The following is a 72,089-nucleotide window of genomic DNA, read 5'->3' as shown; positions in this document are numbered from 1 at the left end:
TACGAGTATTTATAATGACATCAGTGGAGCTACTCCAGCAGATCGTGACAAACACAGCTCCACCAAAAACAACGATGATCCCGATAAGCTCGACTAATCCCGAATTTAGTGTTAATTTTCCAACTGCGATTCGCGCGAATGAAATAGCGTTAGCACAATTACGAGTATATTACAGCTGGCCAAACATCAGATCAAAATCATTTAATGGAACACCAGCAAATAATTCGCTTGTATTTGCTAATAAAAACAAACCAGATGGAACACCTGATTGGGTCATTGTTGGAATACCAACTGGCAGTTATGAGGTCGAGGAAATCAATGAAGAATTTCAACGTAGCATAAAATCAATAACCGGAAAAGAATCAAAAATGTCAATTAATGTTCATGAGCCAACTTTATCAGCAACGATTGAAATACATTCACCTGATTATGCCGTTGATATATATCAATCATCTATAAGATCCATACTAGGTTGGCCTGAAATCCCACCACCGATACCACCGATACCACCGATACCACCAGAACCGAAAAAGTCTGATTATGTCACGGATAGGCAATCATATCATGAAATTACCCCGTTAGTAATTTTATATTCCTTGATGATAAGAAAACGAATTGGGGATTTATGCCTGAACTCCCTAAAGAGGTGTTGTTCAGATTTGTTACTGTTTATGATATTGACATGGATGAACTTATTGAGTATTTTAAAGAAATAAATCAACATCATAAACAACAACTAGAGCGACTACGGCAATATTTCCAAGAATGTATCTTTGATGCAACGAGTTCATGTAGAGAAATAATTGGTCGCGTGGAGGTATTAAATCAGCTTGTATCTGACATGGAATATCTTAACCAACAATTAATTCAGGCGGTAATTGATGATAAGAGAGGCAAGAAGCAACATTTTTTAAACGCGTATTCGATAAAAGATGTAGATCTACCAAATTTTAAATTTCCCGGGTACAACGCAGATGAACTAAAAAAATCTCTCAATGATCTTATCAACGAAAATTTCATGAAATTGTTGAGGCATGGAGAAAGATGATACCACCAGCAACTGTTCTCAGATATAATAACGACCCACAAGGAGGTGGTAGCCATATTTCACCAGGAATCTTTAATATATCATCTACGATCGCAGTCAATCTTGTTTGTGACGTAATCGATGGCAGCTATCAAATAGATCTTGGAAAGTCAAATCAGGCTCAACAAGGATATATTTTATACACGTTTACATCACAAGTATCTCCTGGGAGTTTGATCGTGCAAGAGCCAACCAATCCTGTTTATCTACGTACATATAATCAGTATTTGTCACGAATCAATTTCAAACTCACCGACCACATAGGACGATTAATTGACCTGCGTGGAGAGGAATTGATTGTGAATCTACATGTAAGATCGTAGATCTTCGTCTTAAAGACTTTTATCGTAGATCTTCATCTTTAGGACTTTTATCGTGACGATTTTTGATTATAGATCTTTGATCAGAAATATTTTTATTTTTTTCTGAAATATTTTATTTTTTCTTTATTTTTTCTGAAATATTTTATTTTTTCTGAAATATTCCAACATTTTTAGTCAAATTTGTTATTTTTTTCCAGCTATTTTAGTCGATTTTGTCAAAGAAAATTCATCAAATTACAGTTTTTCATCAGGTCAAACCCTAAGCGGTTCTCTAATTTATTTATCGATAAATCGTTAAAAATTAACAAAATTAGCTCAAAAAATGAGATTTTTCATGCGATTTTTGTTAATTTTTCTGGTAATTTTCGAAAAAAAAATGAGGATTTTTAACGATTTATCGATAAATCAATTAGCAAACCGCTTGAGGTTTGACCCGAATGATATTGGAAAATTCATCAATTTTCTTTGACAGAATCGACGAAAATAGCTGGAAAAAAATAACAAATTTGACTAAAAATGTTGGAATATTTCTGAAAAAATAAAAAAATTATTTCTGATAAAATAAATAAAATATTTCAGAAAAAATAAAATATTTCAGAAAAATAAAATATTTCAGAAAAATAAAAATATTTCTGATAAAATAAAATAAAATATTTCTGATAAAATAAATATTTCTGATAAAATAAAATATTTCTTTTAAAATAGAATAAAATATTTCTGATAAAATAAAATATTACACGTGCTCGGTGGTTTCATCAGTAACGAAGTTACTCGCTGACATAATTTTTCTTAATTGTCTTATACGAGTACTGATTGTTTTCTTTGCCTCGTATTCGTGGGATAACTCCGATCAAATTTTTTCTACTGCAGCAGAGAGAGGAACGAATTCCTTCACTTGATCATCTTCTATAGTAGCTAGCGACTGGAACATTGCAGCTTGAATCTGTTTTATGAACCTGTACTCGGATGAAAATACATAACCACCATCATTTTTACGTTCTTGTAAAATTTCAAAATCAGAAATTATTTTTTCAGGATTTAGTTCATCAGATATATTAATACCATCTTTTTCCAAGTTTTTAATAGCAACAATTAACATCATTGATATTTTCGTGATTCATTATTATACGGTATATATTTATTTAAATAAAAAAATATATCCCCATGTGAACCCCTAATCGAGTGTTTTAGCAAGTTCAGGAGGATGTTTCAAGGACAGCACAACATATAATCCCCACATGAACCTCTATTCGAGTGTTTTAGCAAGTTCAGGGGTATATGAAACATATACAATGAATGACAATCCCCACTTGAACCCGTAATCGAGTGTTCTGGCGAGTTCAGGGGGTACATGAAATATATACAATGAATGAATGATATGGAATATATACCATGAATGAATGATATGGAATATATACAATGAATGAATGATATGGAATATACACAATGAATGAATGATATGGAATATATACAATGAATGAATGATATGAAATATATACAATGAATGAATGAATGACAGTACAAACATAAATCTTAATTAAGGACAGCACAAACATATATGGGGTCATTCTCTACGCTCAACAGATTTTGACACCCCCACATAATCAGCCCGTGGGTGATACAAAACATGCATCCACCACCAGTGACGTGGTGGGGGGTTCTGTTGAGTTTTGAGGGCTGGCGGGGCCCCAATCAATTATAAAAATCGCCGTAACCACCGACAGTTGTCAGCCATGGGGGCTCGATCGCCGGGCCTCGAGTTCATTAATTCATGCAATAAGCAACGGAATCATGTGACAAATATATATTTCAGAAGTTATTATATCGGTTTCTGAATGGATTGTATATATTTCTGCATTAAAACCGCGGTTTCTGAATGGGTTGTATATATTCCTACATTAAAACAGCGGCCTCTGAATGGATTGCCTTGAAAAAATAGAGCCTTTATCGTAATAGCGAAAGCATCCTAAAATTGAATATTTTTCACCCACTGCACCATCAAATATTTTATAGTTACCTACAAATCAGTTTCTGGACACACTGTAAATATCTGCACTAACAGCGTGTTTTGCCTCGATTTCTCATAACAGATTTTAAAATAGCTCGTTACATTGTACGATGTAAAATACGTTTATTTTTTTTATTTTGTAAGATAGAAAACCATAAATATCTTTCTACGAGTACAATTATTGATATTAATTACGACGTAGATGGTTAATTGACTAATTATGACCGTAAAAATCAGAAATCTACGGAGAAATATATTTACAGAATTATCTCCCTTTCGCTCAGGTTGAAAAAAAAAGTAGTATACGATTGGAGAATGTTGGGTCACCAAAATAAAAATTAAATAAATAATTAATAAATATAATTCGAGGTAATTACTTGATAGTGATTATAGTTTATCTCCATTATTGATATCGGAAGGTGATTTTATGTTTATATTTCTTGGAAAGAGCGGATTTGTTATATTTTCCGCGACAAATTATACTGAAGGCGGATTAATATCAAAATATTTGCCAGCTGCATACATCGATTGAAATACTCTCTTTTCGCCAGTTTCTATGTTTGTAGATTTTATCGCCCTCTTTCCAATTGCTTTGTATTTACCAGTCCCTCCCAGTGTTAAGTTCTCGCTCTGTGTAACAGATTGAAGGTTGGATAAATTATTATTCTGAGGATTCCCGTCAATATGATCGATCACAAGACCGTCTTTGATTATCCCAAAGAAACACTCGTACACAAAACGATGACAGTAACAGTGTTTCCTTTTATCAACACCAAACATGAGATAACCAGTATTACTAACAGAACCAACTGGTTTTTTCAATCGACAGTGTCTTATCATACCATCACGATTTGATTCGTAGTTTGTTATTATAGGACGTGAGATAAATTCATTTTGCTCCATTATACAATAATATTATTTGTTTAAATCATAATTTGTCTGAAAACGTATTTAGATAATCCTCCACGGATTTTATAGCTCCGTCACTGACATTATTTTTTTTAACATAATATCTTTTAAGTTCTCGATATTTTTTCCATAGAAATTTGTACATAACTCTGTTTTATCTCGTACTCCAACACCACATCGCAGATACGGTATCGGTCCTAAACAACCTCTACGAATGCTCTGCAAGTGAATCCCACAGAATTCCTTCCTGCAGGATTTATTGCAGGGAGTTAATGATCCGATCATCAACCATTTGCACTTGTTCTGTTGAGACATTGTATATGTGATATTTTTATTTAAATACTTGTCTGAAATATAATATGGGAGATTTCGAGAGATTATCTAGAATCAAGCCTTGGAAAACAAGTAAATTAAACCTCGACAGGATGTCTTCTGATTTACCAATAAAACATCTAGTTGATAAGAAAAATAAAAGTTTGATCAATAAAATTCACGACTCCAAGAAAGGATTTCATGCAGATGGTGCATCTCATGTATGGTCAACGTTCAAGATTATACACGACAAAGATATCATCGACGCTACGATGAATGACAAACGAGCGGCAACTATTATTGAGCAGCTCGATGATAGAAGTTATCTTTTCAGAATAAAATTTGTTGTGTTAACAGAAACAGATAATTGGATTATCCGTGACAAATATGATCCTGTCCACAATAATAAAAAAACTGTCATACTGAGTAGAAATTCCAAACCAGGAGTGCTGACTGGTATTGACAAACCGTATTATGAGCGAGCGTATCCTGTGACAGCAGTTATTGATGGAATTTATCCGATAAATGAAAAACCTAGCATTAATAAACTAGCCCCAATGAGATTTTCAAAAATAAACTGTGTGGCTGAACAAGTAACAGAACATTTACAAACGCGGCCCGTGGAAACGGTTTAATAGATAAAAGACGTAAAATAATAAACGAGTGGGGCGAGATGGTTAAAAAATTAAAATTCCCAATAACCGTAAGAACAATAACAGGAGAAATATTATATGAATCAAAATATAAATCAAAAGGAGCTTCGATCGAAATTATTGATCATAACGCGCACGCGTGGACTAGCGCAGTAACAGTGTTTCCACGAAATCGAACTGTTAAATATTATCGCGGAGATATGTTTGATTTTATTAACTAGATAAGTAAAAACGATCCTGTGTCAGTATGGCTGTTTCAGAGTTCTAACGACGAATCAGATATGGAAGAAAAAAATAAATTTGATCAGTTTGTAAGACCGAATGGCGTTATTTATCGAACAGATCTTCACGAAAAAATGAAAAATCTTGCGCTGCAATATACTGATGATACTGACGAACTATTGAGCAACTGTTTTACTGTTCCGTCAGTTGCGGCTCATTTTGCTAGAGAGAAAAATTGTTGGAAGCCAACTCGGTCTGATTTTCTTGATGATATAATATTGAGTTGTGTCGAATACGGACACGGTGGATTGTGGAATACTAAATACGATCATAAAGATGTTATTTCGGTTGATATGGTTGCATGTTATCCTGGAAGTTTTCTTGGATACGGAGATTGTTCTGTGTACTTTGAGCGATTCGGTCATCCGACGCACGAGATGACACGAGTATCGATAAATGGAACATTACCAGATTTTGACTTAACTAGATTTGCTTGTATCGAGTCATTTGAAATGTCTAAAGATCTCCATGCGATTTGTTATACCTGGTTTGGAAAACATTTTTCAGAACAAATGTGGGTACCAATTGTACTCTTATGGTATGTGCTTGATTGTGCGATGTTAACACTATTGATTGTAAGTGAAGCAATTATATCATATTGGAAACAAACCAAAGTTTGGTTACCACAACAAAAGAAATATTCCGATGATGAAAACCCCGATATAACCGTTTACGAGAATAAAATTACAAAAGATCTCGGTAGAAAAATAATCGGCAAGTTCACCCAAGGAGGAGTATATGATCACAGACTACATTGTACAAGATTGATCATGGACGATGCTGAGTTAGATTTTATAATTGCTGATACAACGAACAGAAATACGTTTATAAGTCGAGAAATTGTTTTCTTGTCAAATGGAACTAAATTAGATACAATTGTAAATTATGTGGACGGTGAGTCACCGCAGTATACTCATTTAAGATCATCGATGCTCGCGTACGTCTCAATAAATCTATTATCGATGATAAATAAAGTTTCTACACTCGCTGTCAGAGTCGCTACAGATTCGTTTTATATCAATAAAAATATTCAGGATTACTAGAACAACTACATATCGGTACTTGTGCATCATGGGGTTCGTGGAGAATAAAAAAAGAAAATATACTTGATTATTCCGAATCAGCTGATGTTGCGGTTAAAGATATTTATTGCAAAAAAACATCAAACACTACAATTATCATCTGCACCATCGGTATACCATCCAATAACTAGAAATGAAACGGTTTATCTAAACGGACCGGGAAGTTCTGGTAAAACCACTCGAGCGATCGAACTGTTTCAGAAATCAGATATGATCGTGCTGACACCCACACACAGACTCGCGCGAGAGATGAAACAACGAGGAGTACAATCATGTACTTATCATAGCTTCTTCCGATGGAAAGGTGATGTATGGACTTCTTCGAGGATGGGAGAAAAATATATTTCAATAAAATTCAATGTGAAGTAATGCGTGGAATAATTTCAGAAACACCCATGAACAACTTTCTGCAGACGTGGAAACCGAATGATCTGATAGTTGCAATTAGAAAAATAGTTCGTGATACACTTCAACGGGAATTGTTTCAGTTACATAAAGAAAAATTTCCAACATTGCCGGTTCCGTTATGTTATCGACCAGCTGATACACGGCGGCAGAATATTGATGTTGATATACCAGGACAGACCGAGAAACAGAATTTAGTATTAAATGATATTATCACAGTTGATATCAACGCTGTTGAAGATGCATTATCGTTGAACAAATCTCCGTAAACACAGAGATATGCAATGACGATTCGTTCATCTCAGGGATTAACTATTTCTGATACAGTTTGGATTATAGATGATCGTATCGAATGGTCAAACCTAGTTTATCTCGCAGTGTCTCGAGTCAGAAGAATATCTCAGTTGCGGAGAATTATCTTGGACGAGTCAGTGACTAGCGATGATATTGACAATGATATAATAAGAAAAAAATTAGCTGGTTATAAACAATCTGATAAAAAAATAAACGCGATTTTTATCTCGACGTTGAATTTATCAGCACGTTGAAACAACAGCAGAATAATCATTGTACAAGTTGTAATTGTGTGATGTCATGGAGATATTCAAATAATAATCCAAGACAATTTATCGTGGATAGAAAAGATAACAGTCGCGGTCATACACGAGAAAATACCATGTTGACCTGTCTTGAGTGTAATCGACGTAGGGGTGCTAGTTAAGTGATCGCGGTGGTAATTGCTTATCCTCAGGAATCACCTGTAATTGTTCGCGTGTAAATCCACGTTAAGGAGCAGGTGAATCTAATATGTAGATTGCGGGTCTACCAGAGGATCTTGTCACGGTGGATATCTTATGTGTGGTAACACTCCAAATAGGATCAGTCGCTCTTTTTTTTACCACCTTCGAGTTCACCGGGTTCATATAAATACCTTACAGTAACATTACCCAGTACTGGTTACGTTGAAAAATCACGTCGTTGTACGGGTATACTTTTTTTTGTAATTGCATTAATAGATTTCATGTTGGTCGTTCGAGTAATCTCATTATTTAACGCAGTTATCACACTTGGTAATCTTGCAACCCATTCACGAGATCTCTTGTCTTGAATAAATTCCTTCGCGTGTATATATCCAAATAACCGCTCAGCAAGTGTTCGATTAAATCGTTCAACAATTGCCTGATCACGATGAATTGCAGTGTGTCCTCGTCTGCTGGTAACATTATGTTGCTTCATCAACGATGATACTGGACCAAGAAATTCCTTGCCAGGATCAACCTGTAGCAGATGTGACCATTGTAGACCACCGTGTGGTCCGGGTCCTCGTTGATAAATTCGTTTAAACGCAGAAGCTACTTCAGCAGCTGTCTTTGTCACTAATGGTTCTGCTTCTTTATATCTACTTGCAACATCAACGACAGTTAGCGCGTATTTGTAAGTTTTTCTACCTACAGTATCATGTGGTAAAAATAGAATATCAGCTTGATGAACTTCATTAGGAACACTAACATCGAAATACGCCTACTGAATTTCTTTAGGTGGTGGTAGGTAAATTTGCCATATTGCCTGTTTGGATAACCACGCTTTAGCAGTAACACGTGTAACCTTTGCTGCCTCGGCGAGTTTACTAATCGCTGCGTTATCTTTCCAGTATCCCCTTGGGGAATAATAAATCGATTCCATTTATACATTACTAGCACCTAGCGCTAATTTACCTTTCATCGCGGATCTTACTAACCAATTAGCTAATGATTCTCTTATGTTTTTATTTTTTTATAGAATTTAACGCATGAATTAATTTCACATCTGCAATATGTCTGTCTTGTAGATCTTTACTTTTATAAGCTACATCATGAACATGACACGCTTTATCAATAGCGTTTATTGGTTCCTCGCCTGGTTTTGGTTGATCATGATTGTCAAGTCTGATATCAAGTCGAGTACCAGGACCGCAATAATTATATCCTGGTAGATGTTTTTCTCCTTGGTATTTAGCCCACAGAGTTCCTGGGAACTTTGACATTAATTTAGCAATATCACCACCATCTTTTTTAGGTAAAAAAGAAAACTGTTTCCTGTTACATACTGCACATCTTCCACCATATGCTATTCTCGCATTTTTTGTTGTAACCGTGGATAGATCATTAGTTCGGGTTTTGTTCTACAGCGTAAACAATATAGATTCATATGTTATATAATATGGATATAATTGATTTCTCAGCGACTCGGCGACGAGAGCCAGTTAAACACCATCCTGCGTTGCCAAATTCGATCAGAATGATAATAATAGGACCATCTGGATTGAGTAAGACGCAATTGTTACTTAATCTTATAATGAGATGGCTAAAATGGGATAAGTTGTATTTGGTAGCACCATCAGTTGATGATCAGAGATGCTACGATGTGCTTAAAGATTTTAATGAATACGCGCGATTACTGGATGACGATATCATTAAATTTATAACCGATATTGATGAAGCACCATCTGTAGATGATCTAGATGGATTTATTAATAATTTAGTTGTATACGATGATGTGATGCTGGACAAACAATCAAATCCAGCTAGAATATTTTCTCGAGGACGACATAAAAACACTCATGTGATATATGTTACTCAGCGATACGTACAGATTCCGAAAGTAATCAGGGATAACTGTAATGTTTTAGTTGTGTTTAATGGCGTAGACACACATACGTTGCGCAATATTCATCAAATTTGGTGTAGCGGAGATATGGATATAATTAAATTTAGAAATTTCTTTTCACGAGCGCAAGCTACTCCGCCAGGATTTATAACTATAAATTTATATGATCCTAGATCCCGATATCGTGTAGGTCTTGATAAGATATTTTAATAAATTAATAGCAGCAGAGGAGGCACGACCTCAAGTTGAGTCGATTTTTTGTAATGTACTCGCCATCGACAAGTTTTTAGTTGGAGAAATAACGTGGACTAACCCCAAGAGGGTCTCTTTGAGGATCTCTCAGACAGAGTCCTCTGTAGTTAGTTATTTTGATCTTTAAGGTTATTAATCCCTTTTTTTAGGAAGGTTTATTTCGGTTTTTGGACGCTTCCACAAAAGTGGTCTGTTCGCCTCCTCTGCTGCTTGTGATCATAGGCAGAACTGTTGTAAATATGCTGCACTGGAAGGTAGATGTAAAGGAAAGTGAAAAAAAATTAAAGCTTTGAATAATAATTTTGCATGCATGAGATACTCCAGCGGGTGGCGTGAGGAATGGGAGATACCCCATATTTTGAATGGAAATCCCTCTCAGCAGGAGGATTCATGTATGTGACAAAGTGAACATAGCTTGAAATATTGTGGTCTCTTCTGCTGACTCTATATTTTATTAGCTGATTAAAATGGTTACAATTTGGTTATATTTTTTTAAGACACAAATTTGAGTAACAGACATTCAGCATTTACATATAATATTGTTCTTGATCATAATGATGTACTTGTTGTGTAAATGTTGCTGCCTGCTACTGGTCACCATACATCTGTGAAACTTGATATATTTACCTGTACATACAAACATAAGTAGTGAATAGGGACACTCTAGGGACTAGGGGACTTCCACGTTAAAAAGGGTATATCCACTCTGGGGACTATGTAAAATTTAACATAGGAGAAAAAATATCCACTCTGGGGACTATGTTATTTAACATGGGAGAAAAAAAATATCCATTCTAGGGACAAGGGGAATTGAACATGGGAATAGAGTTTGGGCCTGTCTAGGGACAAGGGGAATGGAACATGGGAATACTGTGTGGGCCTATCTAGGGACAAGGGGAAATGGAACAGGGTCGGGGCCCTATTTTAATACGGTCCCGACCTGATGGGTCTATGGAAAGGAAACAGGCAAAAAATTGAAACAGGGAGGGGGTCTCTATTTTTTTTTCAAATAAAAAAAATAAAAAAATGGGCTAGGCAATTGAAAGTCAAGATCTAATCGAGACCTATGAGTGGCCCTGAAAAGGGCCTTTGGTTTCATCATCATCTTCTTCTTTTATTTCCTCCACTGCTTCCACAAAGTTCTCACTTTTGTCAGTATTCCTTTCTTCTTCTTTTTCTCCTTCTCTGGCATCCAGTCTGGATGACCTATTGCACGGAATTTCTCCTGTATTATGATCCAATTGTTGTTGAGTTTGTCAAAGGCCTCTTTTTTCTTTAAGTTTTCCTTATCCTTTCGTTCTTTATTCCACTTGTCTTTGATCTTCTTTACTTCTTCCTCCATTACTTTTCTCATAAGTTCTTCCGATTTCTTAAGCTGGTCCAGGCCGTTTTTGACAAAGGACCACTCTGTCCATTCCATTACGTCTTCCAAAAAGCACCTTACTTCTATCACATTATCCATGGCTTCCTTAAGTGACCAATCTTTACATATTCTGGATCTATAAAGCCTCTTAGTCTTTTTACTTCTTCTTCTTCTATCATCTCTTTCACCAGATCCATAGCTAATTTCAGGTTGGTCACTTGCCTTCTGACAAAATCCCGGGTAACTTCATGCTTCCAATCTCGTTCAATCCTTTCCACTTCATAAGCTCCATCCACCATCCAATACCAAATGTCCTTCAACTGGTTAAACAATTCTGTTACAGCTACCATCTTCCTTGTCTTTATTCCGTAGAATGGTTCGAACATCAAACCTTGTGGGTTCTTATAGTTAAAGCGCGGACGTGAAGGAAAACATCCCCCTAAGACATAAAATTGATATTACCTGGATCATGACCAAACAACGCGCGGACGTGAAGGAAAACACCCTCTACTTTTCTCATTTCATATTATCTACTATCCACATACATGAAGCAGCAATAAACAAACCCGAAATCTACTAGCCACACACGCAAAGCATTAAAATGAAACCCTAATCTACTATCCACACAAACCAACTTAAGCTCTTACATAACCCAATAATCTACTATCCACACAAACGTACGTGAGCGCTTACAAACACACACACACACATACACAATTTTAAAAAAAGAGTCAGTGTTTATATTCACACTACTCTACATACACACATTGGCAAATCGATTACTATTTCTTTTCTAGAGTATTGGGTAGCCCTGAAAAGGGCTGTTTGTTTTTGAACTCCAGTGACACCTAGTTAATAATGGCACCTTCCAGGCCTGGCACCACACCCACATCTTCTTCCCCAGTCTCCTTTTACTTTTTTTTCATGGGAGTGCAGAGGCGGGATGATTGGCTTCAGCACCCCAATCCTTTGTCTCTGGAATTTTATACAACATCCGCTCTCCTATTTTCTTTTCCTCTATTCCCTCTGTCTTCTCTCCTCCTCTTCTTTCTTTATCCTTGCCTCTTCTACGATGGCCTCTGCAGCCAGCTCATTCACTATACACCTGGCATATTCCAGGTGTACATGAAGTTCAAGCAGTTTTGCTAGTCTGGTGTTCATTCTCTTGATCAATCGATAAGGGTAGCTAGACTGCCGAGCGATTTTCAATTTATACTAAAAGCGCGGACCTGAAGGAAAACATCCCATAAAACAAAATTTATATTACCTAGATCATGACCAAACAACGCGCGCACCTGAAAGAAACACTCAGTTTTTTACTACCCATTACTATTTTAAAAATTTTTATTAAAAATAATATACTATCCACGTACGCGGAGCAGCAATAAACAAACCCCAAATCTACTATTCCCACACGTCAAACATCAAAAAACATTATCTACTATCCACACAAACGGACGTGAATGCTTACAAACACAAACACATACAATCACACCACAAAAGAGTCAGTGTTTATATTCACACTACTCTACATATACACATTGGCAAATCGATTGTTATTTCTTTTCCAGAGATTTGGGTAGCCCTGAAAAGGGATTTATTTTTTTTTTTTTTTTGCTTGCGTCAAGTTGAAGCTAGGGCGATCTTTTAGTTTCTAAGAATGCGACGTTCTCTAACTATAGACTTTCTCACGATAGGTCTGCTTCTTCGGAAAGAGAAGAAGAACTCTTTGGTGTCGATACGACAATCGACAAAGCCTCTGTCAGGTTCAGGTTGCTGCTGCTGTTGTTGTTGCTGTTGCTGCTCTCTCTGCTGTTTCTGAAGTCTGTACTTTTCTGTCGATTCTTCTTTCTCCCTGTTCATTTCTTCATTGAAGAGCTCTTCTATCAGGTCTTCAGTGACTTTTAACATTCTCACATTCTCTATCTCTTCTGGCTTCGGTATCAGACTGTGTCTGACCCTATGCAAATTCACGTAGGCTTCGTTTAGCTTAGCTAGTTTGGAGCACATCTTCGTAGGAGGATGAGTCGACAATGGATGGTTAGACTGGAAACTAACCCCTGTTTAAAAGTCAAAGCGCGGACGTGAAGGAAAACATCCCTACACGGTTTTCGAGCCGGACCATTCAATGAGTGTCATGAGAGAGATAGAGAGAAGTCAAAGCGCATGAATAAAAATTCTTATAGCCAAACAAACCACAAAGGCATTTTTTTTCAAAACACAACATTTTTATTCAAAATCACTTAACACTAACAAGCAACTCTAACATTTTTAACAATAACCCAACAATATAACATCAAACATTTTTTTCAAATACCAAACATATTTTTTTCAACTCACAGATTATTTTGGACAGGGCTGACAACATTGTGAACGAAATTGTGATTTCCAATGTTGGAAGTCATTAGGCCATTGATGGACACTACGTTTCCTAGCTTGAGACAAAAGATAAGCATACTGGTCACAAAACCATCGATCTACCTTCACATCGTTTCTAGAAGAAGAACGAGGATCAAAATGAGTCACTAAATGTTATAAGGAATAGCCAAGGCTGCGATGATGCAGAAAATACACGCAATATTGTCCACACACCAAGGAATCTGTGCCTTGTAATTTCACATTATTGAATCGGGTGGTCTGAGCATTTCTTCTCATAAAGTCAATGATATCGTCTTCCAAAGGAGGCAATCCATACGAATCGAAATATTCCACACATCCTTCTTGAGGAAAGTAGACGGCTACCCAGTGGGTTCCTGGGAGATGACTGTCGTCCGTGTTGGTCACATAAGCTAGATGGTCTTGAGGTTTGCGATGAGGGAGTTCATCTTTAGCACAGACGACAGGATTCCAAGAAGCCGTGTACGAACTGTGGTTCAAAAGGTAATAAAGTTCCCAGGTATCCATGTTTTGTGTTGTTTTTTTTTCTTCACAGGTAATAATAAGTCATCAATTCGATCCTGACTTTTTGCTTGAAAATGTCTGACAAATAACCGTTTCTTCGCTTCGTCTCCCCACTCTGATTCAGGAGAGCTTCGATACGATGGATCTCTTGAGTGGTTAATGGTGGACAAAAATGTTCACGCAAGTCTTTTATACCACTGGTGCAACACGACTTCGTCCGAGATGAGACTCCAAGCTTCCTCCAGATACTCGTCCAATTTTTCTTCTTGACTCAGCATCAGGCATTTATCGTGTTGAATTTGACTGGGATGATCGTTTTGACATCCATAACAATCTTTCTTGATCAATTCCGTAATTTTTTCGACCAAGTGTTTGGCAAAACAGGAGACTAAATGGGCTTCTTGTTCTGGCCATCTTGACTTCATCATGATAACTTCTTCGTCTTTGTCTTGGGATTCTTCTTCCACGGTCTCCTCACATGTCATGTCCAAAGTTTCTCCACTAGGTAAAGAGGGATAACAGTCTTCCATGGCTTCTAATAATCTAGAATGACTTCTCTTAAACTGTTGATTTCTATGGCATTGTCAAATTCTGCATACAGGAGGACGTTCACTGTGTCAGGTAGAGGATTAGTAAACTGAAGTTCCACACGAATCTGGCCGGATTTTATAGGGTGGAAATGTCCCTCGTCGCTGCCTTGGTCTGGAGTGAAATCAAACGCCCACAAACCGTAGCCTCCTGTATAATCTTCGTACGATATGCCGTGACTGGTGTTGGTTCCTAACTGTCCGGTGGCTTCGTACAGGGACAAGTACGACCTCAAGTAATTCCTGTCACCAAACTTAGGCTGAAACGGTCGGGTACACAGTGTCTTGCCATCGCGACTGACTTCGATCTTGGCTACGTTGTAATGATGAAACAGGAAAGGATTTTCGTTGTGGACTCCGTTGAAGGCTGAATTCTTGACGATACCAAGGATCAAACGCTTGGGTAAATGACCTTGGAACAGATGATCTTCGATCATGGATCGCTGTCCAGCAGGAATGGTGAACGTTTTTACTTCCACGCGTATCAGATACTTGGCGGTCGTTCTGCTCAATGTTTGACTGATGTCGTTTCCCACTTTGGGTAACACTTCCACGCATCGCACGTAGAGCCTGGCTTCTTGAATAATGGTTTTGTACTCGCTAGCATGGGCCAACAAATGGAAAGCGGTACTGCTACGATTCAGTCTCAGGCGAATATCCACTCCGTTCAGTAAATACTTTTCTTGTAACCACATGTCCAAATGCAAACGATCCATCAGTTCTAAACTACGTCCTTGCAGAATTTTATTTCTACGTGTGTTAAACGCCACATTGTGAGGATCGTCATCTGCTGTGAGGGCTGTATCGTTAAACGTGTTATCACCCGCTGTGTCAGGTTTCCATACCACGCAAGCATCCAGATGAGTATTCTTGGCTTCTTTTCCGTACGTCAAGAGATTTTCCAGGTAGGCACGATACGGGTAAGTATCCATGCTGCTGCTGACCAGTTTGTTATTCAAGTACAAGTCCACATCGCTGAACAAGGAATGCATGAAATTGTTGACGGGCGCTACCCTATCATTGGCTCCAGGATTGGTGTTGTCCGTTTTGATTACTTTCACTTTCAAATACAGGTAACTGCTATTCAGATCGATGTAATCTTCGGGCTGACCTTTGATGTCAAACTCGATGGGAGCAGAATCCGTCAAAGAGGAGACGGGATGAAATTCCACCCACTGGGATTCTTCCATCGTCATCATGGTGCGTGGCATGGCAAAGAGATCCAGTTCCGACTTGGAACAAGCGCAAGACTCTCGGTGCATCATTTTTTCTCTGTGTCTCAATAATCGAAAACGTCTAAGTCTCGAACGGTTCTTGTTTTCTTTGTCTTTCTAGCTTTAGAAGTGTCAAGTCTGGTGAAAGGGTGTTTTCTTCGTCGTCTGTTTCTGCCTTGTCCTTGCTGAATACCTGACTCGGTAGCGTGCAGGGCATTTATAGGTGTTTCTCGTCGACCCAAAAGGTCTTTACCCGTTTGCAGCAAGACATTTTTGCCTGCCCTCAAGAAAGCTTCTTTGGGGTTTTGTTTGTCGATGATGACAATTTGGAGAAATTATTTGCCTTGTGTCAGTGCCGCATCTTTCAAGGCGTGCAATCCGCGTGTCACCATCGGTTTCAACACCGGAGCTACCGAACGAAAAGCCGATTTTAACATATCTCTTAAACCGTGTCCTCGCTGTCGAGCAACCCCTCGGTACACTGGATACATGACTTACGAGTCGTGAGAGAACCGTTTTCGAAAATGGAGTTTCACCGTGACTTTTCCTTTGGTGAATGGAATATTTTGTCCCAGATCTCCTTTTATAGCAATGTTGACCGTGTCCAAATAAGACTTGCTGACGGGCAAATAGTGAGGATGTACAAATTCGCGGCGGACGTGATAAGTGTTTTCACCTTCCTCGTCAGCGGTCGTGGCAGAATCCACTTTGAAAGGAATGACACGCAGTAAAGGTACGGAGGTGTGTCCCACCACGTTGTACTCCACCACATCGGAGTACACAAACATCAAATTCAGTCCTTGGTTCAGTTCTACTGGGGAACGAAACAACTTGCTAAAAGACTCGTTGTCGTAAATGATTGGGTAATTCGTTTTTCTTGATCATGGCCATTCTCATGTCCATGTCTCCGCCCAACATGTCAAACAATTCAGGACAAAATAAAATTTACACGATTTTACACCCGTCAAATTTCAGCAGGAAGCGACGAGATGCTTTGTGGTACTCCATGGTGACACTTTTTTTTGACACTTTCCAAAGCTTTCAGAAACACGACATTAAATCTGGAGGTAATGGTGCTGACCAAATGTTGACCACTAAAATAATAGCCTGGGGGAATGAACAAGTGATAGGACCACTTTTGAGTTTTGTCATCATAGGTTTTGTGATCATATTTGACATGGGTATTCAAGTACTTTTACATTGGCTCGTCATGAACTTCCACCGTAAAAAATTTTGATTAGGAAGGGCATTGAGGACTTGGGTCGGGTGAATGATTTCCATTAAAGCCACTTCCCAATGGGCTTCGTGATCTAATGGGATGGCCTGAGGTAATTTGGCCGTGTAACAGCACAACGTGTTCTTGGGAAACACCTCCATGGAACTGTCACTGGGTAAGGTTAAGTAAAATTGGTTGTTATTGCTCATACTTCCAGAGTTCTGTGGCTGTCCGAGGGGTTACTGGACGTCAGACGTGTGTCTCCGCCCAAAATGGGGTTATTGTTGTTATTGGAGTGGTGACTGGCACTGGCACTGGACACAAGGTTCCCGTTGTTCCCGTTCGAGGTGAATTTCAGGGAGGGATTAGGAAGCAGGTAACCGATGCAACTGCTCAATAAAATGGTCCACAATTGTTTGTCTCCTTGTTGCAAACTCAGATTGGCAATGGCTTCCCCGATGACACAATACTCCACGAAGATTTGGCAGAAAAAGACGATTTGCGTTTTAGGCACACGTTCTCCACACCACACCCACAAGGGTTGTTTCTATAAATCTTGCAGAGAAGAACTGGGTGAAGGAGTGGTCGACGTAACTGCGTCTGTGTGAAAGGGCATGATGGTGACTTCTTTTTATAGTGGATGACTTGCGAAGCGTCGATCCAAGAATCAAAACTGGGTGGATATCCTTTCCAACGTACTTTCACTTCTTTGACACGTCGTTTGCCCACTTTACGGGTTCTGCGTTCGAGAATGCTTTCGATGTCGTACACGTCGTCTTCTTTTTTGGTGACACGTTGTAACTCGGGCAAATAAAACGTTCCTTTGAGCACTTCTCCGTTCATGTCTTCCAATTTATAGACGGCAGGATGACGACCATGCACTCGTCCAGTGACACGAAACAATTCGGTGGTCCAGTTAGGTAAGTAACCTTTGTCGAAAGTGCGTTTGGTTTTGCCAATGCATACCCAATCTCCTACGTCCAACACTCCACTTTTCTTGGGGACAGCCCTCGTCGGGGACGAACCAAACAAGCGCTCAAACACCAACACTACGTTTTCGGGAGTCACTTCTTGCGGGGCACGTCCAATGCTTCGAGGGTGAGATTGGTTGTACGCTTGCACCAGGTATGGTAAGATGTCGATGTACTTCAGAGTGTGGTGATGCGTAAAATATTTCCACATGCGTTCTTTCAAAGTGCGTTGAAAACGTTCCACGATGCTGGCTTTGGTTTCAGGATTCTCGGTGGTAAAAAAAATGAATGTTACGTTTCTTTAATTCTTTTTGGAAAGCTTGGTTCAGAAATTCGGTGCCTTTGTCAGTTTGCCACCGAAGAGGGTGACGACCGCTTTGTTTCAACACTCGTTGCAGGGCTCGCACTAACACGCTGCTCGATTTGGAAGTCAAGGGCACGACCCAGGCAAATTTGGAAAAGACGTCGATGACACAAAACAAATATTTGTAGCCGCGATTGTAGCTGGCCAAATGAGAGACAGCGGCTAAATCGGCTTGCCATTGATGATCGATGCCTTCCACTCGGGTGCGACTTCTGGCAAACTTGCGTCGAATGGGTTTGTGTAAAGTGTAGGTAGCTTGTTCTTATAACCATCGTTGCACTTGAGGTAAACGGAGACTTTTCAGTCGAGTTTTGGCAGCACGATACAAGTTTTGAACTCCTGCGTAACCTGCAGGATGGGAGGGATCGTAGTAAATGCTGGCTAAGACTTTTTCCATTTGTTGGTTTGTGTGTTAATAAGGCACCCACTCTTGGAAGACGCTACTCTTTTTCTCTTGGGGTACTTTCTTCGATTGTAATGCTTTGCGTGTGCGGCCGGCAATAGGTGTCGAGGAGGAGGAGGAAGATGTCTGAACAGGGGATATTTTTTCTTGTTTCACTTCTGTCTTCACCTTCTTTTTCTCTTCTGATGAAGAAGGGGTGGTCATCATCTTTTTAATCCATCCAATTCTGGAGGTAGGTGGTGTTGTTAACTTGCGTACTTTTTCTGGTGGAGTTTGAAACCCTTCTTCTTCTTCTTCTTCTGTCTTGGTCACTGGTAGTGGTGGTAGTGGTACTGGTGATGGTGCTGGACTTTTCATCAAGGTCTTAAAATCTTTCAGAGTGAGTACAGCTGTTTCGTCTAAAGCTTTCTGGTGAAAGAGGTGTAGTCGTTGCAAGAGTTGACCGTACTTTTGCGATTTTTCTGTTTCGGACAAATCTTGGCGATCCATCAAGGTCTGCAATTCATGTTGTAACTGGGACATTTCGCTCAAATTGGGATTGGGAGGTAAATGTGGGGTGCGTTGTTCTTGCCAATGATGGTATTCCATCCATCGTTTTTAAGGCACTAAAGCTAGTTTTCGTCCTTCCATGGGATGTCAGGGGTCGATTCTGAGATCTTGGGAATTCAGAGGGCCTTTTTATCTTGCTCCCACCAGTCCTCCCAACATGGTTCCCAAGACTCCTTTCAGCAATGTTCCTAGCAAGAGGGTTAAAATTCCTCCACGTTGGACCAACATCTTCTTTTTGTGACGAAGGGGGATTTTCTTTTGAACCATTTGGCGAAGAACGTGACGATGTTTGCCTAAGCATTGTTTCTGGTGTTTGGACAAAGGGATCGTGCCTTTCAACACGTTCAAACAACATTCACACACGGTATCGATGACCTCTTTGGAGGCTAATTGAATGAGTTTTTTTCGTAGAGGTGGAGAAGCTTTGGACAGGACAGATAACATGGCTCCCTGTTTGACTAAACGAGGAGGCAGTCCTTTCCTTTTCTTTCCTTGGGTTTTAGAAGAGGGAGGGTGACATCTTTGAGTCTTCAGCACCAAAAACACTGATACCCCTACTTAGTCACAGACCTTTTTTATACTGGAACGCATCGCCACTGATTGTCTTTACGTCGTATCAACTTGAGGATAGGCATGACACGTCGTGCAGGTTTACGCAACGGACTAAATCGAGCCAGTTCTTGCTTGGACAAATCCAGTAAACTTTGTAACATGCCCGATCTTTCTCGGACTTTGATTTTGAGAGAAGGTACTTTGTGAGCAGCGGTCACTGCCGCTAAATTGGAGGGTCCTGACACTGGGGAAGTTCTTGGGGTCATCAACGGAGACGTTCTTGGTGTGATCAACGTCTCCAAGTACTTTTCAGTTCTTGGTGTCATCAACGGAGAAGTGACTGAACCTGAGGCTACCGGAGACGCGGTCACCGTCGTGACAGGTCGTGGTATGCGAGTGTAAGGTTGCGTCCTGGTTGAAGTGCCTCTCTTGCGAGTAGTTTTCTTCTGTGGGCTTTTCTTTTTCTGGGGACTATTTCTCTGTTTCTTTTTCTGGGGGCTTTTCTTTTTGCGGGGTGGTGTCTGGTAAGAGGAGGGTCCCGCCACTGGAGAAGTTCTTGGAGACACGTTTCTCCTTGGAGACCTGGTCTTGCCACCGTGGCTCTTTTTCTTCTTCTTCGAGCTTCGTTTGACTTCTTTTTTCTTGGGAAGAACTTTGGGAGCATTAGGATCCCATCTTAAGAGAGAGAGCGAATGATGACCCCTCCTAGAGTACCGCTCCCTCCAGGTTTCAAAATGATTTGTTTTTTGGTTTGAGTGTCGATGCGGGGATCGGCCAGTTGGGTCAAAGCGACTTTGTTTCGATCAAAAAAGCGTTTGGTTTGATGAGGAATCTGAATGATCCCTTGGAGTAATTGATGTGCCGTCACCGTGAACCATCGTAAGACTTCTTTGAGACTAGCTTCTAAGACACGAGCTCGTGTTTGTGGATTTTTTTCTCGACTGATGCCATACAAGACACGAATCAATTTGACGGGAAGATGTGACTGAAGGGACGTCATGTTCAAACTGTGTGAGACAGACGAAAAGTGTCTGAGGATTTTATAGATTTTTTTGGAGTGAAATTAAGTCGAGGACGGAGACGTGTACAGGACAGGCCCTCCGTCCTGGCACCAGTGGTAAAACAAGTGGGTACGAAATCGCAAATCATCGGGGGTCGTAGGTTTCAAATCGACGACTAAATAGGCGTGTGGTGTTTGTGTGGCATCGTCGTACGCCTGAGTCAGCCAAGGCGTTCCTAACTGTTTGGCTAAGACTTGCACTTGCGATTTATCTCGAGGGCTTTTAAACAAGACCACGTAATGCGCATTGAGACTGATGGTACGATGGGCTTTACTTTGTTGAAACAAATTTTGGGTGATGTAAACGACACTGGTATTACGGTGATGCCCTTTGCACGTGAAGCACAGTTTAATTTCTTCTTCGTCTTCTCCTAACATGTCGTCGAAAATGACCAAATGGGTTTGATGGGAGTCAGAGGCGATGCCATCGTCTTCTTTAGGAATGCCTTCCACAAACACGATGGATTCGCCTTGACTTTCTCGCAAGAGTCTGTACGCCTACTGCCACTCTTTGTAACACCACACGACACGCTGAGGTGGACGATCGATCAAATGATGTTTATGTTCGATCAATCGTTTGACGAATTCGGTTTTGCCTGAACCGCTAGGTCCAGCAATGAGCATGCTAAAGGGATGGCGAAGATACAAAGCCTCCCAACTGGCACGATCTAAGTGTTCGTCGATGACTTTGACATTAGAGGAAGAGGGAGCAGAAGTAGCCATAGTGTGAGGAATGTCACTTGTGACACGAAAACAAAGAAGACAAGAGTTTATATACTTTTCCAGGACACGTTTATTGAATGTTTTAAACATGAATACGAAAGACAAAAATACATAAAAGCCAAAGCCTTAAGTACAACGATAAAAGGCACATCGAAATTATCAACGTGGAATAGAAACTAGTGTCTGTACAACATGTTTTGGGTAAAGTTCTGACCAGTTCTGTAGGGGGTAAGATCACACAAGTGTCCTCCCGAAAGGGTCTTTCAGGCTTGTCCACGACAGTCCTGTCCTGGGTGACGGTTTTGTTTTGGCACCGTCACTAACACAGGTTGAAAAGTGACTTTTTCCTTGAACAACTCTCGTGCATACTGGGCCACTTTTTGGGTCCAAGCCTCAAAATCCCATTCTTTCCAGGCACGGACATCTGTCCAATGGGGGTGTAAGTCACAAGCATCACACACATCGTCATACACGTCTTGGGTAGTTAAAAGTTGACGAATCTTTTTTTCCCGTTGAGGTCGAGAAGTATCTAGATGGAAACGCAAGGCTTTGAGCAAAAGGAGTCTTTCGTAACCATTAAAGGCCATTGGGATGGTAAGTACTGATCGTAAAGAGTCCACAAGGAATCGACTGGTAAACGAAATCCTAGAAAACAAGTCACTAAGATACACACCACTTGTCGACCCAAATTGAATGGATGCAGTTCTTGTAATAATCGATGGTAATGATCCACGGTTTGAATATGGTCATTGAGTTCCTTCCACGGAATCTGTTCAATTACATGTGATAAAAGTCGTGGCATGGCAGCCTGTTTTTATACTCTCTTTGTTTCGGAAACAATACACGTTCTTTCTAGCCAGAGATCTTCGTTCTCCAGTGGGAAATTTAAATCTTGCATACTGTAACCGAAACGTCAGAGTTCGATTAGAAGTTTCCTCTTCCGCTAAGTAGATTCCACGTAAAATATGTTGGTAATCCTTTAACTTGTCTTCCTCAATGCGTTGCTCTAGGTGAATCTCAAAGTAACCAAAATTATGAACACGTGGATCATCGGGGGCCTGGAAGTATTGAACAAGGTCTGACCACTGAAACAATTTCTGACGAATCAGTTCTTTTATACCATTCAGGTACCAGTGGTAAAAGATCTGGTGACGTAACGGATGCAACTGTTCTTTACGTTTCACTTGTGTTTTGACCAGCTCTCGGTAAATGCGTTCTCTCAACTCCACAGGCAAAGCACGAATGTTCTCTTGTAAAGTATCCATGAATAGGTCATACTAAATTCTCTTTCTGACACAATAAATGTACTGTTTGCACAGACATAGTTTTAATTCATTGTCGAATCTAAATCGTTTAGTTACTAATTTACACATTACAATTCGTTCAGAAGTTTCCTCTTTCACTAAGTCGACATTACGTGAAAAATGTTGGTAATTCGTTAACTCTTCCTCTGGAATTCGACCCAGTAAGTTTACAATGTAGTAGATAGAATCATCAATACCAAACCAATTCTTTTTAAAACCAGGGGGTCGTTGATCAATGTCTCTCCAATGAAACACTTTCAACTCAATCAGTCCTTGTATAGCATTCAGGTACCAATGATTAAACATCTGGTCACGTAACGGATGCAATTGTTCTTTACGTTTCACTTGTATTTTGACCAGCTCTCGGTAAATCCTTTCTCTCAACTCCACAGGCAAAGCGCGAATGTTCTCTTGTAAAGTATCCATACACAGGTTATGGTAAGTTACTTCAATGTCTCGGTCCCACTAAGGGTAAGTAATGACAATTCGGTGACCATCGAGCATGTTCTACGTAGGCCGAATCTTGTGGTTCCCAGTGGTGAAATGACACACCGCAACTGAAGCACCTGACTTTATCTCCTTCGCCCAAGTAGAACAATCCGGCTCTGGCTAATTCTTCGGAGGTCGGTCCTCCCAGATACTTAGGCCATTTTCCTTTGAACGATTGAAGACGATTTTCAAAGTCGCAGTATTCCGACAAACGCACAGGGAACGAATATTCGTCTTTCACAGGTTCGTTTCGATGAGGGTTGGGTGACATGGACAGGAGTTTGCTCAGGGCTGGATGACATCCGTAGGGGGGTAAACGTGAGGGTGAACATCCACCTTTAAAACGAAACTCAGTGAAGTGTCCAAGAGGACGAGCGGCATCGCTTTCGCATCCCTCAGGTTTGGCACGCACAGCATCACTTTTCATGATGGGGTAGTGAAAACAAAGTTCCCATGATGCTTTACGACATCGCTAAGTCACAGCGTACAGCATCGTTCCCATCGCAAGGCTCACAATCGCATTCTACTTCAGAAGCCCCACACTTGCAGTGTGCCTGTCTGAACTTGTTTTGTGTTTCTCTGAAAGTATTCATCTTGTTCGCTTAGTCTTGGTAGTCACAATGAACTATCGATCTTGCCTAGGGTTCCTTTTTATATACAGACCAATACCGACGTGTCCATACGGTAAGGTGAAATGATTGGGAAGTCGGACTCGCTTCTGGTACACGATTTGATAGACTTTTTCCAAGGGTCGACTGACAATGTGGTGAGTGGGTAAACGTACAATCTTGTTGGCTTGATAGGTGGTCACTTTAAAGTGTTTATCTTTTCCAGACTGCAAGGCTTCTTTCAATACCCCAAAGTTCACCACTCGACTGGTACGATAATTCAGTGTCAGTCCTTTCACTTTACACTTCGTGTGCACTTCTCCTTGTTTGTCCCGGTATTCGTAGCCGTAATTTTTAGGACCGCCACTGGCGCAACTTAGAATCTTGTCGTCGGGGTACTCGTCTGTCCAAGCTCCTAAACGGTCTCCTTCGATGTCAGGGTGCTGTTGACTCGGGTGATCGATGTAAATGCCACTGTCCGTGTCAAAGTACAGGACACGTTCCCCTAACAGCTCTAAAGCTTCGTACAATTTTAAGCGAGCATGAGCTGTCACGTAAGCCGTAATGATGACATTTCCAAATGCGTCGTTTTGTACAGAGTCCAGATCTTCTTCGTAATTGACCAAGATCAAATCTTCGCGAACGACGTCCACGTGTTTCATGAATTTGGTTTTGTCGTGAATCATCTGGAATTAGCGGGAAGGTTCTATCAAATACTCCGTCTTGGGTAAACACGGGAGTTGTGCCATTTTACCCCACAAGCAATTTGACATCACTTTGGCAAACGATCGCCTATCTTCGTTTTTCTCGATGGGATCTAAAGTGATGCCTTCTTGTGCCCAGTATTTCTCTTTGAATGTCTTTTGGTCTTCGGCAGTGTGACACCAGGAAGGATAGCCACTGGCTTCTTGCTTTAGTTTCAAAAAGGCATCCACGTAGTCTGCGAAAATGCCTTTCTGCGTGGGGTCACCCTCGTGGTATTGTTCTGTCTTGGGAAAGTGACAAATTTCGTACACTTCTGACAGTTGATATCCCATGTCCAGAGCTTTGAACAATTCTACGCTGACCCAGGTTCCCGTCAAGGCCCGTTCTTCCTGGGTGTGCTGACAAGGTTGATCTTGGTTGCACGTTTCTGCACAAGTACGGCACAAAGGAAACATCAGTTTGCCTTGGCAATGGTGAGGTAAGACGGGATGGTACAAGTCTGTGGGAGGCAAAACTTTGCACTTGATCAAGCCTTCGTATTGTCGAAAATTTTTTAGGTCGATGTGTTCCGTCAACAATTGTGGGTGCCCTGCAGGAAAACGACAATATTTGCACACGTAGGGATACAGCGAACACACGTCCGAGTATTTGATTTCTTCTCCTTTCTCTTCGTCGGCTTGGTACAGCAAACAGGTGGCATTGGTCCTTCCTCCGTACAAACTATCCCTCGGGTTCAGCGGGTCCATGAACTGGTAACTTTCCACGGCACGTTTAAATTCGGGATCGGTTTTCAGACCGTGATCGTATTCGTGTTAAGAAAATTTCCACCACTTGGTATCCTTCCTGTTCTAACTTTAGGCGTCGCTGACAATTGGTCTGGTACAAGTCTTCCATGGTTCGTTGTAAAAACTGATTTTTAGTGCCACGGTCAGGGTAACAGACGGGGCATCCGTGAAATAAGCAACCGTTAAACTCGTACACGATCTTGGGGTTTTCTAAGTCTCAGCCATCGACCGAATGCGTTCCGATGGTCTTTTCACCTCCTCCGTTGCGGGCATGCTGAATCCATTTGTCTTCCTTGTCGCACAAGTAATGTAACCAGCGTAGGGCTTTGACCGAGTATTGACGTTTGACATAGTTGGTCGTTTGAGGACTGATGACAGCCACGGTGTTTTCAGGCATGAATCGTTGCCTGTACACTAAGGAACACGCTTTGGCAATAGTGCAAGCTTCCTTTAAAGGATCGACCCCTCCGTGTTCCATGAACAGTTCTCGAAATTTTCCACAGCAACGCCGTAAAATGTCCACGTCGGAACGACAATACTTTAGCATTTCTTCCTGAAAGTCGAAGGGGTCCGAGGCGTGAGCCTGGTACCAAGCGTAGAAAGCTTCTCGTTGTTCGGTAAGCATGCTGTCGGGGTCGTAATAGTGAGCCTCAGGTAAATGGGGTAGAACGGCATGTTGATTGGCTTCCGTATTGAAAAAGTGTGAAAAGTACCCTTTAGCCATTTCTGTCATTCCAAACGTTTTGGGCATTCGGCTCAAAGGCATGGCCAAGTAGCTCATCGAATCTTTAAACTGTACTTGTCCCACTTGCATGAAAATGATTTTGGCTCCGTTCAAAGTCACTTTAGGACGCTCGGTGCCATGTTCCGTATAGTATCTCAAAAGAAACTGTCCATCGTATCCGGAAACATTGTGAACCATCACCGTGGCATGACGATGACAATCTCCGTAACGTTCGATGTCCTCTTGGCTCCACGTCTTGTCGATGGGGTCTAAGACCCATCGGGCGAAATCGGCTAGCGTGTTCGGTCCCCGAAAGATTTTTTTCACGTCCTCCGGGAATCTTGCTGCAGTGAGGGCAATGACTGAAGATAGGTTCTTGAATGCACTTGTCGCACGCTCGATGAGCCACGCAGAAATTAGGAATGTGAATGCCAGTCTCTTGCATGCATTCGAAATCGAAAAAGATGAAATTGTCTTTCTTCTTGTGACCGTCCTCATTCTCTGGTTGGGGTTGGTATTTTTGCACGTAACATTGGTGTTCCAAGTCCACGATGTGATGACAAATGTGACATTTTTTCTTTCCTCGACATACGTGTGCCTTGACAGTATTGGTACATATGCCTTGTCCACAGGTAGGGCACAATCTCAGGAGTTGACAAGCACATTTCTACATTTCTGCTGTGAACCTTGCGTCTTCAGATGTTGTTGGTAACAGGTAGGGCTGACAAACGTACGCAGACAAGCAGGACAATGCATTGGTTCTTGCCCTTCGCTCAGACAGGGTTGAGAGGCCAAACATCCTGAGCATTTCGATCCGCAATGTTTGTGTTGCTCTCGATTATTATAACCATGGTCACATTTCTCACAGTAATATTTGTATCCCAGGAATCCGGTGATGCTGGTAATGGTATCGAAATGGTCATCGTGATGATAAAGGTGAATGTATTTTCCGTCCTTAAAGTCTTGGCCTCGAAACAACAGAGGTCCGCGCACTTCTTGAGGGTGCACTTTCAAGGTGTATCGTGGAGCTAGGGTATCTTGCAATTTTTGCTTCTCAGGAATGCCACAGGGTGAGTCTTTGGACAGGCCTGTTTGTTGTAACAGAAGTTCTGCTTTGGCTCGGTTCGATTTTCGAATGTTCTCCCAGTCTCTTGTCCATTCTACCGTGTCATTCTTGTTGGCATAAGTTCGTCCCACCAGATAGCCCTGGCTAAGCACATCTGGTCTTGAGGGTTGTTAATTCGGACGAGGCTTGTTTTGGAGTTACGAAGTCCGTCCACCAATAAGACCTTTTTGCGGCCAGTCCATTGAGGAGGAGAGACGTGGGTCATGTCCAGTGTGGTTTTTCTATCGGTGATGTCAAACTGGTCATTGGATTGTTGTACGTGTTGAATCTTGCCCATGACTTTGGAAGCGGTCAATTCTGCAGGGCTGCTAAACTCGATCCAAACAGGGGATTTCAAACCGTCGTGTTGTATGGAAAGTCTCAAGCGATCGTCTTCTTTGGGTTGACATTGTCGCTTGAGAGTGGTAAGCAAAGAATCCCACAATCCGGTGATGAACCCTTCTGCTTTCTCTAAGGGTACGTCGGACTTGAAATCTTTAAACTTCACCGTGTATTTGTAAGCAGTGGTTCTAAATTTTCTAGAGGAGCGCTTTTCTGTCTCTCGAATGGAATAGTATTTTTCAGGGTTAACTAAGGTTGGTGAACTTTGTTTAGAGAGTTCGGATTCTGGTTCACTCATGTCCTCTTCAAAATCACTGGCATGAATTTGTGCCAAGACTTCAACTCTGGTACGAGGCGATAGATCACGTTTCTGCCTCTTACTTTCTGCTTCTTTCTTCTCAAATGAATTGGATCGTTTCATCTTGATAGCAGAAAGTCAAATGACTAAAATTTAAACACCATGGACTAATTTATAGTCATGGCAGACCAGCGTATATAAAAGGGTGTGTGTCTTGTCCTTTCACTATTCATTTCACTCTCAAACCGAGCACAACGATGGAAGAGACTACCCAGATCGAACGTTTCATCAGAGCGTTGCGAGGGGTCATTAGAAAATTTTCTTCAGACCAGCCGACGGACTACTCTCCTTCCTTTCGAGATAAAAGTGAAGATACTTTCTATATCTGTCAGAAGAAAGGGCATTGGTCTTCAGAGTGTCCAGACCGTCAAAAAGGAAAAAAAGGGGTTAGAAAATACAAAAGTCAAGATACCTGTTATTATTGTCAAGAAAAAGGACATTGGTCTCCAGATTGCCCTAAGAAACAAGAGGAGCAAGAAGAGAGGGATTCTGGAGAGGAAGAAGAAGAGGAAGAAAGTAGACAGGTGAAGAAAAAGAAACAGGAGAAGAAAAGAAGAAGGGAAGAAAGTGAGGATGAAGAGGAGGAAAAGACTGTGACGGTGAAGAAATTGTAAAAACAGAGAGAGTAAACAAAGAAACAGAAGAAGTCTATGAACTTTTTAAAGTGCTGTGTTGTGAATTGTGAATTGGATTGTAAATATTGATAAAAGAATAAATTAATTATATAAGGTAAGTGTCTTTGGGTTTTGACTTTAAAATAAGAACGTACACTCACACACTGATAAACACGTACCATAGGGGTAAAATGGGTTGTTTTTGTTTTGGATTTTTTTTGAGTTTGAATGGATGTTGGCAATTGAAAGTCTATCTCTTTTCGAGAGACGTGGGTGGCCCTGAAAAGGGCCTTTTTTGGTGTAGGGGTGAGTTTAAACAATCAACTTTAATTGTCTTAATCCTTTGCCACGGCCAAGGCCTACTTCTGGACTGCGTACTGTTGATGATGATGATGATTTGGTTGAAATCACTAAGGGTGGCACAGTAGGCTTAGTCACAGGGTTGGCGTGTTTAGCTCGGGAAGGTCGTATTCTCTTCGGTCGTAATAAAGAAGTCTGATACATTTGTTTCAGACTTCTTAACTCCGCTAAAATGTCTAACAGTACCGTGACCGTTTGATTTTCACACCCTTGTTTCTTTGCTGCTGCTTCTTCTTCTTGTTTTTTTCTTACCTCTTCTTCTTGCTGTTGTTGCTGTAGGAGAAAAGCTTGTTCCGCTTCCTTTTGCTGTTGTATAAATTTCTCCAATTCTTCTTTCTGTCTCTGTCTAAAATTCTCCACGTGCGGTAATGAAGGAGACGAAGGTTTCGGAACAAATTCTTGCGAGGTAAGAAAATCCACAAAATCCCAATTCACCTCTTCTGAAAGTAAGTCCGGGTTCCCTTGGGCGGTCTCCACTGCTGGTGCACCCCAACTGATCGTTTTCTGTGTTTCCGTCATGTTGAAAAACTGTCGCATGGATTGACTACACACAGGCGCTAGCGAATCTATATAGACCACGTGACGTCACAGACTGCTCCCTTCCGATTGGACGGCCCATGACTGAATTTTGTAACGCGTGTTTGGATTGGTCAATGAACTCAATCCGTTTCAATCCTTTCTCTCCCTATAAATAAGCGCATTTCACTGAATTGATTCACCTGTTCTCGGCGCCTCAACATGTGGACCGACGTTCAATCTTCTACGCTTGTGTCTTCGATGATGTTCAGGACGGACATACCGACGTATGTCCGATCCAAGTGGACAGTTGTCCATAGGACCGACACCAGCCTATGGATACGTAGGATTTACGTGGAGAGGCAAGGATGCCTCAAAAGAGTTTTAGTCTATGGACCTACCATTAGACGAGGCCTAAGACGAAGAAGATGTCGCAGATGCCCTTTATGTTAAGGGCATATTAACATAAACCCAAAGGTCCTTTTCAGGGCCACTCATAGGTCTCGAAAAGATCTTGACTTTCAATTGCCTAGCCCATTTTTTTATTTTTTTTTATTTTAAAAAAAATAGAGACCCCCTCCCTGTTTCAATTTTTTGCCTGTTCCCTTTCCATAGACCCATCAGGTCGGGACCGTATTAAAATAGGGTCCCGACCCTGTTCCATTTCCCCTTGTCCCTAGATAGGCCTACACAGTATTCCCATGTTCCATTCCCCTTGTCCCTAGACAGGCCCAAACTCTATTCCCATGTTCAATTCCCCTTGTCCCTAGAATGGATATTTTATTTCTCCCATGTTAAATTACATAGTCCCCAGAGTGGATATTTTTTTCTCCTATATACCCTTTTTAACATGGAAGTCCCCTAGTCCCTAGAGTGTCCCTATTCACTACTTACATACATCTCTCTCTCTCTCTCTCTCTCTCTCTCTCTCCATCACAAATATATTTTCTTTCTGATTTTATTCATTTTGCTAACTAGAAAAAAGTTATTTCATAAGTTGTTGTTGTTAAGTTTAATTATAGTGGCGTGCGCACGATTGTGCATGTGCCACTTTTTTCTGACTGCACCGCAGCCTGCTAGTTGTTCCTGGGGAAGGGAATGGTGCCACCTCTCCCAGGCTTTTATGGGTTCAAGGAACCCTGATAGCTTGGCCTCAATCTGTGGGTCCATAAAGATCCCTTACAGTTGAATGGCTGGCTGTCATTAGTGGGAAGGAGAGCTCGGGAACGGTCCTGGTTGCTTTACATCGCTTTTTTCTTGTTGCATTTGCCTGGTGTTTCTTGCGAATTTTTCTTTTCTTTTTCAAAATGTTCTAAAAAGGGGGGGGGGTTTCTATGCTGTTTATAGAGGTTGCAAGTAGAAATCATGTATGAAGAGAGATTTTCAAGGTTTTTATGGTATTACTAGTCGAGGTGTTTAGGGTGAGCTTCCTACGTTATGTTATTTATAATATTTTAGATGTTGCCTCTTTTAGTTATTTATTTATTAATGTTTTTAGAGATTGAATGTTATTTATACTTTATTTAGCAAGAGACCGGAATCCTAGCCGATTACACGGTTCGTTAAGGACATCTAGGACCGGAGTCCTAGCTGATTACTCGGTTCGCTAAGGACATCTAGGACGTTCCGATTTTGCGATTTCCTTAGCTTTTGATAGGTGCTTCGTAAGTGAATTATTTATTAATATTTTTATAAAATTGGATGATATGTTATAGGTTTTTATGTGGTGGCTTCTAAATTTATTTAGCTTTTGGTTTTGTGGGGATAGTAATTATATTTTGTTCCTTAGTCCTGCTGAGTCTATAAATTTATTTATATTTTTATATGCTGATTGTTTATTTTTATTAGAGTCCATAAGTAACTCTGGGTATGTGTGTGGTGATCCAATCTCTTTTTGGTTTTTGAAAAATATTTTCCGAACGGGTTGATATTTTGGGCATTTATTGAATACGTGGTGTAGATCTTCGGTGGTGTGGCAGTTAAAGCAGTTAATGGTTGCTGGTTTGGGTCCTATAAACCTTCCAAAACTGCTTGCCAGTTTTGTTTTTCCAGTTATTATCCTGTTTATGGTTTTCTGTTCTAAATAGGTACCCTTAGGTAGCTGTATGTTCCTATCTACGTTTTTGTTTGGTTTCATGGTGCTTTTTACGTTTTGTGGAGGAGTTCCAAAAATCTTGCCATGTTTGGTCTATATATGTTTGTGCGAAGCTTAGTGCTTCTGTAGAGCTATAGTTAAGCTTGATAGAGGATACAAATTATGCCCAGGTGTAGAATCTGCGGAAGCAACATTAATCAAGATCAATAAAACATCAATATATTTGAAAGAAGAAAAAAATTGTTATATTGGGCAAACGACTTATAGACAATTCGGCCCAAGACAATCCGGCCCAACTTGGACCGAAAAAAGACAATTCGGCCCAACTTTACGATAGTTGTATAAAGATAATTTTCTTCAAACAGCAAGTAGATACTATGTAAGATAGCTGAGAGAGAGAGAGAGAGAGAGAGAGAGAGAGAGAGAGAGAGGGAGAGAGAACACAAACTAACATATAGTGCGCTTTCTAATTAAAATACTTAAATACATTTATTTTTATGCTAAAAAATATATGTATCTGCACGACATTCTGAATAAAAGTTGTCTGGTCAAATATTCTATATTGATTTATCAAATAATAATAATACTTAACAGATAATATTCTACAGAATACCTTTACATTTTTCTAAGAGTAGCGACACCGTACATGAGATATTATACTAATATTTTTGATTTTAGGCTTCAGATTGTAACACTGTTTCATATATGTGTTTAATATGGTTAATCAAACATATTTGTAATAATTTCATGCCATATTTTCATGACCAAAAGGGAACCAAGAAAGCCGAGTGAAAACGATTACAGATTTAATGAACAGTCTTTTGTCGTATGTATCTGATACATACGTTATATTTTTGGAGTTACTAAATAAAGGCATACACATTGTAAACTTTCGTGCTTATGTTTTGAATGGGAAACTGTTAAGATTAGATAGACATTAATTTGACAACTTAAAATGTCTTTTTGGTGTTTTGAATATTCATTATTATCAATTTAAATGAAATTTAAAATACGAGAAATTTTGGTAAATATGCATCTTACGTTGTGCACATTTATCTGTCTTTTTCGTAACTCATAATAGCAAAACGCAATAATGTTCTGAATTAAATTTATGTGAAATTATCGCAAAATACCTAATTATGCAATTTTCAACCATTTTCCCGGTATCATTTTATTTGTAAATCATAACAAATACGTTCAAATACGATAAGATCTCTTGTAACGTATGTATTTTGCTTGAGAATTAAGGTTTTGAGACCAAGTGGGGCAAGTGCCTAACAAAATCGACCTTCTTCCACAGGAGATATGATGCATCTCATAATTGTCTACGTAACTCCCAAAGCATCACGTCCATCTCTGCTATACTTTTTATCAGACGTCCTTTCTCCACAGTAATATTTGTCTTTGGGACGTTTTTCCTAAAGATATCAGAAAGCTCCTAACCATTATAACTTCGGAAAACATTTATCTAGTTCACCAAATGTTTTAAACTTTATTCTCAACCTATTCTATTTTACAAACTAATTAAAATGAGAATGAATAATTAAGTTACCTAATGCAAGGATTTTGAACTATACGGTAAAAACATATATAAGAATTGTCAAAATATACGTTAAAAATAAATACTTATTAAAACTATTGTCAGCTGTATTATAAAATTGGGCCGAATTGTCTTTCGAGTTGGGCCGAATTGTCTTTTAAGTTGGACAGAATTGTCTTATTTTCGGTCCAAGTTGGGCCGAATTGTCTTGGGCCGAATTGTCCAATAGCCTGGGCAAACAACTTCTACCATCACAAGTGCGCAGAAGTTCTAACTTTGTTCCGATTAAGAATATCGACAGGTTACCATACACGATATTTAAGCTAGCACTGATCTTATCCTTTGTTTCATTGGTTTATAGTTGAGAGACTTGACAAATGATATAAATTCTTGGTAGTAGACTCGGCTAAGTTGATCACGAAATGCCCGGATGATTGTTGGAGGGTGACACACACAAAAATGTCAAAACGGCCCGGCTATTTAGCTCAGTTTTGGCAAAATCTGAAAACTTCTTTATATTACGCACGCAAGCAAAAAGAACATTTTATGGGACAAGATCAGTATGGAAATAAATACTTCGAGAAGAAAGCTGGTAACCCTGTCCACTAACTCAAATAAAACGGGGAACTACTTAACACCAGGAATGGAACCCAAAATACAAGAAGCATGTCGTTAATGTGCGATGTGTGAATTTCATATCTGGGGGTAATAGCCATCCCACATAGTGTCGAGAAGGGTAGACACATTTGTACATTTACTTCTGTGAAGATTTGTGGCTTTAACATTATTCAGTTATAATAGCACTTATGGTAGCACAAACCAAAGAGCCATCCTATGATGTTCACGATATCAGTATTTAACGAAACTTCCATGCATTTTCATAATTGATCTGTAACCAGAGCAAAGATAACTAATGTATTCACCTACAGTACACGTCACATGTGTCATGCAGGCAATCAACACCGACTATTTCAGTAATGGGTGTCATTTTTTATAACTTGATTTTACATAACTTTAAGTGGCAAGTTTTCACTTCATTTGGATTCGTATACATCCATATTCTTTTGGAAGGTCATTATATAGATGTCCCGAGAGGTGCATACAGCAAATCAATGTTAAAGCATTTAGACATTTTTGGACGAAATGATCCTAATAGTGTGGACCAGTACAATCCGAATTGAATGTTGCATGCTGTGATGTCACATTGAAAGCTATGCATATTATTAAACAAATTCGTACTACCCTCAGTTGTGACGATTCCACTCAACATGCTCTTAATTTGACCCAATTTAATACATTGCCCACATTATAAAAGTCCATAACGATAGATAATTTTCATCTGGAATTTTATTGATGACAGTTAAGGTGCAGAGCATTAAATAATCAGGATTGAATAGACATTGATTAAAGAAAATTAGTGTTAAACTTTAAAAGAACAATTTACTTTTAATTTCAAATGAGTAAATGCACATACATGACCCATGTGATTTGTACTATAGTCTCCAAGCAGTTTGTACCCCAATTTTAGAAACAAAAAAATAAAAATAAACAATTAGATATAAAAAAGGATTCAATTTCATTTTATTGGTACATTTAAATTTCTTCCCTGGTTGTTTCCAGGAAGTGTCTAACAATGTCGTATTTCACACATTTCAAACCAAACAAAATCTGTCACTGTATAGGCTAAAACCAGACTGCTTGCTGTTTTGTCTGGTTTCTAGAATGGTCCATTTGCAGTTATAGCTGTATCATCTGCATCCATTATTTCCAATGTCTAGTTTTAATACATTATTGCTGTTAAAAAATATTGAACAAAATAACTAGTAACTCCTATGCATATTTTTGAAGGGTGTAACTCACAAAGTTAAGTAAATCTACAAATTATTCGGAGCTTATTGAAAACAGGAAACTACACCACTTCTGTTGCCTCAAGGAAAAATGGGCTTGCCCACACAAATATGGCTACCAAACTGCTTCAATGGCTTGCACTTTGGGTAAGGAAGAAACCTAATAATTATGGGGTCATAGGTTAAGGTCACAATAACTTAAAAGAAAAAAAATAGTTTCTGCACAAGAACGTTCATTCTGCATCCTCTGCTGAAACCTAACATTGTGGATGACCTGCACTTGGGATAAGGAAGAAGTCTGTTGATTTTGGAGTGAAAAGGTCATTGGTCAAGGTGACTAGCTGGAACAAGAAAATTGTTTTTGCATTATATTTGATAGCAGTAGGCGCATGCTTTGACCAAATTTTATGAATTGTGTGCCCCTAAGGTTTGAGGATAGGCTTTTGATTATGGGTTCAAATAGTCAAAGGTTACGGTTATTGTGGGTCAGAAAAAAATTGTTTTCACAATAACTTTTGTTCTTGAGCAAGTTCCTTGACCAAACTTTTTGGATGGCTTGGATGTTAGGTAATAAAGCAACCTGTAGATTCTGGGTTCCAATCTGGTCATGATCATGATAAGTCTAATAAGAAAATATTGATTAAGTTTAGTTCAGCACCACATACTGTGACCAATTGACAAGTCAATGAGACAAACTGGTCAGTAAGTGTCTGAATCAACCATGCAGTCTAGTATCTAGTACTACAGAACTATTAAACAGTAATGAATAGCTCACATTATTGTTTTGTTTTTTTTATTGTTCACACAATCATTGTGCCAAGGCCTTTTTCAAAATAATTTTGTTTCTTCTATTATTTGTGGCAATGTGACATGAATACACTTTTAAAATAATTTAAAATTGTAAATATCCAGCTAATCATAACAGTGGAAAGACTATATGTCAGGAAACTACCATATGTTATAAAGTTGCTATACATGATTAAAAAAGTTGAAATGTGTGGATATATAAATTTTTTAAATTTAATAAAGTGAATAATATTCATCATACATTTCCAGTTAAAGCAGCACAAGCTATTGACCTGTCATTTTACTTTCAAAATTATTTTTTTTAGCTCTTCTGGTTTTTGACCAGCAGAGCTTTTGGGATTCTGTTTTCTGAAGACCGTCGTCTGCCATCCATCCATCCATAAGCACAAGTTTGTTACCACTACCGTATATACTCGTGTATAGGCCCATTTGCATATAAGCAGACCCCCAAACTGAACAGGTATAAACACTAAAATGTGAATGACCTGCGTATAATATCAAGATGCACAAGGCAAGTTATATTTTAAAAAATTACATGTATACTTATCTCGAGGTTGGCGTGCATTATTATTAAAAAGAAATGGTATAATCTTGTTTGAAAAGTATTTATTTTAATTTTCTGTTTTCTTAGTTTCTGCCTAATTTAGATTTGTGTATAGTTTGATTGAACGATGACAAGAATTTAGCATTCGTGAGTTGCTGTAACACTACCTCTCCCTTTTGGCTCAATTATTATTTATGCATTATTGCACTGGACATTTTATATCAGGGCACCAGTAATTGTGTTTTTACTTTGTTTGAAATTGTAAATACTTAACTCATTAAAATGTTATCCCAGTATGACAACACAGTGAACAAACAATACAGTTTGATGCTAATACCGTAAAAGCTTAGTTGTAGTTTGCTTTGATGTAAGTGACCTTACACCATACCTGTCAACTTGCATGCCGGGAGGAAAAAAATCTCCCAATTTTCTGGGTTGCTTCATGCCTACCTCCCGATTTTTTAATATCTTCCATATTTTGCAGGGAACTCCTGATTATTACATTATGTCTTTGATTTTCATTTCTTATAAACAAGAAAAGTCCTATGTTCTGTTGTATCACCTGTGAATTATTGTTGTCACAAAATAATTACTATAAAGAATTCGGTTCTTTACTAAATAGAATGTTAAGTTTAAACATTATTCACGTAAATTAATGATTTTTTTACCTCTACAATAATACAGAAATAAGAAAGTAAACCAGAACAAAAAAGTAAGCCACAACAATAAAATCGTCCACAGTTAATTTCAATCCCAAGAATGATCACTACAGATGCTTTAACTCCATCTGCTGTAGCGCCATTCCCATGAAAGAAACTTACATGAGTGAATACCTGACATTTTTATACCGTATATACCAATGATAATTACCATCGTTAAATTAAAAGGAGGAATGAAAATACATACCACACAAATGTGTCCTCCAAAACCTAATTCAGAATACATGTTTTATAATAAACACTACTAAATGCTTTACGAGTTGACAATAAGGGAATATGGTCGGATATTCAAAGTGGGGAAAATAATTGCTACATGTATGGTACCATGAGGCTGGCTAATTTGGTACCTTTTGTTCAACAAAATTTGGACTCCTTTATTTGCCAGTCAATTGCTGGTGCTGCATAACACACAATAGTGTAGAGCTTGGTTTATTTGAATTACGGCAGAGGGCCAGTTGTTTTCACAAAATCCAAACACAACATTAAATACATCTGCAGACTGATATTAAAAGTATAACATGAGAAATATGAATGAAGAATTGGGAATGAAAATAATTGCAAATCTCTCTCTCTCTCTCTCTATATATATATACACATACACACAAATCTATTATGACTAGAGGCCCCAAGTGGCCGAGTGGTCTAAAGTGTTCTCTGTTATGGATCACTGCCATCTCACCTCTGTCTGCGTGGGTTCAAGTCTAGGATTTGGCCAATGTGGGTATGTGAGGAAGCTTGCCAGTAGCTTCTCGTGGGTCGGTGGTTCTTCCCGGGGTTTCCCTGGGTTCTTCCTCCACCATTAATACTGGCTGCCATGCATAGTCTATAGTGTGCTGAAAAATGGCGTTAAACCCTACAACAACAACAACAACAACAAAAAATTCACAAAATTGGTGCATGGATAAGGATTAACTTTTAAGTAGTTGCACTGGCTTTCTTGCTTGCTTATTTAAGACTAATCTTTAGCTATTGTGCAGTTTGACCACAGCTGACGAGAATATGAAAATAGGGCTCATACTGGGGGAAAATAGGACATGTCACAGGGAGAAATGGCAAGTCTTTTTTGCAAATTTCACACATATTGGACCAGGAAGATTGATCTGTATTTTGTGAAAACAAGACTTTAAAAATGCCACGGAAAACCTTCCGATTTTAGGTCCCAATCTCTATTTTTTTTATTGTTTCCCTACTTAGCTTTTGAAAAAAGTCCATAGGTATGCCTTTGACCCTGTTTTACAAAACTACAGTAATGGTGCTAATATTAAGGAATAAAAGGCAATTATGCATCAATGTACTGGTATAGTTACCGGTCAAAATTCCCTCTTATCACAAGCCAGTTTCAGGGTTATAATGATTAACTGACCTGTACTTCTGTCGCAAAAATGAAAGAAATTTGCCGACTATCAACATAAGAGACACTGAAACATCAAGCTTTCCATTGTGTGGAAAGTTATTATGTTTGTTCAGCTAAAACACAAAACTAAAATTGATTGATGGTGATCTTAGTTGAACTATATGAGAATTTTAGCCTTTATTATTACCACTCACCTTTTATGACATTAGCATAATTTTCCAAGCATTATTTACGAAGCTTTATTATTGTATTTTGGACATATCATTAAAGTTTATCACAATGGTGCCCATGATTTGACTTCAAGGGATGTACTTAATTCAGTGCATAATCAAGCCTACAATGTAATTGCGGTGGTGCCATTATGTAAATACGTTTAGTAGCCTAATTGCGAGCATTGAATCAAACTGTATTGTTGTTCGTTGTTTTGTCATACTGGGATCTTAATGAGTTAGGTATTTACAATTTCAAAGCAAAATAAAAACCTAATTACCAGTGCATTGATATAAAATGTCCAATGCAGTAATGATCAAACAATAATTCAGTCAAAAGGGAAAGGTAGTGTTACAGCAACTCGCGATTGCTAAATTCTTGTCATCATTTGATCAAATTATACACAAATCTAAATTAGGCAGAAACAATAAGAAAACAGAAAATTAAATAAATTACTTTTCAAACAAGTCTATACCATTTCTTTTTAATAATCATTCACGCCAACCTCGAGATAAACATACATGTAATATTTTTAAATATAAGTTTGCCTAAATAAATGCATTTGGAACTTACCTCGTGCATCTTTAAGTTTATGATGTCATATATTTAAATTTATGGCATATATTCATTTATATAAATTCACAATATTGTATTAAAAAAAAACAACAGCGCTTTTAAAATAAAAAAGGAGCTATAACTTTAATCATTCTCACTGACATGGCAATAATAACTCAGTCTTAAACCCCATAGAAGTGATTTTATGGCTGGAGGGCACATCCACCAGTCTTGTTCCTTTAATTTAAGGGAGCTAAGCATCACCATTTATATATCAAATGAGAAGAGATGGTACCTGGAAACAACCCACTTTCAGATTGCATCTCAGAAAGTATATTAATGTATATCTTTGCCATAACTACAAGCCTCACTGAATTCAGTTTGCAGTGGACAGGCAGAAGTATTTTTCATATACCTTGAGATAGCAAAATTAATCTATCGGAATCCAGAATTAAGCTTCAGTTGCAATGATTTTATCTGGGTATAGTTGTAACTGTTTTTTGTTGTATTTTTTTATTTAGTAAAACTTTGCATAGACCAAAGCTTTGGAAAGAATTTGGACTTTTTTCCTAATTGCTGCAGCACAAATGCATGGGATATTCCAAGATTTTTTTATTTTTTTTATCTTATAAATGTTAAATATGATAACAAATTCAACACTGGGTGATATAAATTTTAATATATGATATCATATAAATTTAAATTCAATATTTATTATGATTTTGTGATACAATTAATTCACCTGCATCATATTAGAAAAATGATATAAATTCAAAATACATGATATAAAACTTAACATTGATAATAAATAGTAAAATGGTGCCCCATATCTTAAAAATGAAGCTAATTTGTAATGGTCTTAGTTATTTATTGTGAATTTGGATAAATACTGTTGGTTCCAAGAAGAATGTCTGGAAAACAGAACTTTACATCAAAGTAATTATCTTAATATTAAATACTCTGTATTCATTCATTCATGTATTGTAATTGGTTTTTTGTGGGTTTATTTTTCAGATCCATCTCGAAACTTGAGAGGAAGTAGATATGTATTACCACCAAGTAAAGACTTATTTGAGGTACCTGAAATCCCATCAGAATGGAATGGTAATTGTGTTTAATGACAGTGTTTATCTGTAATTAATAACGTTTGTAAATACATGTAGTTGGACAGGATCAATCTGCCAGTAAACTGGTATGGATCAATATTCCATGATGATATGATAACTTATACTCATTTAAACTGTATCAGTTTAATAACATATTTTAGAATTACAACAGCTGTTTGACTTGACATCACAAATTATTTTCAGTAAATAGAATAAATGAATCAAACAGTTTTCAGTTTGAATCAGTCAATCACACTATTGAAAATACAGTGAAACTTTTGAAAACGAGACCCTAAATCTAAAATTCTTATGAACTCGTTTTGGATTGGAACAAATTTTTTTCTTCTAAATTCTCTGTTGTAAAAACCTCTGTGAACAGTAATTCAGAATTCCCGAAATTGGGGACCTTCAAGGAACCATTTTTGCAAATTTAATATAACCCTACTGCTGAAATCCTAATGTGATGATGTTGTTACCTGTAAAATCATGCAGTGACAAGTGTCTACCTGTTGATCCGATAATTGACAAGTGACGCACAATGTGTTGTGTTAATTTGGGTGTTTTGGTTAAGTATTTTTACATTAGTAAACTATCAAATAAAGCTATTTAATACAGGTGTAAAATTAATTATCTCAAAGCCTATTGATAATTTATGAATTGAAACCTTCACAATAGGTGTATTTAACAAGCAATTACAAGTGTGCTATTATGTTCAATTGCTTTCATGTTACATTGATCAAAGCAAGTTTTTAATATCAGGCTTTATTATTCAAATAAATGTAAAGAAAGTTCCTTTCAGTTTGTTTGCTAAACAGTATTTACATATTCACTAAAAACTGTTTATATTAACCATATGATATGGAAACTTGGATTTTCTGAATATGCCCTACTATTGATGAATATCTGTATTTGCTTTAAGATTCAAAAAGTTTCATTCACATGGACAATTAGCTTCTTAATTCTGAGGATTTCTCAAGATAATGTTGTTTTTTTTTTAAATAGACTGGTTATGACTTGCAAATGAGATTGTTTCCTATTGAATGATCATTATTATCATCCTTTAAAGATGTATTTCCTGTTCCTTCTCTTCATGCAGCATGGTTAAGACAAAGAAGGAAGGATCCTCCAACAGAAGAGGTAAAGTATATTTCCATACCTACAACAACCTGTCAGCACTGCCTATGCAGATTTTGCCAGCACTACCTATGCAGATTTTGCCAGCACTGCCTATGCAGATTTTGCCAGCACTGCCTTTGCAGATTTTGCCAGCACTGCCTTTGCAGATTTTGCCAGCACTACCTTTGCAGATTTTGCCAGCACTGCCTTTGCAGATTTTGCCAGCACTACCTTTGCAGATTTTGCCAGCACTGCCTATGCAGATTTTGCCAGCACTGCCTATGCAGATTTTGTCAGCACTACCTTTGCAGATTTTGCCAGCTCTGCCTATGCAGATTTTGTCAGCACTACCTTTGCAGATTTTGCCAGCACTGCCTATGCAGATTTTGCCAGCACTACCTTTGCAGATTTTGCAAGTACTCTCTATGCAGATTTTGTAAGCACTATCTATGCAGATTTTGCCAGCAATGCCTTTGCAGATTTTGCCAGCACTACCTATTCAGATTTTGCCAGCACTTCCTTTGCAGATTTTGCCAGCACTGCCTATGCAGATTTTGCCAGCACTACCTTTGCAGATTTTGCCAGCACTACCTTTGCAGATTTCCTGACTATCTTAGCATTGATCAAGATCTATTATTGACACCTTTTTTATCAGAATATTATGTTATTTGAATGAAGAGTCTAATTGTTTAGCTTTAATGGTCATTAACCAGTAGTGCTTATGAAACAACCTCTTGCCTGTCATCTGAATAGATATTATTGCTACTTCTCCTGACTAGTTGGAGGACTGCTGTGAAATGTTATACATACATTCATCTCAATGTTATACATACATTCATCTCAATGTTATACATACATTCATCTCAGTGTTATACATACATTCATCTCAATGTTACACATACATTCATCTCAATGTTATACATACATTCATCTCAGTGTTATACATATATTCATCTCAAGGCCTTGTTGTACTTAGATGAAAATGGTACAGCTCAGATATTCAATATGACCACCACAGTGGCCATCTTGAAAATCTTTTGAATAGCGAGTCATATCAACCTGGTTTTTTTCCAGAAGACTTTTTATGATATCTAGTTGCTTCTAAGTGAAAGTGGTTCCACTTGAACATCAATCTTGAAACTCTTGATATGGCTACTACTTTTTCTTCATATTAACATGGGATTTTCACACACACAAAAAATTTTTTTTATGATGTCTAGTTGGTTCCTAATGGAAATGGCGTTGATCTGGTGTCCACTGTGGGTACCACAGCAGCCATCTTGACAGTTTATTATCACTACTCATATGGACATGGAGTCTTCAGCAGAAGACTTCGGATGATGTCTAGTTGGTCTTAAATGAAAATGGTCCACCCAGACGTCCAGTATGTCCACCACACTGACCATCCTGAAAATCTTATTATTGCAGATGCATCTGTACGTTTTTCTTATCAATATGGGGTTTTCGTTAAAAGGTTTCCTATGATGTATAGTTGGTCCTAAATGTAAATGGTGCCAATTTAACATCCATTGTGGCCATCAAAACAACATCTTGAAAATAATGTTATTGCAACTTCTTCTGCATGGAAAGTTGTATCGGCATCAGCTTTTCACTAGATGTCATCTTACAGTGTGAGTTTGGTCTTAAAAAAATAATTGTGCTGATCTGATATCTAATATGGTTGCCACAGGCCATCATAACATTTGTAATGCTAAAGTTTCTAGATTGAAAGTAGAGCATTGGTCCATTCAAGGTTTTACTTATATACATGTACCATCAAGATTACTCAGTCCTATCCCAATATCACAAAAATGCATTTCAGTGCAAAATATTCAGGATAAACTTTAATTGTATTGTACATTTATTAACACTTTTTATTCCTAGAAGCATCCAAAGTTTAATAAAATTAGACCACCGGAAAATATCTGTAAAGCTAGCATAATTTAATTTTGGCAGGGTCATTTAAACTGTAAATTATGTGTAGTATAGAAGAACTTCAACATTAGATTGGCTATGCGAAAAATTACAAGACCTTTTGCAACACATGCATATTGCCTATAAGCTATGAAATATTTGATGTATTAAATGTGTATAGAGGCCGAGTGGTCTAAAGTGCTCTCCTTTGCTGATTACTGCCATCTCACCTCTGTCCTTGAGTGGAAGAGAAAACTTCCAGATACTTTACACCAATATGTGCATTGAAGCGATATAAACTGTTTTATAATTCTTTTTGTTCAGAATGGCTTAAAAGAAAACAAACATAAAAATAAGATATTTTATTACAATAATGAAGTTGAATGATATGAGAGTTGAGTATTGTTCATGGCTAGGAATATGTCAGTAAAGTAACATGGGGGTGCTTTCTGCATCACATGTGGCTCATTTTTTGCTGTTTTTTTTTGTTTTGTGTTTTGGAACAACCATGTGAACCACAACAATGGTGCCAGATGTAAATTGGTGAAACTCTAGTAATCATTTATTAGATTAATAAGAACAGAATCTTTAATTTTCTTGGGAAGTTTTACCTGTATCTGCCATTGTTTTGATTCTCTAATTACAGGTATCAGTGGGCAGGATTAATTTACTTCTTCAGATATAATATCCATAAAAACTGATTGGATGAATATTTGTGTTGAATAATAGGGATTATAAATCTTAGGTATCAATGAAAGTTGTTAGCACCCTCACCTTTTCTCCAAACCAATAATGAAAATTTGAATCTCCCTCAATTACTTGTACTATGATCGATGTTTAAGGACCCTGTTACAGATGATTTTAGATTGAGAGGTGCAATATACTATATCATATTTGATTGAGTTGTATATGATAATAGAGTGCTAGATCATTTATGCATTTAAGTAACTTGATAGATTGGGCATATTTTATTGGTAAGGTCTATGTGGGAATAAATGACTTCCCCCCAGAAATTTGGCAAAATGAGAGAAATAACCTATGCAGTAAAGGGACTTTATTTCTACCAAATTTTAAGTCCTAACAATTAATGCCCCAGAAATAATAATGTGCCTTCTTTCTTTAGACATGTCTGTAAATGTAAATTGCAGTTCTTATCCTGTCCATTTGTATGGAATCAAATACTGTATTATACTTGCTTGTAAGTTTAAACCAACTGCAGACTGCACAGACCCTGATCTGCAGTCACATAAAGTGCTGGCAGATTTGAGTCTATGTAGTTTGTTACAAGTAATTAGTAGAACAATCAAGATAGACCTTGACCTGCCTGCTTATTATGTGACAGTGTCTTGTTTGCAGTTGGACTTTAAATAAATAATATGTGATATATGTATTTTGTAGATTTGTAACTTGGGACAGCTTCAGTAATTTTTCTCAATTAAAAATTGACCAGCCTTTTCTTCACCAATTATTTAGTTCCGTTTGGATAGCTTCATATCAGTATTCTACAGCTGGCAGATGATACATTTTTTTTTACATCCTCTCAGTAAATACTCTGCCAATTTTGACACATCGTTATAATCTTTTTGTTTTGCAAAAGTCCACATTGTTTTTTGCTGCATACATCTTGCAACCATTTTGCATACAGAACAACTGCCTTAATTCTTATGTCTTAAAATTTATTTGGTTATATTTTGTTGTTCTTATTATCCTTTGTATCTGGCATCTCTTTTGCCAATTCCAGTAATTATTATTATCAGTCCCATTGATCATCATTACAAGTCCCAGTAATCATCATTACTATTACCAATAATTATTTCCAGTCCCATTAAAATTATAAATACTGTAAAATAATGTTAGCACACTGCCTTATTTGCACAAAAGATAAATATGTGCTAACATTTTATAAAATATTTATGTATAGTGAAACTTGTTTATTAATGACATGTAAGGGACAGAACAAAATTGTCCAGTATACATAGGGTTTAGTACTTCATTACAGTTCATTCAGTTATGACTCTGAGGGTTGTGTTAATTGTGAAAAATTTGAAATTCATAGTAATAAGAGGATTCATTCTGAAATATTTTTACTGCACTATTACATTCTATAAAGGGGCCCCGAGTGGTCGAGTGGTCTAAAGCGCTCTTCGTTACGGATCACTGCCATCTCACCTCTGTCTGCGGCGGTTCGAGTCTAAGATTCAGCCAATGTGGGTATGTGGGAAAGCTTGCCAGTAGCTTCTCGAGGGTCGGTGGTTCTTTCCGGAGTTTTCCCCGGGTTCTTCCTCCACCATTAATACTGGCCGCCATGTATAGCCTATCGTGTGCTGAAAAATGGCGTTAAACCCCACAACAACAACAACAACATTCTATAAAAATCCAGCACTGGAAATGTTAGAATCCATTCATTAGCAGTGAAACTAAATGATGAAAATACACAATATGTTTAGATTTAAACAATAATTGAAACTGTTCATGCAGTAACATGCACTAGGATATTTAATCCTGGTCATCAACAAATAATTGTAAAATTAAAATTAAAAAAATTCATTTAAGCAGTTAGCCTCATCTAATAAAGGTCAAAGGTTGGGGCAACATGCACTTAATAGTGTCATCAACAGTGATTAGGGGTGAATGTAAATGCAGAATTATCATCATTCTTATTAAATGATATTTGTAACCTTCCTATATGAAGCAAGCATTCACTACCAGTATTATAAAAACAATTGGTGATTGACCTGAATTAAAAGAGATGTGGTAGTGTGCATTACAGTCCTTGAAATATTGTTTTCACTGCATTGTACAATGTACTTTAATATGTAAGTATTTTGACAGAGAGCACTATTAACATTTCACTAAGTTTGAGCCAGGTCTGGTCACACATAAACACTTGAATCATTTAATTTACCAGATATTCAGAGCTACCATTGTGTTAATCAGTGGAGTGCCTATTATCACATATATACTTTATCTTATCTGATTCAGTGGCCCTAGTTGCCAAGTGATCTAAGCACTCACCCTTACCGATAACTGACTCTCCTTGGTCTGCGTGAGATCAAGTCTCAGGCTAGGTCAATGTTGCTTTGTGAAAAAGCATGCAAGTAGCTTCCATTGATTGGTGATTCATACTGGGGTTTTCCTGGGTTCTTTGTCCATAAGGTATACTGGCTGCCATGTATGGCCATCATGTGCTGAAAAATGGTGTTAAACCCTAAACAACAACAACTTCAGTCTCATTGAAGCAAGATCACATCAGTCATGAAATTAATATCTGCTGAATAGTTAACTGTCTAAACAAGCTGGGCATTACAAATCTATGCACATTTGACAGCAATCTGCAAGGGAGGCAAATTTTGCACAGTTGAAAGATCAGTGTCCATTATGCACAACTTTGCTGACCAATAAAACAATGCTGTCTGCATTACACAATTGCCCATTATATACAGGAGATTTATAGAAGGATGATTCTTGTGGATCTACATGTTGTGAACATTTGTCTCATATACAGAGGTGTCCACTAAGACATGTTACACTATATTTGTGCTATACAAAGGCCAATATGTCATTTTATTTTTTTTACAGGAGATTGAGAAGAATTTCTTGACTATGGTGAGAACACAGCAGAGGGCAAAGGAGCTGGAAAAAACAAACAGGGAAGCAAGTCAAGTATGTTTTATAACAATTAATAGGACTATTTCTTGTTTGTCTCGTGGGTTGGTGGTTCTTTCCGAGGTTTTCCCGGGTTCTTCCCTCAACATTTATACTGGCTGCCATGTATAGCCTATCTTGTGCTGAAAAAATGGCATTAAACCCTATAACAACATTAACAACTTACAACTTTGTTGCTTGTATTATAAAAACATATCTGTGAAAGGTCCTTTGGGTAGATAATTTGAACAGAGATTATCTAACAATTTTAGTTCTGCTGGACAGAGACCAGAAGAGCTTATGTGATCGTTTGTTGCCCATTGTCCATCCATCTGTTTACACAAGTTTGTTCTTGCTTCTCTTTCTACAATACTAAGAGAATTGCCTTGGTACTTTTCAGACCTATTCATCTGATGTTCTGGTTGGTCATAAATAAAAATGGTACTGCTCAAACAATCAATATGACACAATGGTAGCCATCTTAAAAATCTTGCTATGGCTACTCCTCCTGAATGGATGGTCATATCAAGATTGGGTTCTCATGAAACTACTTTTCATGAGCTCTAGTTGATTCTAAATGAAAATGATGCTGATATGACATCCAATATGGCCACCATGGCAGCCGTAATAAAAATCTTGTTGTTGCTATCCCCCTGAATGGAAGGTCACATGGAGTTTTCAGTAAAAGTCTTCTTATGATGTCCACTTGGGTTCAAAAGAAAATGGTACTGACCTGACATCCAATAATGCCTGCATTGCAGACAGCTTGAAAATCTTGTTTGGCTACCCCTCCTGAATGTATGGTCGTATGTACATGGGGTTTTCACTAAAAGATGATGTCTAGCTGGTGTTGATACAACATCCACTATGGCTGCCATGGTCAACATCTTAAAAATCTTATTATGACAACTCAGCTTAAACAGAAGTCATATTAACATGAGGTTTTCTACAGAAGACTTGTTATGATGTTGATTAGGTCTTAAATGAAAATGATGCTAATCTGATGTCCAGTACATCCACCTTAGCAGCCTTGTGGCAAATCTTGTTGGTGCCACACCTCCAAAATGGAAAGTCACATCTTGAAAATATTTTCGTCTCTGCTCCTTCCAAATTGATGGCCATATCCATATCAATATTTTCACCAGTATACTTATTATACCTAGTTGGGCCTACGTCAAAATGGTGCAAATTGTACATCCAACCATATCTTAAAATTCTTGTTTTGACTACTTTTCCTGAATGGATGATCATTATGGCATGGAATTTCACCAAGCAACTTCTAAAGATGTTGACTTTGTCCTACATGAAAATGGCACCAAGCTGACATCCAATATGTGTACCACAGCAGCTAAATCTTATCACTGGTGAACAAAAGAGATGGTTTCTACACTGCAGTTAAAAGGAAGAAATTTTCTTATCTGGAATTCCTGGAAATTCTTTTAGAGCATCAGTTTCTTCAAGGGATCCTGTTTAAATTTGGACCCTTGTTTTGTTATCTAAGATTTTCAGCTGTGGATGGGCCCTTGAATTTTTCAACCTCTTCACTGATTATGTCAGCTGATTTTTGAATTCCTAATAAATTTTATTGGCAGTGAAAATGAGTTAGTCATATCCTAATATGGTGAGATGCATTTTATTCTTGAATTAAAAGGTTTGGTTTTATTAAAAATACAAATGTTCAGTGTTTTTGTTTGTTTGTTCATTGCAGATATGTTAAATTTTAGTCTCTGCCTTTTGTGTTAGCTTGTCAACTTTTGAAAGATACCATCTTTTATTTTTACCTGATAATTGTGTATCTAGTTTCTATAGAACCAATCACAATAACACTAATAATTCTTCCCTGTGTTTGTCTTTAATGCATTGTATATGCTGTTGTTTAGTTTAGTGCAAACAATAGACGAGTGCCTGCCCAATTAACTGGCATATAAACCCATTCGCCAAACAATGCCATTGTTGAAATAGGTTTGTCACCCAAAATATCAATAAATTGATTTACTTACCTAACAATTGCAGATCATCAGCATTAATCTTACAGCTAGCAGTTGTTGAAAATATGCTGTGCATCATAATTGCAATTATGATACTGCCTTCATGTACATGTAGCTTGTCAGCTTTGCCCCATGGTCAAGAGACTGGCAGCTGAAAATCATTCATTTCTTTGGTAAACAAAAAACTACATACCCATCATCTTAAGCCGAATAAATTATTTTGTGGCAGAGGTCTGAAAATTGGTTGATGTTGTCGGAGAGTAATCCGGAGCAGTTTTGATTATTACCATTACACAAATCCCACCCACCTTTCATGTTACCTCTGAATGTTAACTCCATAAATACAAATCCCACCCACTTTTCATGTTACCTCTGAAAGTTAACTCCATAAATATAAATACATCCCTGCAGTATATCTTTTGTGACAATTTTTAAGTAGTAATTTGACCATAACTGTATATTCTTAAATTCAGACTCACTGATCCTTTTTTATTTCCTTAAAATGAAGTTAGAAATACAGATGATATCAGCTTCAAATCACTCAGATATACCAGGCCATTTGTCAGTGTGATATCAGCTTCAAATCACTCAGATATACCAGGCCATTTGTCAGTGTGATATCAGCTTCAGATCACTTAGATATACCAGGCTATTTGTCAGTGTGATATCAACTTCAAATCACTCTGATATACCAGGCCATTTGTCAGTGTGATATCAGCTTCAAATCACTCTGATATACCAGGCCATTTGTCAGAGTGATATCAGCTTCAAATCACTCTGATATACCAGGCCATTTGTCAGTGTGATATCAGCTTCAAATCACTCTGATATACCAGGCCATTTGTCAGTGTGATATCAGCTTCAAATCACTCTGATATACCAGGCCATTTGTCAGTGTCAAGCTTGCATGTTACTTAGTCTGCTACTATTTATGGATGCTAGAATACAACCATTGAACTTTTATGGAGGAGAGATTCTGTTATAATCAAACATGCTACTCTTTGCATCATTGCAGGGTCATATGTTCAAACCAGTTTTATTTCACTTAATCTTGTTCCTTGTTTATTACTCACGAAATTGTGTGCTTACTTCCAAACTTGGTTGAGGGTAGCTTATTGCTTACTTCCAAACTTGGTTGAGGGTAGCTTATTGCTTACTTCCAAACTTGGTTGAGGGTAGCTTATTGCTTACTTCCAGACTTGGTTGAGGGTAGCTTATTGCTTACTTCCAAACTTGGTTGAGGGTAGCTTATTGCTTACTTCCAAACTTGGTTGAGGGTAGCTTATTGCTTACTTCCAAACTTGGTTGAGGGTCGCTTATTGCTGACATGTATTTACAGACAATCTTGGAAGCAGTTCACATTTGTTGCAGTATTCGTCTTTTGTATATTATGAAATCAGATACCCATGTATGAGTTTCAGTTTAAAAAAAAGTTTATTAACCTAAATACAAGATTCTTATTATAAACTGAAAATGACCAATTTGGACTTTTTATTGTTCGTCAAAAATATATCCTAATCGACACATCCAGCATGAATGTTTCTGGAATTACTGGTAAGATGATGGCACTTTTTGGACCCTAACCTCATGTTTAATGGGATTTCTTTGTAGTATTATTGGTATCTCAGCCTTTAATGCACATACAGTTTCCATACTGTATGATTGCATTGTACTGACATTCATTTATATTTAGTGTTATTTGACTGGATCAGCAAATTGAATGAAGGAGGTCATTTCATGCATTATTTTCTGTAAGAAAGTTGCAAGATATTGTTAGTTTTTTTCTACATGCTGTCATCATAGTGCCTAGTCATGCAGATAGCCCATTTAAAAGCTGTACTCACTTCATCTTAAAAACATTGTTACAACATAGATTACTCATTTCTCTGTCAAGTTGTCCCCAGTTTGTATGACACTTCCAACAGGCAGATTAAGCCAAAAGTGCATACTCCAATTTCACCTTGCTCAAGAAAAATTTAATTAGCCCAATTAATGGGGGAAACTAGGTTATTATTTCTTTTTTATATACTTCAGATAATTTGTTTTAACTAACATAATGGTTTTAAATTGTTGAATGTTTTTTTTCTCGTGAAAATGGGGAGCAACAGTAATTTTTCAAGCTATTTGGAGGCCAAACATTTTCCCCCTAAACTAAACTAGAAAAGATGATGATCCTGTTACAAAGCATTTTGATACATGTAATCACTTTTTATGTGATTATTTATAGGTATTGAGAAAGTATTTTGTAACAGTCTTGTATTTTGGTAAAAGAATCAATTTGGACCAAACACTAAACACTCCAAAAATGACTAAATTCTCAGAGCAACTTGCATTGACATTTCCAGGAAACATTCATGTAGTATTCATTTATGTTTTAACATTAGATTGTATATATGACATCACTTTCTGGTTGCTTTGTGTTTTTTTATCCACTGGTGAAAGCAAATTGGCAGAGATGTAATGGAATCTAAGAAAGACTTTATTATTTGAAACCATATATATATAAATGATAAAATAAATTACACCAGCGCATAGATGTATGACCAGTTTTGCTTTATTGCTTCATCAATCTGAATTTCAACTGAATGTAATAATCTTTGCTTATGTCATTAAATACATCTGTTCCTAAGTGGTCAATGATATAAACAAGATGATGTCATAGCTTAAAATTTTACCATTCATAATTGTTTTGTTCTTTAACAAATAATTGACATGGAAAAATGCATTAACAGGATAGATAAATTTTATTAAAATACATATAAATACATAAAACTGCATCTTGAAGATACATATATATCTATTGATAACTATATCCAAAATTTATGACTAAATAAACAGTTTTATTAATATTTTTATTATGTTTAATGCATAATGTACATATAATGATGAAAACTTTTATAAAATAAATTTCCAATATATTATGATTATTTATAAAATAATGATTTATATGATTATAAGTATTATGCACATCACAATTTTTATTATCTGATGAAACACTTAACATTCCTCAATAATATACCAAGATATATTTACAAAATGTGCATTATACATAATAAAAATATAAATAAAACTGTTTATATCTATTTATTCATAAATTATATATATATATATATATATATATATATATATATATATATATATATATATATATATAGGGAGAGGTAGGCAGACTTAGTTTCAGTTTCAAGAGATTTTTGTAAGGCTTAATGTCTCTAAATAGCAGTAAGGCATCATAATCCACTGCCTGGTCTCATCTCTGATGTCACATATCACATATCCTGTTATTTAAGTTTTGAAATCCAATATATTTGGAGAAAACTAAAAATGAAAGTGAAACTGGGGTTTTAACATAAAGTATTCTGATTCCATCGAGTGTTTATTATTTTTAACCCTAATAAACACACATGCATTTATGCAGTTTTCAGTCATTTATGTAATACAGTTGTTTGATACACCATGCAGTTGGATGTTATGGACTCAGGCTTGTAATAGAAAATAATAACTATGAGTATACCATATGCATCTTGCATGAATATTTTGTCATTATTTTCCAGACAGGCAAGGAAAATGAAGAACAAGGTTCACAGGAGATTAGATATACTCAAAGTAAGGTTTACTTTTATTGGAAAAATCTATCCAAAGATATAGGACCTCACTTGTAATCACCCCTTCCTTCTGTCTCTAGGATACCACTTGTAATCACCCCTTCCTTCTGTCTCTTCACTAGTCCTGTTTACCCATCCTAACAGTAAACCATACTGTTTAGGACAATTCCAGAATTGAAGATATGTTCAATATATGTGTGGTTGGCACTGTAATTCAGTATGATTGACACTGTTCAGAGATTTCTATATAGAATCCAATGACTATTAATATTTAGGGTATAGAAAAAGTTCCTTCCAACCCCAAATACTGTTTCCTTACTTCTTTAATCCAGGAATGGCCAGGAAGAGAAATATTGTGAAGATCATTGATATTAATGTTTGCAGATACATTTGTCCTTATTTGTTAAAAATAATTGAGATTTGATTAGCTGAGCAACCGGGCAGAATTTTGCATACATTCCATCAGCAATGAGTACTATAAAATATTTCACTGTACTGGCAATATCTATGATAAATGTTTCACATATGAGCTTTTGATCAATGTCTATCATAGTTATGTCCCTTTAACATTTTCAAACGCTCTCTCATCACAGCCCATATGATTTTTATTACACTTTGTATTTTCAGTTTTATAATGATCAGGCTGAAGTCCACTTAAAGGAAAATGGAAAAGTTAAACATATCTGATAATTGTTTCTCTATAGTTTGTAAAATATTGCATAAGTTTTTTGCTGATTTTGCATTTTAAAAGTTTATACATTTCTGATTGAAAATATTATTGTTTGAGTATGTTACTATATTTTCATTAGTTATTATGTTTTAATTCTGTATTTATAGGTTACTGCATTTGTATGGGAAAATATGAACAAGCTTTTCGGATGTAAATTTCCATCCAACAAAACGAGTTCATATATTCCCATACAAATGCATTAACCTTTTTATTATATGCTCATTTTCTTATTCTACCTAATGCTTAATTATATTAACAAAATACGCTACAAGAAACAAAGTAACTGAATGTATGCCATATTCCAAACAAAATACACAAGTGCAGATTCATCATTACACAACATTATTACTGCGCACATAACTCTGGCCAGATAAGTTTGAACTTAGTCGTGCACTCAACATAACTTTTGAAACAAAATGGCGTGTCTAGTTAAAATTGAAATTTGGATTCATATTGTGAATGAATGCGTATTGCAACAACTTTTCCGTTTGATCTGGAATGAATAGATTTTGGTATTTGTTTCTATTCAGCGAAATTTTGTGATTATGGACTGGATTTATATATGACAATTCCACATGAAATACATCGGATTGAAGAAGTGAGGGAGAAGCGTGTTGACATCTGCAAATATGTTTCTGTTTCTGTCATTGAATGTTTGAAATTGTAATGTGGAAAAAATATGAAGTCTTTCAATTGCAATTATCAAAAAGACACTATGGAATTTAATGCTTATTTCATTTTGAATGCAGTACGGATGATGTAATTGCACTTATATTCGAAATTACAGTACAATTTTGAAATGTGTAATCGAGATTGAGAACCTATGACATGGCTCATGTAATTAGGATTTTGTGAACTAAGAAAGTACATTTTGAGGAAATTCAGGATGTAAAACTGTAAGTATATTTTTTCTGCCATTCTTATTACCAGCTAAAGAAGACAGTTTATGCCTTGTCACTTGTATGTTATTTGTAAGGACCCTTTCCTGCATCTACTGTATAGCTAGACTAAATCCGAAACATTGTTTCAGAAAAGTTAACGTGGAATGTGCCAAAGCAGCTGGTATGTGGCAGTCCACTAAATATCTGCTTTACTTCATTCAGAAACAAATCTAATCAACCAAAACGTAAAGCACCTACTACGCAAATGTACATGATTTGTTTACAAATCAAAAGTGCTGGCCTCTGCGTCCATTGTTTGTTTACAATGAAAGTAGTTCCTTTATGCACTTCAATGCAATATGAAGGTGTGCAGTATCATAAAATACTGAACGATTCTGACAATGTAAAGTTAACGGAGAGAAAAAAATGAGCATATAATAATTATTGATATGTTACTAATAATAAGGTGAAACATATACAAACATGTAGATGGATAATCAAAACTTTGATCTATGCAAAGCCAGAGGTAAAAAAGTAAACATTATCCTTCTACTATAAAAAGTTGTTTTATATATCACTTTATCTTTTTCTGTAAAATCATGTTGGCAGTTAAAGATGCCAGCCATCTAATTAGGTTTTCATTCAGGTCAATTTTAAGGCACTGTGGTTGGGCATCTTTGTTCCATGAACACATTTTTAGTTCACTCTTCACTCCTTTTCAGAGTGAATAAAACAGGTTTTTATGCAAAAGTCTCTTTTGAAGGAATCTGTCTTTCTATCATTTCAGACAATTTTCCAATATACCCAAGATTTGAAACTGAACCTGGAAAGCGGAAAAAGGTTTCTGATGATGACAAAAGATAATCTTTATATATCAGTGATATATATTATATGTATGTAAATAAAACATGTTCTGAATCAGTGTCTTTATTTTCCCACATCTCTCCAAAGAATATAAAATTGATAAGGATATTGTAACAGATTTTGTGTGTGGTTCAGACTCCAGGTTTGTATATATTATATGTAAATAAAACATGTTCTGAATCAGTGTCTTTATTTTCCCACATCTCTCCAAAGAATATAAAATTGATAAGGATATTGTGACAGATTTTGTGTGTGGTTCAGACTCCAGGTTTGTAAAGCAAAGTTGACATAAATAGTTCAATTTAAATTTATCTAGTTGCCTATTGTTTTAGCTACCTGGCTGTAAGCCCAAGTTAGCTTACCATATATATTCATATAAGATTAGTCCAACTGCAAAGTGCACAGACCCAGATCTGCTGTTGCATAATGCATCAGTAGATCTGGTTATGTGCAATTTGTTAAGAGTCATCAGTTGAACAAACAAGACCCAGATCTGCAATCACATTATGCTACGGCAGATCTGGATCTTTTTTGTTTGCAGTTTGATGTGACTTATAAGCAAGTAAATATGGTATGAGAGATGGCTTCGTGTTCATATTGTGGCAGTTGCTATTTTTAACTGCATAAAAGCACAGGACAAATTTTCAACCAAATTTGATAGTAAGGATGCTTGCATGAAGGATTTGACGTTTGTACAAATTAATGCCAATCCACTATCAATTATGGCCATTAATACTAAAACCAGAAGAAGAAAAAATCTTGAAATGATTTCTTTAATCTCATTTCAAAAACTGTTTCATAATTATCTTTTGCCATTTATGATTTGAATTTATACAGGGTATAAATGAAAAATACAATGCACTAGTGATGCGCCATTTTCTTTCTTGGGTTTTAAATGCGAATCATTTGAAGATAATTGGTTTCAAAGGCAAGATTCCATCTCTGATATTAGTGACTTTTATTTCCATATTAATTTTAAATCTTTCATGCAAAGTAATTGACCGATCTGATCGTAATAGTAACATATTCTCTTCTTACTAGTATGCCCTACCAATGACAGTATTTTACTTTACCATCGTCTGTAGGCATTCATTTTGTGATGGTAACTTACATTTCACATGTACAGATTTCAATACAACTTGGTACACATGTACCTCTTAGCCCAAGGAAGGATTCTAACAAAGTTGGGAAAAGTTACTCCAAGGTCAAGGTCACTGTTGCTATAAACCGATTTTAAAATTTTACATTCTCTTAAACCAATTTCAAAAAAACTTTGTACATGTATTTTAATCATTTCACCTAAGAAAGAGCCCAGCTAATTTGGGAGTTGTTAGCTTCAAGTTTCAGTGATACAAAAAATGAATTTACTCTTCCATTTCATTTCTGGAGAATACCAGAAGTTCTTGAACTGATTTTAAGAAAATTTAGTATATTTCTCTTTGCCCTAAAATGAACTCTGTGGATTTTGGATCCCAACGGGGTAAAGATTGATGCAGGAGTAATGTTGGAACCATGTCTGTCCATGTATTTTCATGTGCACTCAAAAGAATAATGCAGAAAATAGACCCCTTTGGTGGCCTAAATGGTTAGAGCATCCACCTCAGATGCAGGAGGTCACGAGATTGACTCCCGCAGCATCATACCAAAGATTTTAAAAAAAATGTTACTGGCAGCTTCCTCGCTGGGCACTCTGCATTAAGAGGTTAGTGTTAGGACTGGTTGGCCTAATGGCAGGATAATGTGACCAAGTGGGACATGATGCCTCAGTGCTAGACATCACTGTAAACTGCCACACAGGCGATATGACTGAATTTTTAACAAAATCTACGTTAAAAATCCAAATCATACATATGCACAGAAAATACATTTAAACAGCTAATCTGATGGTCATGGGGTGATGTGTCATTTAAAATACTCGTGTCTCATAGGACATAAAAGAGCTTGCTATTTCACCAGAAATTAATATTACTGAGAACTGTAATAGCAAGGAGAAAATGGATCTTTCAGAGAAAAAAAAGCAATAATAAAAAAAGACATCTAAAAGATGAGCATTTCCAGTTGGAGCAAATACTTCAAGTGATGTATTAAAAATGACTTTTTAAAATTGTGCCAAAATACAACACTGAAAAAGTTTGATTAAATAAGTCTTATCATAAACAAGTGTTTTCATGAAAGACGCATAAAGACTTAAATCTAACAGGCATAAATACAAATCTGATCATGATGTTGCCATTAACATGGCGATTCTCCCATCTCCCAAGGCTGGAAAACTGGAAACTGGATATCAGTAAGTCTAAGATATGGCTTCATAAATAATTTGGTCGAAATTACAAACTTAAATATTCCAGTTTTTAAGAGCCATAACAAAATTACAGGTCTATCATTGGCCAGAACTTTGTAAAATATGGTCCTAAATCTACAAGAATGCACATACATCTTGCCATCATACAACTTTACAGGAGATTTGGTTCATTTTGACACAAATGATATGGAAGCTGGATCAACTTATTTTCGTGGTTATTCTCAGTTGTTCGAGGCCTATGACCATATAAAATGATAAAACATAAACAAGATGGTTTTTTTAAAAACCAAATGTTTAAGTATGGCAAATAAGTGAAGGGTAGTGTTCAAAAGACAGCACAATGCTATGATAAAGGGACATAACTCTGTAAAATATAAAAATCTGATAATTGTAGAATTGTATTCAGGGTAACAAGCCAGTAGGATTGCTAGTAAGTTGATTCAGGGTAACAAGCCAGTAGGATTGCTAGTAAGTTGATTCAGGGTAACAAGCCAGTAGGATTGCTAGTAAGTTGATTCAGGGTAACAAGCCAGTAGGATTGCTAGTAAGTTGATTCAGGGTAACAAGCCATTAGGATTGCTAGTAAGTTGATTCAGGGTAACAAGCCATTAGGATTGCTAGTAAGTTGATTCAGGGTAACAAGCCATTAGGATTGCTAGTAAGTTGATTCAGGGTAACAAGCCAGTAGGATTGCTAGTAAGTTGATTCAGGGTAACAAGCCAGTAGGATTGCTAGTAAGTTGATTCAGGGTAACAAGCCATTAGGATTGCTAGTAAGTTGATTCAGGGTAACAAGCCAGTAGGATTGCTAGTAAGTTGATTCAGGGTAACAAGCCAGTAGGATTGCTAGTAAGTTGATTCTGGGTAACAAGCCAGTAGGATTGCTAGTAAGTTGATTCAGGGTAACAAGCCAGTAGGATTGCTAGTAAGTTGATTCAGGGTAACAAGCCAGTAGGATTGCTAGTAAGTTGATTCTGGGTAACAAGCCAGTAGGATTGCTAGTAAGTTAATTCCGGGTAACAAGCCAGTAGGATTGCTAGTAAGTTGATTCAGGGTAACAAGCCAGTAGGATTGCTAGTAAGTTGATTCAGGGTAACAAGCCATTAGGATTGCTAGTAAGTTGATTCAGGGTAACAAGCCAGTAGGATTGCTAGTAAGTTGATTCTGGGTAACAAGCCAGTAGGATTGCTAGTAAGTTGATTCAGGGTAACAAGCCAGTAGGATTGCTAGTAAGTTGATTCAGGGTAACAAGCCAGTAGGATTGCTAGTAAGTTGATTCAGGGTAACAAGCCAGTAGGATTGCTAGTAAGTTGATTCAGGGTAACAAGCCAGTAGGATTGCTAGTAAGTTGATTCAGGGTAACAAGCCAGTAGGATTGCTAGTAAGTTGATTCTGGGTAACAAGCCAGTAGGATTGCTAGTAAGTTAATTCCGGGTAACAAGCCATTAGGATTGCTAGTAAGTTGATTCAGGGTAACAAGCCAGTAGGATTGCTAGTAAGTTGATTCAGGGTAACAAGCCATTAGGATTGCTAGTAAGTTGATTCAGGGTAACAAGCCAGTAGGATTGCTAGTAAGTTGATTCAGGGTAACAAGCCAGTAGGATTGCTAGTAAGCTGATTCAGGGTAACAAGCCATTAGGATTGCTAGTAAGTTGATTCAGGGTAACAAGCCAGTAGGATTGCTAGTAAGTTGATTCAGGGTAACAAGCCAGTACGATTGCTAGTAAGTTGATTCAGGGTAACAAGCCAAACCAGCTCATCATCAAATTCTTGTAAAGATGAAGCATTACATAGATTTTTAATATATATATAAAAAAAATGACACAAGTTAAGATTATGCATCAGCGGATAATAACTAGAAGAAATTATTAAAAAATGAGCTCATCACCAAGCTGATGGCGGCTCCTTGTGACATTAAGCTTCACAGCAAATTAGGACCAACTAGACATCACGATAAGTCTTCTGGTGAAAACCCATATGGATATGACTCTCCATTGGGTGGTGTAGTGATAAGAGATTAGATTTTTAAGATGGCTGCCATGATGCCAATATTTGATGTCATATCGGCACAATTTTCATTTAAGACTGATTAGATAACACAGAAGTTCTTTTATTGGAAACACTATGCCATATGACCATCCATATAGTAGTAGCTGCAACAAGATTGTCAAGATTCCACTGTAGGAGCCATGATGAATGTCAGAGTGCTTTTTCAAAGTTTCATAGCAATCCTCCATCTAGTTTATTGATTGGTGAATAACAGACAACAGACAAGCTCTTTTGCCATAGAACTAAGAACCCCTTATCTGGCAGTGCAGGACTGGTTTAACAATATTTTGGGCAACAGTTTTGTGTCACTTGCCAAAAACTTGAAATAAAATAAAATATTTGTTGTTATTTTCGTAAAATTTTTATTTTGCACACAAATAGAACATTTTCATATTTTTCTAGTCCTGCAATATCCACTTTTGATAACTTCATCAGAAACTGAGACAATTTAAATCAAAGTTATAATAGTATCTTTCATACATCCATTTTTGCATAGGACAAGTCTTTATATGTTGTACTGAATATAGGACTTAAATTACCATTCTGTACTGACGGTTACTTTCTGTATGGCGAGTTCCCCTGGATTATGCAGTTCATTTTCTCAAGAAAAATCTGCTGGGAATAGAGTCAATTTCTATGCCATACAAAAATGAGACAAAAAGTTCATCATTTTCATGTTTTACCTACAAATATAGAGTAATTTGTTTATTACTCTAATACATACAGGATACATACTCTAATACATACAGGATTTATTGTCTTTTCCTGCTTTAATGTTTGATATATTTCATCATGTGGTACAAACAAATTATTTTAACAAATGGTGAAGTCAAATTTTAAAATATGTTGGGTATTTTTCTAGCACAATATGACATAGAAGGTATTTATGCAGAAAAACTTTTTTTTAAAAATGTACAATTATATACCAAACATTCAAACATTAGAAGACTAAACACACCCTTTTATACATTCACATCAATTTTAACTGTATTTATCGGCTGGCCATAAAAATGCTGGTGGTTCAGTATGAATTGTTGCAATAAATTAACTTTATTACATTACTATTTTACCTTATCCAACATACAAAGTAGTTCCAGTTGAGAAATGCAGGTGTTGCTCTAGCTCACAAACTGCATGCTCTTCTTGCAATAAGTATAACTTCAGTATCTAGACAAATGTAACCACTAGTAATGGGAAATCTTGTTCTTTCACTTTAAATAAAACGAATATAATTTTCACCAATGAAAGTATGGAATGAAAAATAATTCACCAATAATTTTGTTTACTTAACTCTTAATTGTATCATGTATCATTAATCTCTTATTACTGACCCAATCTTGATATTGAGAAACTTGTTTATGGACAAATGATAGGAAGTTAAATGGTGATTGAGTACAGACATACTTAAAGGATTCAAGAATTAGACAACTGTATTTACCATATATCTTTGGGACATGATAAAATAAATTATTTCTATCCCAGAACTTATGGTGAAATTTTTTTCACCCAGGGAATCTATCCCAAGACTTAATAAATGAAATAAATTTGTGCCCCTCCCCACTACATGTTACAATAAAACAGATACACAAATTCTTATTTGATAATAAAATGAAAGAAACTAATATATTGTTATAATTTATTCTTCTTTTTTTCCTTGATCAATTTATTAAAGAAAAAATACATCCACAAGAACATACATGTAGCATATGCAGCCATACTGTAGTGTGTGGATCATGTGTACAGCAGAAGGGTTGCACTGATGATGTGATGCTGCAATGAATTAAAGAATATTATCTCAAGTACACAGTTTAATTTTTTTAAAAATAAAATTGAAGTTTGAGTTCATTTTCTGACAAGTAATTTTTGAATGATTTAAAAGGTGTCCAACAACTTAGGACTCTAATATTATGTGTCCCACAACATCATGTACACAAAAAAATTACTTTAAAAATTAATTTATGGTGTCCCAAAATAAACAGTAAATATGGTAACATGACGATTGATTTCTTCTCATAATCAATATGCAGTCAGTAATCATTAATTAGGTTAAAAAAATATGAATATATATGAAATGACAACAAAATTTCCTCATACACAGTCAATGCCCAATTTTTAAAAAAAAATATTACAAAGGCAATATGATCAAAAGTGGAGACAAGTTTGAAACTGTTGTAAACAATCTGAACTTAACAACCATTGTTATCTTTTAAAGTACTTAACTGCCAGAGCCTCACTGGTTATTACTTCACTGATGATTAATGTACTCACTGGTTATTACTTCACTGATGATTAATGTACTCACTGGATATTACTTCCCTAATGATTAATGTACTCACTGGTTATTACCTCACTGATGATAAAATGTACTCACTGGTTATTACTTCACTGATGATAAAATGTACTCACTGGTTATTACTTCCCTAATGATTAATGTACTCACTGGTTATTACTTCACTAATGATTAATGTACTCACTGGTTATTACTTCACTGATGATAAAATGTACTCACTGGTTATTACTTCACTGATGATTAATGTTCTCACTGGTAACCAATTAAGTTATTCACAGAATGATAATCACTCGTGACAGTGTTTACATCAATTATTATTACAAGGAAATAAGGACCAAGAAAATAATAAGTTCAGTTTGTTCATATTGGTATTACTTATACAATGATCACCTTTCCTGCTGTGAAATGTATTACAAGTTTGCAAAGTAATTTGAGATCTTCAATGTTATGACACTTGAAAGGAATAACAGTCCTAATGGCACAAAAGTCTTGTAAATCATCACAGGTCCTGCTATTTGAAAGCATCTTAAATGTCTACTCACTTAATTTATTTGAAATAAGCAAAAACAAAAACCCCAATTTTTGGTTTCTTTGATAATGTATTGTTATCTATCAGACTTCCAGCAGTTAGATCACCCCAGAACAGAATCTTGTGTTGATCAGATTTTGTCCACCTTGTCATTACATGGGCACAATTAATCCAGTGTCTGTCAGACAACTGAAAACTTTCCTTATGGGTTTTTGTTTCTACTGTAACCATTATTCTTAAAAACGAAATTAGTGCACAACATAAATTGTTATTGGTTCAGTTCATTAAACTTACCATATTCCTTTAGGTAAGAACAATCAAAAGAAACCAGTTGCAGTACATGCTTTACAGCAAAAAAAAACAATTTCTTCATCACCAATGAGAAGCATAATATTACCTCATAGGCATGCAGTGTCTCAAACAAAAGACAAAGGAAACTGCTCCCATGTTACTGAACTAATGAAAGACGTACACTCACAAGTTTTGTCTCAATAAGGATTCACTCCAAGGGGTTGGTAGTATAGACTGTACATACTTAATGACATTATGAGTAGATGATGCCTGTGAATTAGTTGGCCTCTTACTGTTAACAATTGCCCAACTCTCAGCTAAAGATTACATGTGCGCTTTGCTGTGGGTAATGTTTGATAATGAAAAATGCATATAATTTTATTAAATTTTTTGTATTATCATTTTTTAATAATATGATTATGCAATTGCACTTTCACAATGGGAAAAGTGGTTGCCTGGCATATTCTGTTGTCCTGGGCAATGAACATTTCTACCCCTGTATAGGACACAACAAAAAAAAAGAAAACAAGAAAAAGACCAATTATCTTTTGCAAAGTGATAATAATGTTTAAGTATAGAAAACAATGCTGTAAAATTACCAAAATAAACAATCATATAAACATTTTCTCTTTTGATAAATCAACAAAATATATATTTATGTAAATATGTTGTTAAGATAAAGAGATTTTACCACTATAGTCATTGTAATAAGACGAGTACACTAATGATCAGATTGTAAGTGGCCTTATTGGATCAATTTAATTTTGTCAAGACTAGCCATATCCACTTCACTGACCATCGGCAAAGATCTGCTTCTCTCAAATCTACTGCCTGTCAATCACTGCTTATTTAATATTGTTTGAACTTCAGTGCATTTTCAAGACATTATGGATATATTCTCATGCCTTTCCCATTGACAAATTCAAGCAACAGACCAAGACTGGCCTGTGCAACTATCAAGCCCATGGACCATTAATTAATTACAAGTCTCATACTTTACCAACTGAGCTACTGCAGCTCAAATTCCAATGGAATGCTGACCAATCTCAACCCAGACAATGCCTGAATCATCACAACAGTAATGCTGACCTAATTTAATGGTTTACACAGCAAGGTCAGCTGACAGTTAGACACCAAAGTAGCTTTTATAATATAACAAAATTTATTGCCATCAAATTTACTGCAAAAGCTGCATCATCAACTATATTTAAAAAAATTATAAAGCGGTATCATTTTGTGGGACAAAATCATACTGTTGTAGCAACTGATAGGGCAATGAGCAGGCTATTTATAGTAACAATGACAATCTTGTCCATTACTGCATGCATCTCACTCTGGCTTGAAATCTCCTACATTTGCTCACAATGTTGGTGAATTTATGAAGAAGGCTTAATGTTTTCTTTAAAAGTGTGGTTAAGTTGAGAATGTTTTACAGTTCCCCATTATTTTCATATCCGAGATACTTTCTGACTCGTCATGTACTAAAACATGACCTAATGAATATACTCAATTATAAGTCAAGGCAAACTGCGACCAAGAAAGATCCTGATCTGCTGTAGCATAATGTGCCTGCATATCTCGGTCTATGTTGTTTGTTCTACTGACTACTCCAAACAAACTGCACAGACCCAGATCTGCCACTGCATTATGCAAACAGTTGATTTTGATTTGTGCAGTTTGCACTTGGTCTCATCTTATAGGCAAGTATACCCAGTAACTATACATGAAACAAAATCCTTTCCATAAAAGAATGTAACAGATGGTAAAGCCTTATGCAAAGACACAACCATGAATGCAGAAATTCTGATAACGGTTTCTTAATGAACATTATAAATTTTACCTATACAAAACCTGAAACTGCAAGTTTCTGAAGCTTTTATCATTGAAATATGAAATGATTAAACAAGATCAGCATCATAGGAATGAAAAACAGAACTGGATATATCACTAAACATAAACTGCATACAGTAATTTAAACAAGGATATATAATTTACATCCAAAGGTAGCTAAACAAAAGAATGTGAAATGTCTGGTCTTAAGTATGCATATGATTTTCAATGTGTACATGCACTTCTTTTTGAATAATACATAACTAACATCTTTATCAATCTGCTTTCTTTTTCCTTGTCTTGGCAATATTAGATTGCCTTTTTGCTTGTCGCTTCTTGTCTTTTTCCTTTGCCTCAATTTGCTTTGCTAAATTCCAGGCCAGAAGAGCACTGATGAAAAAGAATGGAGACAGGCATAGAAGAACATAATAGACAAATTCCCATGGATTTGTAGCTGCCCACTTTAAGACGGTTTCAAGATATGATTGCCAGTCCCAGGAACTGTTTGTCGTTGCCGAGTCCTCCATCTTAAAAAGTCTCTGATTTTTTTAGGTGGAATGTTTCCTGAAGAGAGCAGTAGTCACTATCAGCTATGCTTCTGTTTCATCTGAAAAAGATTTGATGACTAATAAATCTCAATAACTTGAAACAGAATTTTAAACTCAGCAGATTGTTGAGATTTTTCTTGGATAAAAACATCTTTGGATTGTCCAAGGAAGTTCTCTGAATTTCAGCAATCCAAGTCCCATCATGAATCCTAATGCATTTTATACAGCAAATTATAATTAAAAAAATGTGGAGTCCTAACCTGATTTTCACATATTTCTATGACTAGGTAATCTTCCCATGGTGTCGAATAAAAAATCCTGGATTGTATTTATATATATTCAAGAAATTATTAATTAAATAGCTTTCAAGATGCATCGGTCTAGCAACTATTGCATAAAAGTATAGAATGGGTATGGATAATAAAATGTGACGTATTGGATCATTTAATACATGTCCATGATACAACAAGGAAACCAAACATTTAATTTGGATCAAAATGCATCTCCTTATCAAGTGAAACTATATGAGATATAGGCAGGTTAAACGTCATGCTTTTTTCATTACATATTTTGGATAAACATTTTATTATATAAAAAAAACCCCACAATATCCCAACAATTCGCTAACACTTACTAATGCTGCGGTAAACGACTTAAATGGAATGAACGGAAAAATAAAACTGCAAACAGCCGCCTCCCCTTTCACCTCTTTGGTCGATCTGAATAACATACAATGAAATTACATGGCTGTTAGTCCTACAGTTTGTTTTTAAATATTAGGAAATACAAAATAATGAGTGGTAAAGATGAGTAAGGCCCGACCCCACTCCATATCACCAAATAATTTTTTAGTTCCAACCTAACTGAAAGGAGGCGTGGGGGCTTACAAATAAACTTAAAGGTTAGATCATTTGCAAAGTAGTATTAAACCAAAACATTCGTCTTGTCCTTGCTCAAAGGTATGTCGCTGATTATTATGAAAGTGTATGATACTAGCCTATTATTTGATGTTTGCTCACAAAAAAATACAAGAGGACACGATCATAATCCTTAATCGTCAATTACAAAATGGAAGTCGTGGGTCTCACGGAACGAAAAATAGACATGTAATATGTAATATTTTTAGACTTTGAATGGGTTATCAAGTGGCTCGTTGGTCTAGGGGTATGATTCTCGCTTAGGGTGCGAGAGGTCCCGGGTTCAAATCCCGGACGAGCCCGGTAATTTTTAAAAAATATTATTTTGTAATTTTTAATATTAGACTTTGCATAAGTGTGTGTGTGTGCGTGTATATATATATATATATATATATATATATATACACATTTAACACATTCATACAATACAAGTTCGTAGATACCGGAGTGTAACCCTAAATTATGCTTCATCAAATTCAATTAACGTTAACTCTTATGTTTACGGATATTTTTCTCTGTTGTACCTTAATGGATCTTGAACATTTATAGCCTGTCACCTTTTCTCGCCACACACACACACACACACACACACACACACAAACATGTTTTATTTATTTATTTATTTATTTATTTATTTATTTATTTACTAACTTTCAAAGAAAACAATAAAGATAGGTTTCACATCCAAAGAATAAATTATTCTGACGTTATTCTACGGAACCAATACGATATTCGCGTAATACAATATTCCCGTACGGAGTACATTTATTGCATGACGGCAGCAGGAAGTCTTCAATGATAGTATCATCTTTATGCTCAGCGGCTCAGAGAATTTGAAAGTGGCTTTTTATTTATTTATTTTTTAAATTTAATTTTCTTTCTAAAGTCAAACTGGAAATAAAACCATAAACATAAAACAAAGCAACAAAAAATAAAACCTAGAAATTGTAACAAAAGTATAAAGGAAAGATTACATTTGCCCAACGTTGAAAGTACAATTAATTAATATTTTATTTCCCAAGAAAATTCTACAAATTAGCATCAGGATGTGTTGTCAACAGAACAGAGTCAAAGCTAACATAATGCCTGATGACCAAACATGTTTCATTAAAGGAATATATATTGGTGAAAAAACAAGGATTATTTACGATATAATGCATATCATCGAAGAATTACATATGCCTAGTATCTTATTATTAACTGATTTTAAAAAGAAAAACAAATTTTGATTCCATCTGATGGAAATGTATTCATAATGTCCTAGCCTTTGGACCGATGAAAAGACGGTGAGTAAAATCTTGTTTTTATAATCTCTCTTCAGGAGAACGTCAGAATAGCTTTATATAAAAAAATTAAATATTTTCAGAGGATGTAAACAGGGTGACCCACTATCTCTATATCTGTTCTTAATATGTGCAGAAATTGTATCGATATTATTAAAAAAATAAAAAGAATATTAACGGGAAAAATTTAAGAAAACAGAAGTAGTATATGGGGTCACCCTAGCGTCAAGTGGACTTACCATGCAAAAACAGTCGATTCACTCTGGCGTCAATGGGAATTTAACATGGGAAATTTTAGCATGGATGGAACTGTAGAGCGTCAAGGGGAATTGAACATGGAAATTGAACAGGACCGGTACTTTAACGTCAATGGGACTTTAACGTTAAAATATGGGGTTTGCACTTTGTCGTAAATGGAAATTGAACATGGGAATGTCACCTGGATGTCAATGGGAATTGAACTTTGGGTGACGTCATGAGGTTTATAGGGTCAAAACATTTTATAGGGATTTTAATGTATTTGTAAGGACAAAAGGTAGATAGGGACAAACATACAAATACACATTTAAACACACAGAAAAGACGACAGAAATGTTCTAAAACAAACCTCACAGAGAGAATAATGGCTCAAAAAAGAAAAGTCTATTGTATGGGTTCAAAACATTTATTCAAGTATATACATGGGCTCTCTGGCCTGTGCTTTGGTCTAAGCACTATCCATTTAATACATAAACATTTCTACATCAAACAAACCTATTTACTAGTTATTTAGTTCTTGGCTCTAGTAAACCTGTTACATTTAATGTTCATTTATAAGAAAAAGCTAACACAAAACAAGTAACATGCAATCAAATAGGACAAAGTTCATGTTTCTCTCTCTCTCTATTCGTCTCACATGTTGTTAAAAATCTGGTCAGCTAGCACTTGTGTCCCAGCGTAGATATTTCCCATCACTTAATCCGTTTCATTCATAAATCGGCTGTTATATCCATCGTGCTAGGTACACTTATCAGTAAGCAGATCAAGTGCAGTCATCGTCTTCTTCCCATGGAGGTACAATGTATACCATATGAATGGTTACTTTTCCTTCGTTGATGTCAAGTTTTCCTCTCATCGACTGCACGTCTTCAATAGCCCTAAAAAGTTTGGACGAAGTTATTTCTGCAGGTGTGCTAAATCCGAGACATACAGGTGAGTTCCAACTGTCGCGATACATAGATAGGCTCAAACGACCTCGATCTTTGACTTGGCAATGACATTTGAGTTCCTCTAACAGTGAGTCAAGTAGGTCCGTAATGAAACCTGCTACTTCCTCGGCTGAAATGTCAGACGCGAAGTCTCTAAATTTCACCGTGTAGGTGTAAGTTGTCGTTCTAAATTTTCTTGAGGTCACTGTCTGAGTCATTTGGATGCTAAAATACTCCTGTAGGTCTACTGAATCCTTTCCCTTCTTGGACGCACTTTGCTGTGACGGTATGGTAGTGAAAGAGGTCAGTGATGTTTGTTCCTTCTTTTTTCATCTGCGTAGAGTGATTCATCTTTCTCGTTGCTTGTCCTCGCAATGAAGTGTCGTTCTTGGAAGTCGTCCCTTTTTATACTGGGTGATATCAGTATGTCCATAAGGTAAAGTTTTGTGGTCTGGAAGTTTCACTAGCTGCACGTAGTTTGTCATGGCGTTAGTACATAAATAACTAAAATGTGTTACTGCATTGGTGATGTGATAGTGAGGCAAAGAATCACACCCGAGTTTCTCGTTGGACTTGAGTCTTACGCTCTATACTTGCTGTTTGAAGGGATTCATTTTTTCTCAATTGGTCTTAGTAGTGACAATGAACTGTTGGTCTTGGACGTTGTCCTTTTTTATATGCTGACCAATATTGATGTGACCGTACGGCAAAGTAAAGTGGTTGGGAAGTCGCACTCGCTTCTGGTACACGATTTGATAGACTTTTTCCAAGGGTCGACTGACGATGTGGTGAGTGGGTAAACGTACAATCTTGTTCGGCTGGTAGGTGGTCACTTTAAAGTTTGCATCCTCTCCAGACTGCAATGCTTCTTTCAATACGCCAAAGTTGACCACACGACTGGTACGATAATTCAGAGTCAATCCTTTCACTTTACACTCTGTGTGCACTTCTCCTTGTGGGTCCCGGTATTCGTAGCCGTAATTTTTAGGACCGCCACTCGCGAAACTTAAAATCTTGTCGTCAGGATGTTCGTCTGTCCAGGCTCCTAAACGGTCTCCTTCGATGTTAGGGTGTTGCTGACCCGGTCGATCGATGTAGATGCAACTGTCCGTGTCAAAGTACAGGACGCGATCCCCTAACAGTTCTAAAGCTTCGTACAATTTTAAGCGAGCATGAGCTGTCACGTAAGCCGCAATGATGACATTTCCAAAAGGGTCGTCTTGTACAAAGTCCAGATCTTCTTCGTAATTGACCAAGATTAAATTCTCTCGAACGACGTCCACGTGTTTCATGTATTTGGTTTAGTCGTGAATCATCTGGAAGTAGCGGGAAGGTTCTGTCAAATATTCCGTCTTGGGTAAACACGGTCGTTGTGCCATTTTACCCCACAAGCAATTTAACATCACTTTGGCAAACGATCGCCTGCCTTCGTTTTTCTCGATGTGGTCTAAAGTGATGCCCTCTTGTTCCCGGTATTTCTCTTTGAATTTTATTTGGTCTTCGGGAGTGTGACACCAGGAAGGATAGCCGCTGGCTTCTTGCTTCAGTTTCAAAAAGGCATCCACGTAGTCTGCGAAAATGCCTTTCTGAGTAGGGTCACCCTTGTGGTATTGTTGTGTCTTGGGAAAGTGGCAAATTTCGTACACTTCTAACAGTTGGTATCCCATGTCCATAGCTTTGAACAATTCTACGCTGACCCAGGTTCCCGTCAAGGCCCGTTCTTCCTGGGTGTGCTGACAAGGCTGATCTTGGTTGCACGTTTCGGCACAAGTACGGCACAAGGGAAACATCAGTTTGCCTTGACAATGGTGAGGTAAGACGGGATGGTATAGGTTCGTGGGAGGCAAAACTTTGCACTTGATCAAGCCTTCGTATTGTCGAATGTTGACCAGGTCGATGTGTTCCGTCAGCAATCGCGGGTGCCCTGTAGGAAAGTGACAATATTTGCACACGTAGGGATACAGCGAACACACATCCAAGTATTTGATTTCTTCTCCTTTCTCTTCGTCGGCTTGGTACAGCAAACAGGTGGCATTGGTCCTTCCTCCGTACAAACTATCCCTCGGGTTCAGGGGGTCCATCAGCTTGTAACTTTCCACGACACGTTTAAACTCGGGATCGATTTTCAAACGGTGATCGTATTCGTGTTCCCACATTTCTACCACTTGGTATCCTTGCTGTTCTAACTTCAAGCGTCGCTGACAAGTGTCCTGGTACAGGTCTTCCATGGTCCGTTGTAAAAACTGATTTTTAGTGTCACGGTCAGGGTAGCAGACGGGACATCCGTGAAATAAGCAACCGTTAAACTCATACACGATCTTGGGGTTTTTTAAGTCCCAGCCATCGACCGAATACGTTCCGATGGTCCTTTCGCCTCCTCCGTTGCGGGCATGCTGAATCCATTTGCCTTCCTTGTCGCACAAGTAATGTAACCAGCGTAGGGCTTTGACCGAGTATTGACGCTTGACATAGTTGGTCGTTTGAGGACTGATGACAGCCACGGTGTTTTCAGGCATGAATCGTTGGCGGTACACTAAGGAACACGCTTTGGCAATGGTGCAAGCTTCTTTCAAAGGATCGACCCCTCCGTGTTCCATGAACAGTTCTCGAAATTTTCCACAGCAACGTCGTAAAATGTCCACGTCGGAACGACAATACTTTAACATTTCTTCCTGAAAGTCGAAGGGGTCAGAGGCATGAGCCTGGTACCAAGCGTAGAAATCTTCTCGTTGTTCGGTACGCATGTTGTCGGGGTCGTAATAGTGAACCTCAGGCAAATGGGGTAGAACGGCATGTTGATTGGCTTCCGTATTGAAAAAGTGTGGAAAGTACCCTTTAGCCATTTCTGTCATTCCAAACGTTTTAGGCATTCGACTCAAAGGCATGGCCAAGTAACTCATCGAATCTTTAAACTGCACTTGTCCCACTTGCATGAAAATGATTTTGGCTCCGTTCAAAGTGACTTTAGGACGTTCGGTGCCATGTTCCGTATAGTACGTCAAAAGAAACTGTCCATCGTATCCGGAGAAATTGTGAGCCATCACTGTGGCATGGCGATGACAATCTCGGTAACGTTCGATGTCCTCTTTGCTCCATGTCTTGTCGATGGGGTCTAAGACCCATTTGGCAAAATCGTCTAGCGTCTTTGGTCCTCGAAAGATTTTTTCACGCCCTCCAGGAATTTTGCTGCAGTGAGGGCAATAACTGAAGATAGGTTCTTGAATACACTTCTCGCACGCTCGATGAGCCACGCAGAAATTAGGAATGTGAATGCCAGTCTCTTGCATGCATTCGAAATCGAAAAAGATGAAATTGCCTTTCTTCTTGTGACCGTCCTCTTTCTCTGGTGGGGGTTGGTATTTTTGCACGTAACATTGGTGTTCCAAGTCCACGATGTGGTGACAAATGTGACATTTTTTCTTTCCTGAACATACGTGTACCTTGACACTATTGGTACGTATGCCTTGTCCACTCGCGGGGCACAATCTCAGCAGCTGACAAGCGCATTTCTTCTGTGAACCTTGCGTCTTCAAATGTTGTTGGTAACAGGTAGGGCTGACAAACGTGCACAG

The 72,089-nt window shown here is 37.2% G+C and overlaps 1 protein-coding gene, 1 long non-coding RNA gene and 1 other non-coding gene across 4 annotated transcripts; 2 read left to right on the top strand and 1 right to left on the bottom strand.

Annotated features, from left to right (window-relative positions):
- Positions 1-33,802: 33,802 nt before the first annotated feature.
- LOC149806299 (NADH dehydrogenase [ubiquinone] 1 alpha subcomplex assembly factor 2-like) lies at positions 33,803-55,346 on the top strand. Of its 2 annotated transcripts, XM_089951302.1 has the most exons (6): positions 33,813-33,999; positions 40,458-40,547; positions 41,646-41,686; positions 47,159-47,242; positions 52,767-52,818; positions 55,216-55,346. In XM_089951302.1, the coding sequence occupies exons 1-6, from the start codon at positions 33,867-33,869 to the stop codon at positions 55,290-55,292; spliced, it is 477 nt and encodes a 158-aa protein (XP_089807428.1). In that variant the 5' UTR covers positions 33,813-33,866; the 3' UTR covers positions 55,293-55,346. The 2 variants fall into 2 exon arrangements, with proteins under 2 accessions (XP_089807431.1, XP_089807428.1); XM_089951305.1 differs by lacking the exon at positions 47,159-47,242 and having other exon boundaries at positions 33,803-33,999.
- A 4,634-nt stretch (positions 55,347-59,980) lies between these two features.
- LOC149806298 (uncharacterized) lies at positions 59,981-66,242 on the bottom strand. Its single transcript, XR_016419927.1, has 2 exons — positions 66,128-66,242; positions 59,981-65,189 (listed from the first exon to the last, which is right to left on the bottom strand). It is a non-coding gene; the product is annotated as an uncharacterized LOC149806298 (long non-coding RNA).
- A 35-nt stretch (positions 66,243-66,277) lies between these two features.
- Positions 66,278-66,349, top strand: Trnap-agg (transfer RNA proline (anticodon AGG)). Its single transcript has one exon. It is a non-coding gene; the product is annotated as a tRNA-Pro (tRNA).
- The last annotated feature ends 5,740 nt before the right edge of the window (positions 66,350-72,089 follow it).

The sequence above is a fragment of the Sinohyriopsis cumingii genome, chromosome 1, assembly GCF_028554795.1.
Source record: "Sinohyriopsis cumingii isolate HCF-2022 chromosome 1, ASM2855479v2, whole genome shotgun sequence".
NCBI lineage: Eukaryota > Metazoa > Mollusca > Bivalvia > Unionida > Unionidae > Sinohyriopsis > Sinohyriopsis cumingii.
The sequence above is the reverse complement of the archived record's forward strand: the minus strand, read 5'-3'. Positions and strand labels throughout refer to the sequence as shown.

Excerpts from the sequence above, each read along its gene's own strand:
- LOC149806299 (XM_089951302.1), top strand. The coding sequence starts at position 33,867 with ATGTCAAAACGGCCCGGCTATTTAGCTCAGTTTTGGCAAAATCTGAAA. Across the intron at positions 40,548-41,645 it reads AATCCCATCAGAATGGAATG|CATGGTTAAGACAAAGAAGG; the intron begins GTAATTGTGTTT and ends CTCTTCATGCAG. Across the intron at positions 52,819-55,215 it reads GGAGATTAGATATACTCAAA|ACAATTTTCCAATATACCCA; the intron begins GTAAGGTTTACT and ends CTATCATTTCAG.